At 39.1% G+C, this 60,948-nt stretch overlaps 1 protein-coding gene across 1 annotated transcript; it reads right to left on the reverse strand.

Annotated features, from left to right (window-relative positions):
• Positions 1–9,776: 9,776 nt before the first annotated feature.
• Positions 9,777–52,562, reverse strand: LOC311193434 (vitellogenin-1-like; the record flags this gene model as incomplete). The annotated part of the gene is made up of 36 exons (XM_084266265.1): positions 9,777–10,010; positions 12,994–13,155; positions 14,360–14,519; positions 14,625–14,719; positions 15,378–15,475; positions 15,907–16,093; positions 16,803–16,938; positions 18,033–18,171; positions 18,674–18,816; positions 19,773–19,979; positions 20,970–21,176; positions 21,816–21,872; positions 21,956–22,299; positions 22,462–22,966; positions 23,608–23,777; positions 24,624–24,843; positions 26,435–26,579; positions 31,575–31,760; positions 31,872–31,965; positions 32,053–32,242; positions 32,490–32,609; positions 32,687–32,788; positions 32,874–32,998; positions 37,005–37,102; positions 37,189–37,406; positions 39,647–39,865; positions 41,391–41,513; positions 42,584–42,749; positions 42,863–43,020; positions 43,113–43,263; positions 45,879–46,030; positions 46,716–46,877; positions 49,066–49,317; positions 51,757–51,908; positions 52,185–52,205; positions 52,523–52,562. The coding sequence occupies 36 exons, from the start codon at positions 52,560–52,562 to the stop codon at positions 9,892–9,894; spliced, it is 5,823 nt and encodes a 1,940-aa protein (XP_084122391.1). The 3' UTR covers positions 9,777–9,891.
• Between the last annotated feature and the right edge of the window lie 8,386 nt (positions 52,563–60,948).

A 60,948-nucleotide genomic window follows, 5' to 3' on the forward strand; every position in this document is an offset into this window, starting at 1 on the left:
ATTATATAAAAAAATATTATTTCCTCCTTGTAGTTTAAATTACATCTTCGGTTATTCCCTACACATTGTGTGTGTTCTTTACTTTCTTCCTTTCACACTGTTACACTAGAAACTACCTTCTGTATCCTAACATTGAATAGCTAAATGCCCATATTATATGATAATGACTAACTCTGGAAACAGACCCCGAAGCCGTTATAAAGAGCTATCGAACGAGACTTGAACTGCCAGTGCGCACATTCAGAATGAGATGAAAGCCAGGCAAGTGCCTTGTAGAAGGAGTTAGTCTAGATGTTTCATTGTATCATGTCCTCCTTTAATAGTAGATTCCCAGAGTGGCATCTCAGTAGTTTTCTGGGAATCTTCCGACTGGTTACTGTGAATATATTTTTCAAAATACTTATTTTCCACAAGTCAAACTGTGTGCTTTGTCTTCGCTTCTAATGGTTTGAATCGCATCAGGATGTATTCCTGATTTTTACTTGAATGTTTGGGAAGAGTGTTTGACTGACATATTTATAAAATTTTTCGGGCCACATGTAATGAAGTGTCAATGTGTTTTGGCACAGTTGCATCTGTGAATGCTTTTAGTGAGCTTGATATTGGAGTGTGTGGTAAAAGTTACCATTGCTGTACCTTTTCTGAAGGTACAGTAAGAGGGGCTTCTCGTCACAAGAGAAGATGTAGTTAAAATTGTTTGTATGTTAATGTAGAGAGGTTTCTTTTGTTAATTGGCTTGGTCATGTTTGCCCCTTAGTGTCAGTGAGTTTGCAAAGAATGGGCCCCAGGAACCAAACAAAGGGCCCTCTACAGAGAACATAGCTAAAGGATTTTATTGAACTCTGTTGTTTGATTTATGGTCTGGTCTACTTATTAGCTTCTACAGTGAGCATAGACCTGTACAGAGAAGGCTTCTCCTCTCCTGGAGGTCTGGGTGAAGTGTGTGCAAGCCTACCACTTCATTCCCTCAAAGGCAAGGCCATAGAGGAGATCACTGAGTCTCTTATCCAGAAGATAAGCTCAGCAGCAGCTGGTAGGAGCAAAGGGAGCTGCAGTTAGGTTTCCTGGGGGTTCACTGTAGGAATCTGTTCAGCTTGTTGAGATGCACTTGATTACATAGTGGTTTCATTATGACCCCACTTTCTGCCTAACAAGGGAGAAATAAGCTCTACAAATAGCATAATGAAGAATTCAGGCAAAGAGAAGAGTAGGAAAGGTCTTTTCATATGAAGGAAATCTTTTGGGGAGGGAAGGGGGTAATGAAACCCAGTAGCTGTAAAATTGCTGTGTGATAACCAGGTAAACAACAGCTCAGTCTGTCATTCAGAAAAATTATTACAGTTTTCAGACTTGAATCATTGCAATAGTATGGCAGACCAGGTCCCGTATTATTTCTCGTACACTGTTTAAAAGATCTACCAACATTTTTGCAGTTTAAGAAACTTTTTTTTCCTAAAGTGCATGTTGATGTGGAGAAAAAAGGGTGAGGTTCAGTGATTTCAGTGCTGTTCATGCAACTATTGAGGAAATGACTGAAATTCAGGGATGGTGTAATGTGGAAATTATCAGGTATCTTCCTGAGGGGTCTGACCCTAGGTGATCCCACTTCATCTGTATTCCAAACACCTACTGACTGGAGGCCGTTGGTTTAAAAAACTTGCTATTTTCACCATCTTGATTGCCTTAAGATGAAGGGTTTGTAGAATGGTGGAAATGTTAAGGAGAGCCTTATTGGATGAAGGATTTCCCAAGATAGAATATGAGTTTTGGTGGCTTGGCTAAACAAACACATTTACAGTGAGCAGTGGTGAAACTCTCACAGGATCTACAGGCTGTTGGGTTATGTGCATGTGAGCTGTACCTGCCTCGTGTTCGTTGTGGAGCTGCAGTTAAAAGGGGACTCGATGAGTGGGGCTATGGTGAAGGACCAGACACAATTACAGAAATATTTGTGTTGCCATTAGGTATGGGGCAATTCAGGCATACAGTCTGGATTACCTAAAAAAAAAATCAGTTGCATGTATAAACCATTGAAAAAAAACCCTTTAAAATGAGACTTTTAAGGAAGGAATTTTGTCTAAAAGGATGATAATGATAAAACAAGAGTTCAAGAGGAGCAAAAAATATATACATTTCAACCACTCACCAGTGCCATGCTGAAAACGTGCATTAGGTGAGTGAAGGTGACATTCAAATGCTTGTACCATAAAGGATTTAGCCTTAGAACTGGTGATAGAAGCTTTGTCAGAAATGAGAAATCCTTCTTAATTATATTTATATTGACATGATAGCAATGAATACTATAGTCTGAGCTACAACTCTGCCTTGGCCAGGCCAGGATTCTCCCTATAGGTGTTTGTTCCTCTAGAGCTGCAGATTTGCTAGGACTGAATAGTGCACAGAGCTTTGCCTGTGCTGGTAACCTAAACCTTCACCTTTAATTCAGCTAGCCTGTGCCTATCTGTCAAGAGAAATCTCAAATGGGATGCTGAAAACTATACAAAAATTAGTGCTTAGGGCTTCAGATCCTTTCAGGAATGTAAATGAAATGCCCTCATCACACCACACCACACCTGCAAAGCTCCTGCATCCCCTGCACGACAGCAGAAAGCGAGGCAGGGAGCAGCCTGTTTGTGTTGCAAAAAGGAATGGTGTCTCAGGGGAGCTTCGGGCTGTCACATTGCGTCTCACTCTGAACAGGAGGGAGATGTTGGCATCTCAGCATTTCTCATGAGTGGAGCAATCCATTTTGTCGGTCCACCAGCTGGCCAAAAGGTGGGGGGAGTGCCAGGTTCCCTGTCTGCCTGGTGCTAACCAGCTGGCCCTGGGCATGCTTAGGAGCCTGCAGAGCCAAGCTGAAGGCAGGAGGCAGCGTGGGGGAGCTGGCTGGTTGCTGGACTCAGAGCTGGCAACCTTACCCGGTCCAGGAAGCTGTGTAATCCGTACGGCTGCAGCTGGGGATCTGAGGACTTGGCAAAGGGGGCAACCTGCCTGCCAGATTTATTTTGGTCTGTCAGGCAAGGTCACCAATTAATTCCTCTCGAGCATTTCAGTTTGGTTGCATCAGGATTTTCCAATGTGAAGCTGTAGCATTGTAGAGATTGATCCCCAGCTTCACAGAGGAAAGTAAAAAAACTTAGATGCAAAATAGATGCTTATACTGAAGACAAAAATCATTAATGCTCCTTTCTATTCCTTTAAACAGCAAAGTCTATCGATGCCTAATTTCCCAACCTGTGCAGCTCTCCAGAATCCTAAAGAACATCATTACCTCTGCTCAGAAGTGCTGGAAAGCCACAGGGCTCAGCCCTTTCTCACAGGTAAGACATGAAGAACCTCACACAAGGTGTTCTTCCTGCTACACCACTTAATCCCTATTGGTGAGGCCTACAAAAGCACGGTATCTGTGAAAGCGCTTGTTCAATGATACAACTGTGCTTCACACCTATTTTCATACAATCTGTTAATGGGTTGAACAGTCATCTGAGATGTGAGATCTCTCCCCCTTCCCACCTTCCCTCAGCTGTGTTTCAGGTAGCTACAAGAACCTGGATGATTTTAGGTAGGGAAATCCATTCACAGGGAGCTCAGAGCCTGGGAAATGGGAGGTGTGTGATGATCTCTTCAGGATTTCCTATTAAATAGTCTAGGTAGCTACCAGGCTGGAGGGAGAAGATACCTTAGATTGTACTCTGGCTTCAGACACGGGAAACTCAGGTCTTGTAAGTACATTAGTAACATCATAATACTAGAGATCATGGGGGCACTATGACTCGTGGTGTAGAGATGCCCAAGTTAGTATCAAATGGAAGGAATATAGCCACGTTTCACAAAGGTAAAACACCGTTGAGAGATACCAGTTTATCTGCATTGAGTCTGAAGTAATTTAGGCAGGTTAGTGTCACGGTGAGATAAACATTTGACTGCCAGCCTGAGCCTGCGTCAATCTCTTATGCCTATAGTGAATCTAATTTGTATATCACCCCCAAGTATCATGGTCATGAACGGATCTTGAATATTAATAGTTTTGTTTTGACCGCATAAGCAGGAATCTAAGTAGAATTCTAGCACATTAGCTTATTCAGCCCAAATTCTTGGCTCTATTTCTTTTGCTATAATTATCTTTTTATCAGCTGGCAAGAACACAAAGCATCAAAGCAGCTCTAGCTAGAGTAAATTCTCAACTGCATGAAGAGATAGATATGACCACTATTAAACAAGGCACTTAAATATTATTTCCTATAATGTCTATAAAGAATGTTGAGTTACTTCTACTTGTGAAGGTTAAGCTGATACATGGAAGAAATAATGTAAAAAGTAATGGAGATAGGTTTGAGGGGAGCTAGTTGTAACATTTAATTCATTTGTCACCATTTACTGTATTTCGAATTTAATTTCATTATCGAGAAGATTTTCAGAGTGATGAAAGTGCCCTGCAGCTTCAGAACAAAAGAGGCTGTGATCCATTTTCACAGTGAGACAAAACAAAGATGTGGCGAAAGCCTGAGGACTGTTACTTCATCACCCCAGTTTAGCAGTATGTTTGTTATAGTGACCCTTGTAGAGCTCATACACGACTCAGGGTTTGAAGAGGTCACAATTTACCTAAAGGCGAAATTCCTCAAAGATGGTGGAGAAGGCTATCCAATAACAGGACCCAAGTTTACTTGGACTAACAGTATGCACAACCTGTTGAATCCCAGTTAACTGCTACTGTAAAGGTTTTGATTTAATTTTACCTCTATTGTGCAGAAGGGAAGCACAGAGAAAAAAGAGAAACGCGTGTAAAGCTCCAAAAGGTTCACCAGGCAGATGTTTTAATGTGAGGTGCAATGTGAATTTTGAAGCTGCCTGAATAGCTTCTAGATGGGGCATGGTGCACATCTGCAGGGCTGCTTGCTCCTCCTGGGCACTGGCTGAAGGTGTTGCTGAGGTGTCCATGTTTGTCCTGCTGAGAAAATCTGAACAGGCCAGCAGACACAGATGAATAGGGAAGGGAAACTGGGATGTCAGGAGGAAAGAGGCTACAGATAATGAAGGGAAGTGCTGTGATCAGATCTAACCATATATAATTCCTGCTTCCCAAAGCCCATGTGAAAGAAAACTTAATAATATTAGGACATATAAGTGTTCACTGTGAATTACAGCTAAGTGAACTACAAGAGAAAAAAAGAGTGGAAAACCAGGTATTTTTTTGTACATTAAAGCATTTTCAGAGACCAAAATAACAACCTTCTCACACTGATTGAGGAAGACCGTAAGTGCTATTTTCGAGCAGCTTTGGATTTTCTTAGTAAACTGTTCTCTCAGCCCTGCTTGCAATGTAATTACTGCTTATCCAGCAATAACAGAAATGAGAATGTCTTAGGCAATGCCTTTTTCCTCCAGAGACAATGCGAAATGGTGTTCAGAAAGGTACAGAATTGTAATGTGCTCACAGGAAAAAAATCACATACTAATCAACGTGGAGGTTAGAGGGAAAAAACCCACCCCAAACCTTGATTAGAATTTATATAAAACTGCTTGGAATGTATCAGTCCTATAAATAAACCTGGAGGAAAAAGATTTAAACCATTGTTGGTAAACAGAAAAGCCAGTAGATGGCATGAGAGACCTTAGTATTCAACATAGGGCTCAGATGGCCACTAATAGCTACTCTCTTCTGCAACCTTCTGTGCTGTCTCTGGTTTTAGCCCTAACTACTGTATTTGCTAGATTCCCGAGGTTTCTTATTCATCAGCTACACTTAGATCCACACAGTACATTTATTTTTAGGGACAACTAAAGTTCGTTTAATAACTCATTCAAACATGCTGAGTAAAAGCCTAGCTCTGTTGAGTTTAACCATTGACTTCAGTGGGGTTAGAATTATACATGTTATTTTTTTTTCATGCTCACGCTGCGGAGCAGGCATTTCATTTCCAGGAGGGGTCTGATATTAACGGTTTTGTCCTTTCCTATCATGCTGCAGCTCCTTTCTCTGGAGCAGAATGACCATGCTTTCCTGAGAGTCACTGTGTCATTTAAAATTAGTGAATCAAAAAGTGCCAGATCTGATAGACAAAAGGTTTGTTGTCTTTGTCTAGGATACAAAAGGCCCTGTCTCCAATAGCTTTTTGCCTATCCCACTTGAATAGCAGGATCCAATTCTAGGCTTTTATGAATAATCCACTAAGGTTTAACCAAAGCTGACCGTGAACAAATTAAATACATTGTTTTGACTTTTTCCAAATGTATAGTTATTTTACAGTTGGATGAATCTGAAAATGAAAACCTTCAACTTAGCAATAAAATATACTCATGTGGTTAGGAGATCTAGTGGAAAAATTTACTTTTCATCTCTAGAATCACTGAAGAACTTGCAAAAGACATATGGGACTATAAATTCATAAGCATTTCTGACTCCATCAAGTAGGTAAGTAGTCATATCCTTCTGATGCAGAAAATGAGGCACGGAAATCCCCAGTCTCATGCAAAAACTGCATTACAGAGCTGCAAAGGCAGGATTAATGCTCAAGCCTGGCCTATGCTTAGGCCGGCATCTTTTTATCTGACGCTCATTTTTTTAGATAATACTGGAGTACTATAATTGCAAGGTCATATTCCTTGATTACTACAGTAAAGTCCAGAGTTCATTAATTCATATCATTGAGAAGCACTAGGAATGAAAAGTACAGTGCACGAAAGCTCAGACTGTGAAGTACACATTTCAATACTCTGTAGGCAGCATAACTTTGGTTTGCTTTATCAGATAGGACAGGCATGATTTCCAAATGAGGTTTAAATCTGGACTGCGGATATCCTCCCAGATGGGTTGGAAATGTCTATGTGGTGCATTAGAAACTCCAGAAGGGCTTTTTCACACTTGTACTGCTAATGCTCTTAATTCCTTTGGCAAAATGAGCTGGTTCTAAGTGTTTTGCTTTGCCGTGCCCACTGCCAGTCTCAGGCTTTGCTAACTTTCATTATATTTGGATTTTACAGCTGCAACATCAGTGGAGTCTTTCAGTCAGTCAAAGGCATTCAGCTGTCTCAGCAAGAGGGCACTAACGAACAGGAACTGGACAGAAATGAAAGCTGCCCCTTCAAAATGGAAATAATAAGAGTGGTGTCTCACCTGTATCCTGCACAGACCAGCGAAAGAAGCGTGCCTAGTTTTTGCGAGTGACTGCTTTCCCCTCTGTCTGAGCCTGCATCCCAGACCAGGCTGCATTACTGGTAAGGGGACGGTGAGTGAATTCCTGGGCTGCACTCTGACATTGTGGCCATTTGCACTTTCTTGCCTTGTGGCTGGGATGGTCCGTGAGACAGGAGTTTCTTTAGGGCTTTTGGGCTCAAGCTGTCACATGCAGCACGTTGCTGCTGGGAGCTTTCTGGCCTGTGCACACCACAGCAGGCAGAAGGTGCTTCTGCTGGGGGAAAAGCATGCATCTGTGCCTCTAGCAGGGGAAGGATGCCTTTTTCTGGGCATGACAATTTAGAGAAAGAGATATGTAGGTGTTCTGGTAGCTCCCTTCACTTGGGTCACTGCAGATGTCCACCTGTTGGTGCAGGATCCAAAGAGGGGATTCAGCAGGAACAGGGCTGACCTGGCACACTTGCTGGTTTTTACACTGCAGGGCATGTATTGTTATCATGTATTGTCCTTGTGAAATACACAAATTTAGGACTGCTGATCAGTCTCTGCCTTCAAGTTTTTTCCAAAGACTTGAAGAGTCTGTAAATTGTTACTGGAAGAAGGCATTTGCCTTTATGGGCTGCTTATATTTTTTGTACTGTACATCCCAGCTTGATCATTGTTAATTAGTGTCATGCTTCTGTGTAGATGACTGTGTTTTACTGTGAGAAGAATTACTTCTCTTACTAATGGCTCTTTGCTGTTACTAAATTCCTGTTCCAGTAGTTGAGCATGAAAGGTCATTTTTCTTCTCTTGCTACATCTCTTCACTACCTTTGTCTTATCTGAAGTGGTTGACTGGCAAAAGTTTCTCTTTTGTAAACAAGCGGATTAAAGAGAAAGGTGTTGGATTAAAGATGACAGTCTGATCCTATGAAAGTCAATGCCAAATCTCCCATAAGCCACAGTGAAAACAATACCAGGAAGAAAAGGGGTCTCTAGGTGTGTAATATCAGTGAGGTTTTAAAGGAAAGTGGAATGCAATATTCTTCATCTCCTCTCTTGTTTGGGGTTACCAGTTTTGTGGTGTAGCACTTCTGATCAGTTACCAAAATACAGCTTTTGTACAGGGAATTTGAAAACGCTTTATTACAAATAAAAAACACAAGAACTCATGCAAAAATGCTCTTGAATAGAGCACTGGCTCTATTCACCTAGACCCAGTATGCATGAAGGTTACCAAATGCATCTAAGTGAGGCTGGGGGAAGGGAAAGAGGCAGGGAGCCCTCTGTCAGTTACCCTTGGGAGAGAGGCTCAGGGGCAGGTGCAAATGTGCTTGCCACAGGGTCTGCACCAGGCACCAGGGCTCAGCCCACTGAGCTTAGACAGACTTACGATGGCTCACTTTCTTCTGAAAGCAATGAAGTGCAGCACACTGAGAATAACTGGGTCTTTTCTAATTTCAAGTGGGTGACAGGCTGCAACTTGAGAGTGAGAGGAGTACCACATATTACTCATGTTTCTGCTCTTGAAAGAAAAGCACTGAGAAATGTTATTCTGTAGCTGTTCAGCTATTTAGTTTTCAATCGTCTTTTGATAGCTCAGTTTTTAGTTAGAAAGAAAAGTATTTTCTTTAATGACAGTTTCCTGACAGCATTTGGGTTCAGCAGTACCTTACCCATGCTAAGGCTTCCCTTGGAAGAGCACGCTGGATGCTATTGCCTGATACAGAGAGTGTACCACGGCTCACTGCACGGCTGATTCGTGTACAAGGTGAAGAGGCATTGTGCCATTGCTGGGGATTTGAAGGTGCCTCCTATTCCCGGTCCCCTGGGGTGGGAGGGAATTGCCTTTCTGCATAGGCCAAGTGAAAGCTAGCAGATTGACACTTTCCCCGTTAAACATAGTCTAACTGTCCTGCTTGTACTTTATTTTAGCTTTATGATGCTATTGCTCTTATATATTTTTCTATATATTACTTTTTTGGAGTATTTGGAATGCTACCTGATATATTATTGTTCCCTGAAGTTTTTGAAGGCATCATTTTCATAGATATACAATAGCAGATGGTAAACCAAAAAAAAAAAAAAAGAAAGAAAGAAAAAGGAAAAGTTCCTATTCATACTTTTAGCTCATGAAGCAACAGCACATCCATTGAAATTTAAATGAAAATGGGGACTGTGTCACACACTATAGCTCTCTGGAAAGCTACAGTGGGAGTCTAGCAGTCCAATTCATTCCTTTGTAGAATGTACTAAGGCTAATGGTCTTGCTGGGAGTAAAATGTATTTTTTGCAGAACGGTTCCAAGAACAGACTTTGCTCTTTACCAGAAAACATAAAAGAAAACAAATGCTTACTGTGTCTTTAGTATGCTAAATATGAAATTCTTTGCACAATGGAATGTTAGCAGTAGCCGTAATCATGTTTTCCTTTCATCACCTAGTGAACATAATTTTAAGAGAGGACTGCTGTAATTATATTTCAGATAAAAGGAAGCAGAAATTCTGGATAATATTATAGTTGGTCTGATTGTTTTGTTGATAGGGAAAAATAAAGAGAGAACCCACATGAATACTTATTTAATGAACAACATATTTATTAAGCAGTGCAGACTGTACATAATGCATTTGACTTTGGATGCAATGCAGTAGGCTTATTTTCTTTCAGCACATTTCTTAATATTTTACTACAGCTATTACGTTCCCTTCTTATCTGTCCAGCTATTCAATTATTTGCATGTATGTCTACAGCACAACACTAAAGCGTTTAGCTTAACTACAGTCACCAGTGCAGGTACAATCAATGTCAGCATCCACAGACTCCACAACATCCTCAGATGCAGATTTCTTATCACTGCTTCTCTGCCATTCCAGCAGGCTTCCAGCAGTATCTGTCAGAAGAGCGAAGCCATTGTTAACTAATATCAAGCAAATTAACACATTTCAAGAAAATACTGTTTTGATGGCTGCCAACTCCCTTATCAAGTAAAGAATGAAAACCTGCCCCCACAACTGACATCTAACTGACTTATTGACTTGGAGCAGGGTTTTCATCCATTATAACTTCCCTAAAACAAAATGAATAACATTTTGTGAAGAACAAAGTCAACAGACTTTGTAAAAAGGCTGTAAAAGTGCTGGAGGTAGCCACTGTCAATATAAGACCACCATATACCAAAGTGCAGCTGCAATCTCTTTTTATGCCAGTGCTGCATATCACTGTGTATTTCAGCTGACTATTTGTCGAAGTTCATTCTGAAGGATAAGCCCTTTGGAGAATTTTCAGAGGTTCATAAACTTCTAATTAAAGTTTCCCATATATTGTGAAATCTGGCAGAGCATTGTCAGTTGCAGTATTAACCTTACCACACTGCTTTATCAACAGCAGCTTGAATAAGCTGTATCCCTTAATGCTGAAATAATCTAAATGGAATAATGATATTCATCCTCCCAATAAATATTCTTAGCTAGTTGGAGGTTTATCATTGCATCTGAAGAATATTAGGACATCCATTTAGATTAAGTTTGTATAATGAGAATGGGTAAAGCTTTCATAATTTTACCTCCATTTGTTTTATCCCTTAGTTGGACAATGCATTTATAACACACCATCTCTCATCACACAGAAATCTGATGACTGCTGTATTCAGGTTGTATCAGTCACTTATCTCCTGAAATGCTAACACTCTCTTTGGCTAAATTACTGTCCAATCTGGAGCACAGGTTTTGCATAATAAACTGGATAATAAATATTTTCCAGAACAGTGCTGGAGATGCTTTTAAAAAACATAGTTTTTTCAAGCTGTGAAATGAGAAATGCTGTAAAAAGTCTGAGTGCTGGTCTTTTATACACATTGATTCCCGTTATGTTTCTTACTCTTGAGCACATTCTGGAACTGATCACATTCATATCCATGTAGGAAATAGTTCCCTCAGCAATCTGGATCTGGCTGAGTAATTATGATCCCTGTGGGTAGGGCTTGAGGCATGTTTGAAATGAAAACCAATATGTGGACTTCAACTTGGACTGATATCTGCCTCAGTCAAGATGCTGAGACTAAAGTCTCACTGATTTGAGGACAATGGGAAATTCTGAATCTCTCTACTTTATCCTTTCTCCACTGGTGACAGTGATGGGGTCCCTCTCTTTTGAAACAGCAGACTATCAGGTCTAAGTTTTCACACAAAGAGCTGAGAAAAGATCTTTGTCCAATGTATGCAAATACATATTCTCAGCTTGAGAAGGATGAGGACTTTGTTTCTGCTGCTTCTCCAAGTCAGTGAACAAAGAAAGAGAAAGAACAGTTTTTAAGGGCTAGCTTTGTATTCCTATTGATCTTTAGCCTCAGGAAAAGCAATCATCTTGCTAAATAACCACAAATGGCATCTTTTTCCTTCCACCCCTTCCTCTCCTTTCACCCCTCCTCCTCCTCCTTCTCAGGATAAATAAATAAAAAAAAGCTCTTGATTAGGAGTGCTGCTAGCAGTCTTCCCAGTCTCTGGTTCAGTAAATGAACCAGAGAAGCCTGCAGTTACTATAAAAGCAGCACTGGCTGCAACCACTAACATAGCTTTTTTTTTTTTCTTTCTGATTTTCCTCTTTTCTCACACATTTTTGTGGAAGATTGAGACAGTTTTATTATAAGCCTAATATTCTGAGGCAGTGAGAGGCTGAGGGTGATGACATTTCAGAGATACAGACTTGGATACACAAAAGAAATCTGTGAAACATGGATATGACAAGATTTTGGAAGGTTCATTTTGTTTTTTTTTTGTTGAGGGTGGCCTTTTGTTTTCATAAAAAGCTGCATCTATTCACATTTCAGGGAACCATCAGAAAACTATTAGCAATCTCTCTGTGCTACTTGTTGAATAGGCTGTTGTAGATGGTTGACTATTATAGAAAGACACTGCTTTTATGGCCTGATTCAGCACATGCAGGTATTGATAACATGAGCAAAGTGCAAAGTTCTATGTAGATGTTTAAAATCAGACATAAAATACTCAATTCCTCTCCAGTATTACCCGACACGAGGCTCTGTTGGCTTCAGTGTGAATCACACAGGATTATCCTAGATTTGGCCAACAATAGTTAACACAGAGTACAGACCACTTCAGGAGATACTCCCTAATGGTAGGTTTCCCTCTAAGATATATATATATGTACTGAGTAATTCATGAAATGGTTTAGGAAGGAATGCACCAGAAATATGTGTAGGTTCCAGGCTGGATTCTCCTCTCATGCTTATATAGCTTCAGTGTGAACCTGTGTTAGAAAATGCATCACATCCATGACAAATTGGTACAAGTGAAAGGAGAAAAAGGCCTGGTATTTTTAACAATCTGGGGCATGAGTGCATGTGCATAAAATACCTTCAATACCAAAGTATTTTTTGGGAACAATCTAGAGAACATTTCAGCAATATTTTTTTTTCTGATGTATTGCACAGTGGCATAGCATGGCAGCCTAATCACAGCAGTCATGTCACACTACTTGACTGGCTTTCAATTGCCTTGCTTGCCCTGGTCTACACAAAATTGCAGGCTGTAATGTGCATAAAAGGACTCTGTGTTGCTTATCTCAACTTTATGGTGATCCTGAAAATGTGAAAAAAAAATATTTATCGATCACTGCTGCCCCTTTTACCACCTGAAATGTTTTTCGCAGACGATGCTACCTGCCATCATCTAAACTAGCTTTTAGCTGGCCAGTACTGTCAGTGGTTATAGCAAATACTAATGGGATTAAAAACAGCAGCTCAGAGAAGAGCCAGAGCAATACAGGTCTGTGCGTGGCTGTACTGTGTTTTGTTCTTTCGAGTGCTCTGACAGAGCTCCTACAGTACGTGACACAGAGAGAGAAAAATATCATACCTTTTGGGAAACAGTGGAAGCCAACCTTAACTGAAGTTTTTTCGATTGGAGTACAGTCTTTCATACATTTCAGTACTGGGTCAACAGAGTAGCACGTAGATTCCTCTCCATCAATAGTAGGATTTCGATTCAGCTTCACATAACTGCGCTGCAGCTTGCACCCTAAGAGGAAAAGGAAAGGTAGTTAAAATTGTAGAAATAAATCCCAATCGATCCTTGCAATAATAAAGGTCCATATTTTCTTTTCAGCTTTTATTAAAACACAGGTGCCTGACAAACCATTTTCACAGTAGCGAGGTTATCGAGATACGATGATAATAAGTTGGGGGATAGAGGAAAGAGTCTGAAAGGGAAGCTATTTTTAAAATCTAATTGCACAATATAACCCAAATGGAATCATGTATACCCAGTTTTTTAGAACTACATAATACACAGAAAATAACCTCTCATGTCTGAAAGCTATTAAGAATAGATACTGCAAGCACAATGGCTACTTCATTGCATTAGGAAAAATGTCAACTGTAGTGAATGGATAAAAAAAAAAGGCAGCATTTATATAATAACATCAAGGATAATTTTTGTATTGGATGATTTTTATAATGCTGCAATTATCTCACTAGAAAGGTATAATGTAACTTAACAGGATCCCAGCTATGACTCTGTTTCCTGACACAGAGATAAGTACAGTTCTGCTGCCACTGAAGTCAAGGAGAAAACAACCATTAACTTCAATAAAGTTATCTCAGGTCCAAGGTAAATGGAGACCTACAGAAAAAAAACTGTATTGATGTTATGGGAGACCATCATTATCCTTCCAGCTGCATGTGGGAAGAAGCTCTTTTACCCCAGAAAATATTTCCCTGAGATGGTACCCTCAGATGGTACAAAACAGAAGTGAAATTTTGTGCACTCTGAAGATGTACATAAACTTAAGATCTGACACTGCATTCATAGCCTGCAACTTGTTTGATTAAATTAAGTCTGCAGACAACCCCTAAAACTGCTTTGATTCAGCAGTAAAAATAACAAAAAAAAATTTTACACTTCGGTGGAAGGAAGATTTGGCCTGATTTTGCCTCTCCAAGAAAAAAAAAATCTACTCAGTGTAAGAAATTATAGTAGTATCAATTATTTAACATTGAACTGCACATGAGACAAAGACTTTTGCTATAGTATATATTCGCTATATTCACAGACAGTGTTTTAAACAGTCAGTGGTTAATGAAGTTAAAATGGATATATATTGCTACTGTCTCTTCTAAGTAAAAGATATCTGCTGCTTTTTTAAAAGTATTTTCTGGATATTGGCAGAGGAAAAGGGAAATCATATTCTCCCCAAGCTTAAATTGTTTTCAGATCTACTCACCACCAGAGCAGGTTTCTTCGAGCAATACCCATGAATGAACAAAAGCAGAACAGCTGTGTGCCAGCTTATGATTTGGCATTAGGAGTTCATTGTGCTTTTCTCTGTCATTATTTCCACAGACTCCACAGGTCTTTCCTCTCATCCATGAAGCAACAGTAACCTATAAAATAGCACATCTTTGTAGCAAATACTGAAGTGTTGGTCTGTTACATTGCCAAAGTAGGAAGCAGAAAGCAAGTAGTAACCTTGAAAGTAAGCACAATACCTTAAGGACCACACCATCAAAAGCCACACTGTTCAGTCCATATGTCGGAGCTTCCACGATAACTGTTCTTCCCTCTTTATAAATTTTAACATCATCTGTGAAAAGATAGTGAATCATAAGGTGCTTTCCTTAATTTCAGGTTAATGGATATACTGAGTAGCAGCACATACACCCTAATGCATCGCATCTTCCTGCCTTCACAGTGGTCAGTTGCTGCTGCAGGGGCTTTTTTGTTGGATCTGTAGCTGCTTTTTTGGTTTTGTTTTGTTTTTTTTTTTTTTTTTTTTTGGTGGAGAGACAAAGCAAAAATAGAAGAAATTATCTCTTTATTTGTAAAAACATTCTATGGCTGTTTCCTACAGTTGGAACTGACTTTTGTATCCAGTCTGCTAAGTCTCAAAATGATAACAGCACTGATGGTGCTCCAGCATATCTGAACCAAAGCATCTAACCATGATTATGACAAGTACTTTTTCTTTTTTTGTAAAAAATCACCAACCTGGACATACCCTATATATAAGAAAGGGCTTCATTTACCTGTCAGCTGTGGTGGGGGAAAGGAAAGAGTTTGCATATACTACAGGAAACAGGAATGTAAGTCAATACAAATCTTAAGAAAGCAAAGTCTACAGTTTTTCTTTCAATTAATCCTACTCATATTTTCTTTACATTGAGATTTTTCTGTGGAATTTATAAAACCTTCTTGAAGCTATTTAGTTTCCAGGTCCTGGAAAGGTGGGTGTCACAGCTTACATTTTTCATACTCTGAAACTCCACTGTCTGATAGAACTCGTTCCTCATTGCATGCCACAAGGAGAGATGAATTTCCAGCAGGGCAGATTGTGATGTTCCTTCAGAGAAATTAAAAAAAAAAAAAAAAAAAGAAGAAACAACTCGTGATTAAATTAAAATGTGAAAAGTAGAGATATTTGTGACAAACACTAGCAGAGAACAAATTTGAATATTTGAATGAATGAATGAGCTGTATTATTTCCAAAGTACAAAATTCGCTGGGATGTTGGGTTTTGAGATTCACCATTTAAAGAAAAGTCAGCATGGGGACTTAATGACCAGGTTATCAGATAATGATGGCTGTGAAAATGAAGACAAGACCAACTAAACCACAAAGTTTCAGATGAGGATTCCTTCTGGAAATCCTTCCTTTTCCCAAATATCTGATTGCTAATCAGTTTTGCTTAGGAGCTAGGCTTCCCTCATCGTCAGACTAAGACCCCGAAACTTTATACCTAATTCCTGAGCCCTCAGGATAAACCACACTTACACTGAGGTTGTATTTATGTGAACCTCTCTTGAGAAAGACTGAGGATCAACCTTTCTTGTAGTAATGACGAATTTTGGGTGTTCTGTACAGTCTTGGGCAACTATCAGGTTGCAGCTTTTGTTGAAAGAATATGTACGGCCCACACGATCGAATGTTTTGAAATCTCCCTCGCTGACTTCACATGTAGCTGCAAAACAAAGTCAGAAAAAAAATGGCAGATGTGACAGTGACATGCGTGCTGCTGCAAAGTATCGAAGGCCACCTCTGTGAGATGAACTCCCCAGGAAGCAGGAAAGAAACTTCAACATCTCCTTGGCAGAAGCTTTCAATGCTGTCAGAGTGTGTAAGGACAGGATAGCACTAAAGAATAACTACCAGATACAGACTACACTAGTATTGGTTTTGATTGCGTTCTAAACATAAAACTCAGGCTAGAGGGACTAAAATGTATCAAATTCTCAAGAAACTAAAAAATAGTATCCCTGATAAAAAGTAGTTCATATTTCCCACAGAAGTTAGTTCTAGGCACCAGCCAGTTAAGAGTCTTCCTTTTTGAAGAAAATAAACTGGGCAGAAAACACATGATCTGCCTTGTACCCAGCATCTGATGCCTCTCAGTGCAGAGATGGCACCTTTTGAGAAGGAGCAAAAGACAACCTCTATGACTTGAAGACAGGAGCAATTTCTGAACCAAATATTTACAGGTTTGACATCTCTTCATTCACCTTCCAACAAACATGTTTCTAAAGTGAAGTAATGAGCTGTAGAGAAAGCCGGATTAGAGATGCTACGCCTTCCTATAACATCACTGCAAGGAAAGACAAGGTCCAGTCATGGAAAACGCCAGATCTACAAACATTGCTTATTCATGAGACAAGCATATAAGTAATATTTACATTGATCTTCTTGTGCTATTTGCAGAGCTATTTCAGGAAGTAAATTCCAGGCAGTGATATCTCGAGTCTTGTAAGTTGGAGATGGGCCTAAGGGCAGAGTGAATGGCATTCGGAGTGCCTGATAGTAAAGTGTTACCTGAAAAAGCAGAAATGAAAATACATTAAGATAAATTGAACCACATTGCTCAAGATATGACTGCAAACAAAAAAAGACTCTTACGTTGAAAAAAAAATCTTGAAGATGCATTTATACAATTGCAGTTGTGCAAGCTTTTGTGAGGAATCTTTGTCTTCTAGTCACACTTCTTGACTTTTTGAGAAACTGTTAAGGATGTTGGAAAGTAACTGACATAGATGAAGTTTAAGTGAGAATTAAGTGACTTAAAAAATAAGGTAACAAGTAATTAAGTCGATGGATATGCCTGGAAGAGTGAATGGCGTACATTACACACTGAAAACTGGCATGATGAACATAGGGGTAAGATTCCTCACTGTAGCTACAAATTATATTTACTAAGAGAATCAAATTAATGCCTAGTGTTTCTACTTCTTCATTATCGTATATTAAAGACCCTACAATCTTGAAGCACCATGGAAGGTTAAAGACACTGTAATTTTGCTGTGTATGAATAGCTAGCTGCTATTAATTTGCCAGAGATCCATAGGGGAAATTTTTCAAAGTGGTGCATAGGGATTTGGTGGACAAGGACCAATTAATCAGTGGGATTCTGCAGATCCAGTCTGCGCAAGCTGCTCTGAGAGTGTAACTAACTGCTCCAGTTTGGTTAAAGCAGAGTTGCATTTGTAGCTGTCATAACTTGCTTGGACCTGTCTCATCAAGCATGGCTGATGAGGGACTTGCGTGTCAACACAGATAGATTCCATATAGAGCAAGGTGTTCTTGAGTCCTCCCTTATCTTCTCTGAGACCATACACATCCCACAGAACTAGTCACTCTAAACGAATAAAGTGTGTGTGCAGAGCACACAGTGCTGTTCTTAGCATGGAAATAAGGTATTTGACTACAGAGTCTGACTTTCAACTTCCTGCTACATAGGTCCAAAGCAGCACAAAATCAAGGCTACTCATATGTGTGTTATAAGACCGATGTAACGCAGATTTCCCTAAAAGGGAATGGTTTGCTTTTTTTCCTTTACATCAAGTATCAGAACATTATTAGTTGAAAATCCATTCATGGTAAGGAAAAGTAAACTAAAAATTGACACATACCCCAGGAGCTTTAATTACTGTATCAATTGTTCGCGGAGATGTTGCAGCTGCCCTTACTATAAATTCATGAGATGGGTTTCTCTGATGTGCTTCTGAGAAGCCCAACACGAGTGCTGCACCAGGAACATATTGCATGAATCTAGAGACAAACAAGATGTGGCAAACTCAGGTACATGAGCAAACCCAGACATGGGTGGATGAAGACTTACTGGCAGTTCTGAATAAACAGTGAAAGAACTGAAAAGTCAATGAAATAATAATTTGTGTCAAATTGAATAGTTACTTTTATCCAGCAGAAAAACATTGGGTTTATTTTGCTCATTTTAACTTGGTATTTTTTTAGATTGAATAGAAGAACGTTCAAAACAAAAAGGCATTTTGAACTGGAGTATCAAATAATTTAATATGGAAAATAAAATAAAGCATGTAAAGTTTTTAAATATTCAGGGCATATCTCTTACTACAAAACATGTGGAGAAAGTAGAACATATTCACAAAATACCTTTGTGCCACTGAACTTGTGTTTTCCATCCAGAACAAATCTCCTAAAACATGTCTGGGATGAAAAATTTCACCCAGTTCTTTCAGTGTTTGTATAAAGCCAACTAGTGTAAAAAAGGCACAATAACAACATTACGTACGCTGTGCTTGTCTTTTTTATCCAGGTTGGAAGGTTTCCCCATTGCACCTTTAGCTGCACGGCCGGCTTCTTTGCCAGCTGGCCTGTGGTAGCTACGGCTGCTATCCTGTAGTCCCGGCACTCCTTGCCCCATCTCAGCCTGGCCTTTACAAACAGGGAAAAAGTCACTCAAATTTCAGAAAGGAATCAGAGAGCCACCCTTGACCATTTCAAAATGCAAGTTTTTCTCCTTTTCCAAGATATTATATTGATCCTTCATGTTACCATGTCTTTCTTTTGCTCTAAATAGGCAAGATTTTGACTACATCTGGAAAAATCTGAGATGTAGTAGGAAAAATGTTAACTAGGCTGTGTAGACCCACATATACAAGTTCCTGCCTCAAAGCAGCCATTTCAATACCAGATTTGTAATAATTTCCTGAGATTTCTTTAGACTTGGTAACTTCGTAATCAATATGGTTTTGTTTTTGTTTTTGTTTTTTTCTAGAAGACTGCACCATAATCCCTTGATTTAACCCCCCACACACTTTTTTCAGCACTGAAACATTTCTTAATTGCAGCTGTGAAAAGCAGAGGTTTGTAAATTGTTATTCAAACATCTCTTGCATTAAAAGGCACATAGGAAGTGCAGGACAGGCAGATGAGAAAGACAGACCTGTTCATTTATGATGATGTCTCAGACATCAACTCGTTACCCACCTTTACTTTTTCTATCTTTTCATATAAATCCTAAGAACTATGACGTTTCAAATGCTTTTGAGTTATGAGTCTTCTGAAATGAGTTATATAGAGAAAAACAGCTAGATTCATACACAAGAAAACTCATGGCAGCGCAAATAATAAATAGGTAGTAATGAAGCAGTCAAATTTTTAAACATTTCTTATATTTCTACTGGTCATATTTTGATGTATTTTGAAATTCTTTCAAAAGAAAGGTGAAAGAGAGGAACATTTCCTGAAATTACCCAAACTTTGTGAAACATTTCAAAACCTGTATGTTTTTCCCGTTTGTTTCTCCTAATCTGCAGGTGCTCTGTGCTTATTTAAAAAACTCTGGGCTTCTTAGATGTCTCTCTGGGCAAAGCTGTCTGTGTGCTTACCTGTGCTTTCAGAGGCAGTATTACAGCATCAGCACACGCTTTCCAATTGGTTTCAGCCAGCTGAACCACAACTAGTTGCACATCAACTTTGGCAGCATCAGAACGAACATATGTTGTAGCTTGATAACCTTGATTTCTGTTGTCACTCCTTACTGCCTGTGCCACAATCGTAATGCCAGGTGGAATTACGTCTCCCAGGAAGTTGCGCTGAAAAACAACCCCCAACCATCTGTGCTTAAGTACTTCTGTGTATTCACTGGAGAGCCAGAGTTTGTGCGCTGATAGCAGGAAGCAGCTCTTGTCCTTCACCACTTTCGCTTGCGGTACGGAATTCTATATCCCCAATATTTAAGAATAATTCTGGTTGGAATCTTGATTGTTTCCCTACCGCCAGGAATTTTCAAAGACATTTATTGTTTATATTCAAGACTCTTCCAAACTATCTTTACACACTTAGTAAGACTTTGTGTATTATTTTAATATTTCAACTAGCTGCCTATAGTACGTACTAGATATCTTTGTAGCAGTGTACACATTCACGCCACATTTTACTATATGACAGCTCCTTTAAGCCAATTGATTATTCTGAAATCTTTCTCACTAGCAGAGTTCCCATAGACATTGCCTGCATTTGCAGAGCTATTTGTCTATTATTATGTAGATACCTTTACTTAGTACAATTATAGAATACTAAGTGTGTAATAAAGAAAAATATGATCTGTGCTTAATGGGATTTTACATTTACCAGCCAGTAATGACCATGGAGAGTCTGATCTTAGTTACACTCTGTGTGCACTCGTGACCTTAGGTCTATGTCTAAAAATAACTAGGCAGACTTAAGTTAAAAAAAATACTAAATCTTTAAATAAAACCTATTTCCTCCCCATTTTTACCTTAATGCAATTAATTTTGCACTTTCAGTTTTCATAGAAAAAAGAAAATTCTTTCCTATTTATTGTACAACCTCATTCCCTTCAATTTTTATAATTTTTAAATCCAGGATTTCACAGACTGCAAACACCTTTAGAAACAAAGGAAAATAGAACTAAGAAAAGTATCTCAATGGACTGTGACTTCCCATTACAAAGTTGCCTTGCAGAATACTTCCTGAGCCTAAGCCCCTCAAAGTGCCACCACATCTATGGCTCCTGCTCAGCAAAGCCTGGCTGCTCATTTGTAAGGCATAGGTAGTAGTACCTCCCGTGTCAGGCTGGAATCACGGCTGTGGTGAGCACTGACTCCTCTGCTCACGTGGCTCCTCCTTGAACTGTGGCCAGTGTTTTCTCTGTGGTGGTGATGGTGGTGGTGACTGCTCGTGCTGCTGCTGCTGCTGCTGTTGCTGTGGCTGCTTCCTGACTCAGAGGAAGATGATGATGAACTGCTTGACATCTTTTGATCTGGATGCTATGAAACAAAAATAGGTTGAAAAGCTATGGCATGGCCTCTGCTTTTTCAGTGCAGACATCAAAATCAGAGCTGCCAGCCTCCCTCTGGAGGTATCAGACAGATTTGACATATCTAGAATGTTATTTTTATTATCATAGTGCAGACATGAAGTATGTTGGGTAGGACTATGCCTTGGATCTACCCGGATCCCTTTGCTGATAGCAAGGCTGCGTAGATAGTGATTGAAAATGCAACATCACCTTATCCAGGTCTAACATTGTGGGAAATAAAAACTGACACTTAAAAAGTGGTCAAACATATCTGTATTCTTTAGAAATAGAGGTTAGAATTTAATTAAAAACACTGTAAATCATCTTCCTCTTTCATAAGCAGGATACATGATTTTACAGGTAACACTTAAAAACCCCACTATATTATTGTCCTTTCAACCCCCAAATTTGAGGATTTCCAAGTCCTGCAACAACAGAAAGATGTAGTGTAATCGTATTTCAGTAATAAATATATTTTGTTTTGGCCATGATCAATGTTGATATTGATCAGTATGGAATGCCCAAATGAAACAAAGCCCTTTAGCAATATGCCTACTGATACCACTTGTAGCCACCATGGAAATGTGCTGTTGAATTAGGGACCTACCCAGTGGATGTGCCCAGACCTGAAACGGAGCCGATATACTTTTGGAAGGTGATACTCCTGCAAAATTCCAAAAGAAGTTATTACCCACAGCCCAGTAAGGATCACCTCCTAGCAGAAGTCAAGGCAATAGTAAATTTTACCCCTTCTGTAGAAACGTCGTAACTAATATGACTGTTAAATTGGGACTTGGCTTGTTTTGGCTCAGCTTGTCTGTCGTATTTGCTGCGGCGAGGGGAAACACCAATGCTTTCGCTGCTGCTGGTGGTACCGCTGCTGGTGCTTCTGCTGCTACTGCTGCTACTCTGTGTTTTACGCTTCTGCTCACGGACACTTCTCTCCCCTTCAGCAGCGCTGGCACGTGGAAATGATGTGGTCTTGGACTGCTTCTTAGCCTTATGCTTTATACCAGATGCTTTACTACTGCTGCTGCTTGTGCTGCTACTGCTGCTGCCTTTGCTGTTGCTACTACTGCCCTTGCTGCTGCCTTTGCTGCTGTGACTACTGTCCTTGCTGCTGCCTTTGCTGCTGCTACTACTGCCCTTGCTGCTGTGGCTACTCTCCTTGCTGCTGCCTTTGCTACTGCTGCTATTGCCCTTGCTGCTGTTACTACTGCTGCTACTACTGCTACTGCCCTTGCTGCTGCTACTACTGCTGCTACTACTGCTACTGCCCTTGCTGCTGCTACTACTGCTTTTGCTACTGCTACTATTGCTTTTGCTACTACTGCTACTGCTTTTGCTACTGCTGCTACTACTGCTTTTGCTACTACTGCTACTGCTTTTGCTACTGCTTTTGCTACTACTGCTACTACTGCTTTTGCTACTGCTACTGCTGCTGCTACTACTGCTACTGCTGCTGCTACTACTGCTACTGCTGCTGCTACTACTGCTACTGCTGCTGCTACTACTGCTACTGCTGCTGCTACTACTGCTACTGCTGCTGCTACTGCCATCGCTACTGCTGCTGCTGTCTCCAAAGGGGTAGAATTTCTTTCCTTTAGCTTTAGACTCTCCTGTCTTCAGATTTATCTGGGTGCCTCCCTGTGAGGCTCTGTTGTCAGAATCGCTGCTGGAAGGGCTGCTTGTTGTACTTTCGGCACTTCCACTGGCGCTGCTGGCACTGGACGATGAACTTCTGGATTTTCTTGTACCCTAGTCAATGGTACCATTGGAAAAACAAAATTATTTTTCTGTGTTCCTGCAGAAGACCAGAATTAAATCAGATAGAGAGCTATGAATCTCTGCTGCCTTAGAAGACAAGCTGTACTCCTGATATCATTCTTGCAATACATTACAGTAACAAAAATCCATAATAATGTGTTAAAACCACACATAAGTAGAACAATACCCCAAACTCTTTTGTGATAATGAACATGGGTAGAAATTGTTGATCATACAATTGCATGTAACTACTGTTGGTAATGACAGTGCAATAGCTGTGACTGTCTCAGGGCAAGTTGTGTAGGTAGGTGTCATATTTTTTTGCTATAGTTACAGTAGCTGGAAAGAACAGACTACCTTTTGGGCACACAACAGCTATTTTGTGTCTTACAAGAGCTTTTCAGAAAAGCCTACAAAACCAATCCGCTCTTTCTAATGTCCTTCACCTGCAGAAGGAGAGATGAATGCAAACAAAACAGCACAGAAAGACTGGTGTACCCCAAAGCCTGTCTTTATCTTTCAGTTTTTGTACACTACCTAAACAAAGGAGGCTACTTACTAAAAGAAATAAAAATAACTAAGCTCTCTGTAATGCCTCCCACAAATCTAGAAGTAGATTTTTACAGCAGTACCTGGTAATCAGTATCATCAAGGATTTTCTTCACTCTTTTAATTGCTGCTTTGCGAGAAGATACTTGTGCCTCTGGATCTTCAAACGTTACTAAACGTATCATTTTTGTCGGAGCTTGGTCTCCTGCTTGAATTGTGACTTGTATTTTTTCAATAGGTGCATCTGAGTAAACTGAAATTACACCACAATATTACTTTTAATATTAGCAACTGGATAATAGAATAAGCTATTTTTTGGTATAATACATTTAATTATTCTTCCCCAAATGAAAATATAGATGCTCATTCATTATATTTGGCATTGAGCAACTTTGTTAAAAAGTTTCTCTAATAGCTAAAGCATATAGACAATAGATTCTTTTTGAGGCAATAAACAGAATGATCAACAGATTTAACTCAAGTGAATTGGATTGTTTAACTAGATAAAACTATGGGGTAGTGAATTAGGCATCAGAGAGGAATTGAGGCTCAACTCTTGAATTGTAAAGAATGGCCCAACAGTTAGGCCATTAGTTTGATACTTAGGAGACCTAGATTTGGTGGCCTGCTGTGCTTTTACTTCTTATGATCATGGATTAAGACATTAAGGACTAGATCCTGGCAGGGTTAATCCATAATTCCCTTTAAGAGTCTGGGTTTTTAAGAGTGTAGCTACAGGACACTGCATCAGATCTGTTGCCCATGTCCAATTGCTCTGTGCTTGCATCCCAAATCCAATGATTCAGGATGCATCAGACACGCTCTGCAGGCACAGATCAGCTCTGCTTGATGCTGGCCATGCTGAGTGGTGTTGCTGGGAGAGCTGGGAAATCGCTGCTCGGACGAGTAGGGGAGAAATGGAACCGTGCTACAAGCATAGACTGTTCCCTATACGGGAAGGGTTGGTAGGTCTAATGGTCATTTTAGTGGTGCTTAAGATACAAAAGATACACATGTACATATCCAAACACGTATGTCTATATACATACACCCCCTACCCACCCACCTTCTATTTTTTTTGTGCACTGTTATTATTTACCTGGCTTGAAGCTCATTCTAAGGGCATGCTCTCCAACTAGGTAATAAAGAGGCACGTTTTTGATAAATGCTGCATGTATACTTTTCTTCTCAATGCACACTTGAAACCCAAATGTACTTGCATTGTAGCACATGGATTGGACAAATGGTTCTTTTTGGGAAGAAGAGTGTCCAAAGGAAAAGGAATTTCCTGATGAAACATCTTCTGCAGACTGTCTGTCCTATTAGATAGTACACATGTCAAGTTAAATTGGACAACGGTAAGAGGAACACTTGCATGTTTCAAGTCCTGTTTTTGTAATAGTTACATGTGTTCTGCAGGAGGAGATAACCAGATTATTTGAGATAGCAAGGCTGTGAAACAGGACAACTTGGTTTTCAGTTGGACAAAATTATCAACTGAATGGCTTGATTAGGCTATCTCATGTGAGAAGAGCTTCGGGCTATAAGAATGGAAAATTATATCACAAATTAATACTAAATATTTAATTTTGTTTTCTTGGAGCATTAGACACTGTTAACAGGTTCTTGATAAATGTGCGTGTGCTCTAGACTGGCTGGAGCTCTTTCCTTTGATTTACGATTGGGTCAAGCAACAGAACCTTCATCTATGTCCACAAAAATTCTGTTTCTGTTAAGGTCTGACAGAATGTGAGACTCTATCTATCTACTAAATGGCCACAGCCTATCAGATGGTAGAAATTTACACTCAAAACTATGTAATTTACATGTGCTAAGCAATGCTTGCAGAAGAACAAATTAAAATTAATTAAAATTAGAATCAAATCCATGAAATGAAAACTATGATTTCCTGGAGCAACGAAGCAAATAGCTAAAGACACATAATCATAAGCTTTCATTTCACATGTAATAAAGGTTCACAATTAATTTTTTACTCAGTTTTTCATGTCTCACAAGATTACAAACGTGTATGAACCGCACTAAGAAAACTGGAATTTTGAAGCTAGTTATAAGTTCCTTTGGAAAGAAAATATGATACTGGGAAATGCTCCAGTTAGTGCCATTTTTTTTAGTTGTTGTTCATTTAAGAGTAACTGCAGAGTGCTGAGTTTTCAGGAAAGGCAGCACAAAAGCACAAAGCAGAAGAACTTTGCTTGCTCCGGGATATTGGAAACTGCTCTCACTGACATGTTTGCCTATTGACTTCTTCATAGGAAAGTGCTGTACTCATCCTCTATTCATCTCTTATTTTATCTGAAAACCCTTCAGAGTTGCAGGACAACAATGAAACCGGAACAGGACAGTGTAATCCTTACCTCTGTTAGTCTTTCACTGAATGAATCGTCACAGTGATGCCTTCACAACACTGCCCATCATAGAAACCCTGTACTGCCTTTTATGAAAAACTGTAGCACAGGAAGTCATTTGACTTCATGCACAAACTGCCATCTACCCTTGAATTAGGATGCTCATAAGCATTATATTTGGCTCTACAAGTTCAACGATGCAGCGTCTCGTGGAGCATTTGTGATTGCTTCAGGAAAGCGATGCTGGCATAATTGTCACAAAGCATTTTAAATACTGTGAGCCTATCCTGTAGATGGCAGTGTAAAATTAATTACCAAAGAAAATGCTTTGGCTTTTGAAAAACTGTTGCAGGTCTGATGTATTACACTCCAGATTTTAAAATAATGTTACTACAGGGCTATTTGTGTTATTAGATTGAACCTGACTTACTTTGAGTGAAGCAGCATTGGTCAGAGATGAATTGTACATTTTCCTATGGAGAAAAGAAATGGTCTCCCACTGATTAAAAGCCCAAAAAGAATAGTCAGACACTACATCATTTACCCTGATGTTATCAGTCTCGCCTGATGCAGAATCTGAATCGAAGGACATCTTCATTATGTCAGGCACTGCTTCAGGTAGAAGAACTGGAGTCATCTTACTAGCAGCCAAATCCCCAATATTTCGTGTAACAGCAAATGTCTTGGACCTGCGGAATAAACATTAGAGGATAGTATTGATAAAGCACTGCTGAGGAAAAGACCTGAATAATGCCTGGTAGCATGTACTCAGCAACAAATATCATTCTTTGCAAATCACTTTATTGATATTTACAGCATCTTTCCTGTTAGTTGGATTTTCAAGGACTGCTAAGAGTGAATAAAGACACGGACCAATCTCAGGGGCAGATAACTCAGGCTTTTAGAATCACATATTCAGGTTAAAAGCATTGCAGCTGATGGGATCTCTGTATGCTTAACACCTTGAAGACCAGCCTACTTACCCAGAAGCCTGGCTCTGGATTACATTTTTAAATTTTTGAGTATCCTATTTTATCTTCTGGACTTTTAAATCTTTAAACTCATTTTTTGTGTGTTCACTGCTAAACTTAGTTCTTATTTCCTTTGACATTATATTTTGGAAAAATACTGCCATAACTTCAAAAAACAACCTGGGGACTGGCGTTTATGGAATGTTGCTTCCTGTGCAACTTTTGTTAAAGTAGAGTTATAGAAAGGAGCCTGAAAGCATCAAATTAAGTGCATCCAGCTTGCCTTAAACTCTGGTGCTCATGGCTTGTCAAGACATCACAGCGAGATGTGTAGGAAGGGTAAGACCCTATTTATATAGGTACATTGTCTCCAGTGTGTCGAAGAATCAGGATCCAGGATGAGTGATACAAGGTGTGGCATGAGACTGAGACTCTCATGGATAAATATCCTGACCCCTCCTGGTTCCATACCCCACATTCTTCATGGAAGTTTTTACAGCAGTGTGATAACTATGAGTTTTGTTTTGGGTCAGCGAAACATCTTGAATACTGAACAGTTTTGAAAGAGGAAAACCTATTTCCCTCAGCTATCAAGATTGTGCTATCTCTACCTTATTAGCCATTTATCTGTGCTGATATCCAGCTCAAAATTCCCTACGTGCTGTTTCTCAAGTAGGAAGTTGATCCGCTTGCCCTGGGGCTTTTGTGGTCTGCCAATGGAGGTGGCCTTTGTGACAGTGAATGGAAAGATGGCCTGCAAAATGGTCTGTACTTTAATATGGTCCACACTGTAGTAGCCTAAGCAATTCCAATCTAACCTATTTGAAAGATGAATTTGTATTCATTTGATAGCCCTCTTTTCCTCTTGAAGGCTCCTACCGTGCTGTGTGCACTGTAAAGCACACAATTGCACTTCATGTGGAACACCTCAATAAAACGTGTGTCACCTGTGGGCTTTGTTTTCTTTTCCATCTCTCTCTTTTTTTAGATAAGGACATGACAGCAACGCTCCACGCTGGGTGATAGGAGAACCTTGAAGAATGGAATCTGAAATAAAATATTCTCCCTAACAAGCTGAGGGGATAAAAGAAAATACAAATCAACTTGCATTTCAGATGGCTCATCTGGGTAAAGGGACAAAAAGGGAAATGGCTTTTATTTTAATCCCATTCAATAATTCAAATGACCACTGAACTGCAGGCTGGGTCTCCAAGCAGAAAGCCCTGGGGTTTCTTTTCCAATTTTTTTTTAGTATTTTTTATGCCAATAGTCTACTCCTGCCACCTAATGAAAGTGGAGGATCGATTCCTCCCTGTTGAGCACAGAGAGCCGACAAATGTAGCTGCATCACAGGTGACACATGTCAATGTCTGCAGAATCACACGGCACAGTAAAAATAGGCTACAAGAGCCAGCTCCGGTGCTTTAACAAGAAAAACAGTCACAAAGAAGGCCTAAAGCTATGGTATGAAAGAATCTGTTCTCTCTGATCCCACACAAGGGAAAAAAAATAAAAGGGAGATTTTCCAATATGTATTAGTGTATTTTTTGGATGAGAGAAGAAGCTGTGCTATAGTGCAAGCCAAATTCTCTGCAGTGGTAAGGGATAAGCAATTCAGCTGTGTTGGGCCCACTGATGTGTCAGTGAGTGTGGCCTTGCATACATCCCTAATATGGGGACAGAAGAGCCCAGTGTCTTTTTAAAACAAAGAAAATCAACAAAACCCCCTATTTTCCCAGGTTTTAAAGCACAGTGTGACATTGTATCTAAATAAATGGGAAGCAAGAGACAATCCTCCAACCAGATCTTTAGCACTGTTTCTGCTGTGATGGAACAAAGATTTCTGCCTTTCTTTTCCTACACATGATCCTTCTGACCTTGGTGCAAAGGTGTTCCAAAACCAGAGATAGGAATCCCAGTCATTTCCCTTCTCTGTCCCAGACACACCGCGCTGCCTTGCGAACTCACAGCATATGTTGGCTCTTCTGTGGTTTCCATTCTACGTGCTGTATACATGTTGTATGCAGTGTTGTAATTTCATAATTCATCTTATTTATAAGATGCCCATATGAAGCGATTTCTGCTCATCTTACAGTTAAAACTAGCAAAAAAAAGCCCTGTGATAGAAGCTCTATTCAAGATTATGTATATGCTTCAGTAGTCTGTCATTATGAATATGTGATATATTTGCAAAGTGCATTCTCTGGCAACTCTCCATATTTATACTTTAATCACAGGGCTCTAATTTTTCCCTGAAATATATTTGATTTTTACTTCTTCCTGTAAATTTCATTTAAAAGTATGTTTAAGTAGCCATCTGTAGTATACCAAATAATTATGTCACAAGAGTCTTAAAAATAACTATTATTTTTAATTAAATTTAACTTTGATAGGATTGAATTGAAACACATGCTATATAGTCTTTCCATGGTATGATTAATTATTTTGCTCTGATTTTTGCTATAAAGAAAGCAGAGACCATAATGTGCTGATTTGTCTTGGGAATGCAATCTCTCTATCACCAAAGTTTTCCTTTTTCTTTTTTTTTTTTTCTTGTTGGAGTCTGCAATTGCTCACCTGAGTTTCTCTTTGACTCCTGAAAATTTATATAAATCCCACTGCTGTGACAGGTTATAACCTGTACAGTGTGTAGGATATAACTGAACTTAATGCTATTGAAGACTGTTTGCTTCCTGCGTCTGGATGTGAGAGATGAAGAGAAAAATAATATCACATCCTGACTGGCTTTAATGACATGGTACTATAGAAAGTAACCCACTGACCATCATGACAAAGTGCCCAATACTAAAATGTTTCGAACAGAGCTCCCAAACAAATGAAAGAGTGATAGCTTTCTAGAACCATTTCTTTAAATGGGGAATTTAAAGCTAACAAGGGAAAGTGTCAGAATATTTCTAAAATATTGATTTCAATGGATTCTTTATACTTTGGTGGATCTATGCAAAAGGAAGAGAAAGTTTATGTTAGACGAAAGTTTTGGACTCATTCTATACAGAATATATATGTATCCTTTCTCTCTCTCTCATGCCTGCTTGTTTCTCTTCATACCTTTAAGATTTTAGTTTGCTTGGTCTTTGACCTCCTCAGTGATGTGGTTCAATGTTACATTCTCTAGTTATTGCTTTGCCTTCACTTGTACTCATTGCTCTTTCATGGCTCTGTGTGCTTTCCACTGACCATTTGTTTTGTAACAGTGAACGGGAATGCTTTTTGGAGAAAAATTGATGGTGCTTAAAGTTAGCTAGTGAGTATTAGCTTTCTCATATACTTGGCATTGTAGAGCTATTTCCGACTGACTACTTCACTTTATAAATGATAATGCTGCAGGGTCTAGAGCAGGGCTTGGGCTGGAACTCATGGACTCTTCCACTATAATCCCTTGCCTCTGATACCAACTTGCTTTATGCTTTCTGGGAATGCATTTAACCCTTTTTATGTCTGATTTGATTTCCTCTTAAGTCATATAAGGAAAATATTTTTTATTTTGCTTTGCAGGGAAGATCCTTCTGCTAACATTTGTAGCTCCAACTGAGGCTCTAAACTCCATATCACCGTCCAATATTCTCATTTCAGTTTAGCATCTTTATTGAGTTTGTTAATATCCACCTCACCCTTTCCAACTGTGAGAGCAGGTGCCTGCTGTCCCTGATGACCTTGGGAGCAGACTGTCCTGGTCTTCACAAGAAAGCGAATAAAACTTTTAGGCTGTGGTGCCCCAGTGTCTTACATGCAGTTAACCGGTGCTCTGTGGAGAGCCTGATTACAGTCACATTGATGGAATGGAGGAATTGGCTTAGGGAAAAGGATGTGATGTCAAATGCCAACTAGGATGGTCTGTGACCATTGAAGGGCGAGGGAGAATAATGATTAGCTTAACTGGTGGTTAAACTGAGGAGACCTGCAGAGCTTCTCTGGGCCAGTAGCCATGAACGCTAATTGCAGCTGGATCAAGCAACCAAGCTCTTTTGTTACTGCTGTATTCCTAGAGCAGAAACTTGTTAACATTTCTGTGGATTGTATAATAGCTGATTTCTGTTGTTAGAGATGCTTTCTTCTTCGTGATGAATTTTCAGCTTGACTTTCTCAGTATTTTTTCATGTGTGTGCGTGTATGTGAAGGCTTTCTAAGCTTTGGTCTACTGCTTTGATTCCTTGGACATACTCTTTCTGTTTCCTCCCTCTCTTTGTGCTTGTATTTCCATCTGTTTTCATTTGTTTGGCATCTGGCTACAACAGTTTTCCAGAGTGTATTATAATTGCATGCACTGATAATAAATCAAGTAGACCTAACAGGCAAGAAAACCAAATGGCAGCCACAGGGAAACAAGGTAAAAACATGAGAAACACCAAATCCTCTAGGCTTCAAGGCATCAAATGCAAATATATATACGAGTTATTGTTTGTAACTGGTAGGATTCAACTGGTTTATATCTTACCTAGTGTCTCTGGTCCAAATATTGGGATAGAAATTTTATACTGTTTATGTTTCACATAGCTTATGGGTCTTAAAAACTAAGAAATGGAAGTAACACATATTTTCAAACAAAGATTTGGTACATAACACTTCATTTAAAATAAACAAACTATGCCAATCATTGCCAGTTATCCAAGCTATCAGTCAAAGACAGGGTCCCTAAACAAATGTTCTGGTTTATTTGTAGAGACTGCATTGCTACATAGAAAGGTGTCTTACCTTACAGTAATTACGTTAGTCTCTTCTTTACATGGTGGAATTTCAATTTTGATATTTTTTTCCTTCATCTGGACAGTGGCAACAACATTCACAGGTACATGAGCATTCACTTTGGTCTGTGATTCCAGCAATGCCTGGATCAAATGTGTGTTGATCCCCATGACAAAAGTCATCTCCTTAGCCATGCTGAAGAGGTAGAATGAGGGTAAAATTACGTTCAGATGGCAAACAGTTGTTGAATTTTAATGGCTTCTGTCACTTGGAAATACAATTCTTTTACTTTGTACTAATATTTACCTTAGACTTGTTTTGGATCGCAGCCTAATGTTGGCATTTAGTAACTCAGTCAGTCTGAAATCCGACTTCGGTGAAGGTGTAATCTGTGCTTGAGCTATTACAATATGAAAAGAAAGTGTTAAAAATCACCCCCCAGTCCTGACAAGCATGTTTGTATTGGTCAAGTCTTGAAGTACATTACCATTTCCTGCCACTTTTGTGATAGAAGAGTAATAGAAGCTGGTCTCAGCTGGGAACCCAGTGCAGGTGGGCACGATATGACGGATCTCAGAGGACAGCAAAGACTTGGTCCACTGCCTCCCTACACCACTTTGAAGGCTACTGATTATTCTCCTTATCGAAGGTATTTTTTCATCAGGTCCATACCATGCCTGCAATTACAGAGTTCAACTTGTCTAAATAAGCAGAACTTCAATATCATGATCCGTGTCATTAACTGTGCCTCAGGGGAAAGTCTGCCAGCAATGATTATAGCTAATCCTGATCAAAGCTTGACCTTATTTGCCTTGATTAATACTAAAGACAAAAACCCTCTTGAATTAAAAGGGAGGGAATGTGTGAAAGAAACAGTATGTTAAAGCCTTTGATGCTTGGGTGGTGGTGTTTTTGAAATGATACCTGCAATGCATTTTGGATGGCATTTTTATCAAGTCCCCCAAAGAACAACTCTTGGCCAAACATCTTCAGGTAGCCTGATGCAAAAGGTTTGTCACTGGAGAACGCCTTCCAGTCAGAGAGCTGCATGAGAAGAGGAAGAATGGGTGATTCATTTGGGGAAACTATGCCTTTGCAATTTCTTTTCCCCAAGAATTTACCTTTTTCAGGATTTCCTTGAAGTTGTAGTCAGTCTCCCAGTCCCTGTCAGAAGAGTAACGTTTAGCAAACATCTCCTGAACTCCTTCAACTGTTATTCCCACCTGCCGGAAGAAGTAAAGTGCAAACGCCAGTTGAATGATAGTTGTATGAAGGGGTGAGAGGGAAAACTGCAGGTAGTCCAATTACCTCTAAGGGATCAGCTACTCTTCCAAGGAAATGTGTCCGCAGCTTGGACATTGCCACCGTTGGAATTAAGCTTCCTGCACTATTCAATACCAAATATTTAGCTGCCAGTCCACTCATAAGGACCTCTGAAGGGAAACAGGCAGTAAACCACAGCACAGTTAGTTTGTAAAGCCACAGTCCACAGATTGTATCAATTTACTAATTACATAACTCACCTGACACAGCGTAATAGGAGAAAGGCCAGAAAACTCGGCTATAAAACCAATGTTATCAAACAGTAATGAACAGAATTGTCTGCATTTTTGAACTATTAATGAGAAAAATCACAAGCCTGTTGCTCATTGCATGGTAGTAAAGCCCTTGTTCCAATTGTTTCTGCTAGATCATTTACATCCAGTCAGATTCTTTAACATCAGTTTATGAAATGCTTTTATGAGACACCATTTAGGGCTACTTGACAAAAGGGAATCAGAAATGAAAACAAATTTGTCATCATTTTCTAATAGTTTAGGGAAAGCAATATAGTTGTCCTGTAAGAACAAACGGCGAGGTGCAGATTTGTCTCTCAAGTGACTCGGGGCAATTTAATACATCTAGTTCCAAGTGCTGTAACTCCTTACATGATATACACTAACTGTTAAGTAATTGTTAACTATTGAGTGAACCTTGAGCAAACATTGTGTCTCTTTATTTTCTCTACTTTAGATTTATCACTTATTCTCAGATACAAATAATCAGTGCAGAGAAGTCATGTATTCTTCAGGATTTTGGCTCAGGTCTTCACAGACCTGTTTTCTGAGACAAATTAATCCCAAGTGTTTTCCAAGTTTCCTTAGGTTTCAAGAGGAATAAAGCTGACATTATATGTAAGCATCACTGTCGTGCTTCCCTTTCTTCCAGCCCTCCTTTCCTCTTTAAAAACTATTTGGAGGACAGGGAGTGTTTTAGGAATTCCTATGTTGAATTTCTGATATTCTCATGTTAGACATAGGTATGGTATACTGAACAAATCCCAGCATCACCAGAAGTCAGCTTTGAAAATCCAGCAGAGCCAGGTTAATTGATCCAGACCAATAATTTCAGAACCTTTACATTAATTTTTGATGAATTTGAGGAAATATATTTCAAACATTGTGAGAAGGTGCAAGTCTTCAACCTTTTTTCAGAAAAGGAGTGCCTAAAGTCTTGCCAATTATTTAGTCAAAATTTACAGAAAATGTTATTTCTTGATTTACAAATGTGGGGTGTTACAAACACTCTTGCCCATATTACTCCCCTAGTGCCACTCTGTGTTTCAGATAACATCTTGCTCACAAGTCAGCACTTTCCCATTCTCTTCTGAACCTGTGCATGCAGACAAGGTTCTGGATGGTCTTTTGCTCTCCTTTACCCCTTCTGCTAAGCTGATGAGACTTACTTTAATTTCTAATTTTTCAGGACAGATTCCAACTTTTCATGTATTTGAGAAGCAGCCTGTTGGAAAAGCAATCCACTCGGTCTACTAATTCTGCACCAACTAGCATTTCACTGCATCACCTTCTCTGTTGTGCTGTATGAAGCTCCTGTGCTTCAAGGTGTGAGGCTACAACATACGTGGCTAAGTTACAGCTCCTACAACCAAAATGCAGACATGCACGTGCCACTCCTTGATGGCAGAGGAATCAGTGGAAAACCTTCAGCAGATAGCAAGGAGAGATGGCAGAAGCTCACATTTTAATGCTGATCCTGCAGCAAATAAAAAGCAAAGAGATGCCACCCTGGAGCACTGCTAATAAGCTGACCTGAGCCTTGGACATGTGAAGACTATTTTTTCTCTGAAAGTGCTTAGCCAGAACAGTCCTAGGTGTTCTGTGGACTGGACACTAAAATGAGGCATGGTACTTTGAGTGAACTTGTTAAGGCTCTTTTTTTTCTGTTCTAACCCACAAGAACTTAGTTCAAAAAAACCCTGTGGTACTTACTGATACTTGATAAGAAGTGTTGCTTATAAATGATTAAATGATTATACAGAATTCATTGACTTGAAGAGAGCAGGGATATTTTCCATACCTCAGGCATTACATAGCACTAATGTTTGAAGAAAATATTTACCAATGAAAAACCCTACTGACGCAGTCAGATGATGCACTGTAGCCACTTCACTGTGAGACAGCGATGGCATCTGCATACATCTGACTAAATGTCTTGCCCCAAGGAAGAGGGAAAGAAAAATCAGTGATCAAAGAAAGCAGTCTTTGGCACCTATGAACATTAGTACACATGTTTAATTATATGAATCTGTGCATATAGAGAGTCAGTTTCTGTCAGTCCTCACATCGATCAGAACCTGGGTCATCCCTTTGATTTCAGTAGCAGCGTGTAGACCATGAAGCACTATTTGTGGTGGCCATGTGTGACAGATTCCAGATTAGAGATAGATTCAGCTGATATTATTACCTGTCATTAAAAATTTAGCATCTAGCACCACAAAGATCTGTGATGCTAAGGGCACATTTTTGTTTTTAGCAAGGAAATAGGTACTGCATTACAACCGTCACTATGGAAACTCCTCCAGAATGGACTCACTGAAACACATTTCACCTGTGGCTAATGGTGACAAAACAAATCAGAAACCTGGAGGATGGATCCTCCTCCCACACCAGTGTAAAAGAGGACTGACTTCATTTAGTTAACTGAGTTATCCAAGTCTAAAATTAGCATGTGTGAGAAAAGTATCTGATATCTTATTCTTCAGGATGGGAGGTTCAAGTATTACATATGCATGGTAACCAAATTTTTGACACTGGTCTTCACCAAGAAGTAACAGCAATTCACCAATGAACTACATTTCCAGGCCACAGCCAGAACAAAGTAATCCATTTCACACCTCTCTCTGCCAGCTACCCTCATGCCTACTGCATCCCTTTCTCACTGTGCAAAAATTCAAATAACTTCATTTTAAAAGCAAAAGTAAGAAGAGAAAATGAGTACCTAAAACTAGAAACACATATCCGTGTATTACTGGGAAACTTATCACTCCCTGAATGTGTACATAGCGCACATTAGTGACTGTATTTCTCTGGGCACTCGATTTCTCCATCTCTGAGACAGCAAACCCATGTATTGTGTACTACTGTGTCTGTTGTGGTATGTATTATACTTACTACAGAGCAGAATAAAAGGTCATGTAAAAACCATGAAACAGGGGCAGGGCTACAATAAGATCTACAGAAGCCCTTCAAACCACTCCCGCTCTCTGAAAGAAGGCAAAATTCTTTGTACACCTAGCACCGTGGATTTCAATGTTTCAGAGTCTCTTTTTCTACTGACTGCTTTGAAAAGAATCTTTACGTGTATCAGTGAACCATGAAGTTCTAAAATCACCCAAGTCTTCCTAGATAAACAGCATGTGCAAGGAGACTGGCTGTAGACATAATCTCCCTAGTCAGCCAGTTTCATATGCCAAATCCCTGAGACTGTCATGGTCATTCACATAAGGGGGTTGCTTAAAAATATCTATGGAGAAAAATACCATGCATGCTACAATTTGGCCCAATCTAATCTGGTCCTTCCCATTATGACGACATTTTTATGTAAAACTCCCATTGATGTGGCTGGTCAGCCTTCAGATCCCACTGGTAAGGGAGATTCCAGTAAGGAAAGTTTTCAGGGTTTTTTGTCACACTGGGCACTACTATTGGGGTGAAGAGTATTTAGCATCATATTTAAATTCAGCAAGAGTTGTAGGTGTTCAGCACTAGCAGAAATTAATCCACTTCAGCAGTAATTTAGGTCCCTTCTGTTTGTTTGGTGCTGAACAATGGTATGAAATTGTTAAGCACCACTGAGACTACAGCATTTGATACAGGAGCATGTGCCTCACTGGCTAATGAAAATGGGGGGTTAGAGCCCCACAAGCCCTCTGGTAATTTCATGCTGGCAGTGAACAATGCAAAACACACAGGGACCTAAACCCTCTCCAAATGGAGAGCCTGAGATTTTTGTACTTTTTTTTCACTGAACATAGGAGTGTATGGAGGAACAACAGGCAGCTAACCAGCTGGCTAGGAGAATTGGGCTCTCATACTGTATGATTTTTTTTCTCACACGTTGACCTGTATCTATTTCTCTAGTAAACCTTCTGAATCTTACCTTTAAACATACTGAAACGGAAAACCTTGCTGAACTGATATCCAGATCTGTCAAATTTGGGGCTTAATGCTCTGATAGCCATTCTGCAGGCAGAAGCCCTGAAAAAAATTCAGCGAGCACATTAACACTTCAATTAATTTGCAACATGTTCTTAATCTAGGGGAGGAATACAGATTTTCCTTACATCACTTGAAGATCTGGAGCTGTGCTTCTACCCAGGGCCCTTAGGTGAGAGTAGATGAAGCTTGCCACTTGCATGCTAGGTTCTTTTAGCACAGCATCGGCTAATGTCATCAGTATTGGAAGACCTGGCTTGGTTTCAAGAAGAACCACTGCAGCTAACATTCGGACTCGAGGATGAATTTTGTGATTCAAGAAAATCTCAAGGGTAATAGCCTGGACCTGAAAATGGTAGATAATTTCAAATTTACATTAGGTGTAAACATTTTGCTAATAACCATTCATCACTGGTCAATGATGTGTTCATTACTATTGCAGTAAAAATTTGAATTATTTAATTATTATGGGAACAGTGTCCCTTGTTTCACAATCTGAGGGCTGGAAGGAGCATTATGGTAATGTAGTCTGTCTTCCTACACAATCAAAGCCAAGGAACTTCACTGGATAACTTTTACATCAAATAGCTTATCACTTTTTTGAGTTACAGGATATATTTACTTATATTTTCCTGTAAATATAAGTAAAAATACAAAATTAAAAAAAAAAACAAAATACATCTGTGGCCACTCTAAGTAAAAGAGATTTCATGGATCCATCACATACCTGAGAAGTCTTTCCGTGATCACTTATCCCTACCCATGAAAGTATGCTTTACTTCTAAACATTTGATCTCCTGGAGCCCTTTCTGCTAGAACAAAAACCAGTTTACTACCAAAAATATATATGTCATGTAGGCAGTTTGCAACTGAAAGTTTATGCAACAAATGTAATTTTCCAAGTACTACTTGTGACCAACATGTTTGACCCTAGCAAATTCAGTATAAAGACTAATTTTGTACTGGATCCTTTCCAGTTTCCTTGAGCTGCACTAAATGTCTTTGACCTCAACTTCAAATGAGTGTGAATGGTATTAGCACTGTTCTGGAAGACCCTTTGCAAGGTCTTGCCTTGCCTGGGACAGTTCACATCCAAACTCTCTAATGAAAAGCCTGATCCACAACATTTCGAGAAACTTTGGAAATATCCTGACTGGTTTTATTAATTTGTGTATGTTGATTAGCAAATCATGGACTCATAGAACGGCATGGGTTGGAAGGGACTCCAAGGATCATAGAGCTCCAACCCCCCTGCCACAGGCAGGGCCACCAACCTCCAGCCTGGATCTACACAAGGTTGCCAAAGTAAAAGTGGTGACAAGGGTGCAATAGTCTCTTTCTAAATGTAACTAGAAAAGACAGACGGTGTATTAAATCTATTCAATGCAACTATGGGTGTGTGGCTAGCCACAAACCAGGCATTAAACTGGTTTTTGAACAATAAAAAGCTGCCCAAAGTCATTAACTTGCTCCAGATCAATTTTCTCCAAAGGAAACACATAGAAAATGGAACTAAACAGTGACCTGGGTCACATGTGAACAGCCAGGCCAAAGGGCAATCAGAGACACAGCATTGTTGTCAAACACCAAATTGGCTTTTTTCTTTCCCAGCAAACACCCTAACTCCTACCCTTGCTATTCTCTCCTTCCACCCCCTCCCCCATGCTTTTTCCCATCTAGCTCCTGCACTCTAGTAAATTGTTTCTTTATTCTTTTGCTTAAAAGCATACCCTGTAACACTATTGTCTGTGGATCAATATGTGCACTCAAACTAGGAGTCATATGCAAAAAATTAGAATAATGGAAAAACTGATACAGATTAGTAGGAGAGTAGTTAATGAAAGCTTTTATTTTGCTTTTTATATTAAGAATAGTCTTATATAAAACAAAAATTTTCAGTATCAGGAAAAAAATCTTGAAAATGCAAGGTTTCTTTTTAGAAGCAGACTGCTTTAAGGTGAAAATGATTGTAAAGCGATGTCTGTGGTGGATGAGAGTATGCCTGTGTAACCATTGTATGTGATATCTAATCATTATCTCATTCAGGGACAAAAGTCACATTTAGTAAATGTTCTGTTTATGACTTAAACCCACACAATGTCTGTAAATTTGTAATTAGGATGCAAACCTCTAGTATCTATTTACAATAAGATCTGGTCTTGAATTACGATTAGATGTGACACTCAGTATTAAATGTCAATTCTCTGAAAACCTTGTTCTGTGGTTCTCTCACATACCAAAGTTGAAGTAGCACTAAACACATTTTGGTCAATAATTTCGCTTTCTGTCTAACGTCCTTGGAAAATAAATGTTTGCAATGGAAATACTGATTTGTCTTCAACAACAGGGTAATGAATATATCCTTTTAATGGGATTTTTGTTGCAGTCTGAAATACTGGAGGTTAATGTCAAAAGGAATAAGACATGCCATCTAAGTAACAGTTAAGTATTTTTTAAAAATCCCCATGTATTGCAGCGATATCAACAACAACAAAAAAAAGTCTCCTTCCCCTCACCACCAATCATTGATTAACAACCTTATATTAGGATATCCTAAGTGCAAAGGAAGCAGCTTTGTTTCCTTACCATTTTTGGGTCTTTTGTGCCTATGTTTTTCAGGGCCAGCACAGCAGTTGCATGGACCTTGAGTGGCAGATCTGAGGCACTGGCTGCATACCCTGGCAAAAATTTCTTGATGTGCTTGATGCTGGCTGGATGCCCTACATTCCCTAGGGCTTTCAAAGCCAGGGAAATTTCTTCTGTGTTAGACTTGCTCAATGCTTCTCCTGCAAAGCCATGAAGTAACTGAAAAAAGAAAACAAATCTGTTGAGTACAATTCCAGCTCTTATCTATATCCCATCCCCCAGCCTATTCGGAGGATTGACTTTGATAATTTCAGTTTGTTCAATTCGCTTATTTTAAATATTTTCAAATTCTTTTTGTCCTCATGAATAGGACATTTTATTCATAGAACAAGCGTAGCCCATAGCCAAGAAAGCTGCAATGAATAGCTTCAACACTATGCCTTAAAGTTATCAAGTTATATTTTAAAGGAAAAAGTAATGGCTTGCATCTAGCTCCCACTGCTTTTCAGGGTGAGTTGGGAAACCTGCAATAATGCTGTTTGAGTATCTCTGTCTAATAGGTGAAGACAGGTGCAAAAATGCAGATATGGTTAAATTTTTCAGACCCTTACATACGATTCCTGAAGATATGACTAGTGGTGGTGCTCTTAACTTCAGCTGTAACAGCCACTTTTTTGTGTGCAATGAGATCACCAGGTTAATTTACAGCCCTTGTTGTAAGCACCTGGACCACACTTGCATTTATGTGGCAAGACAGAAATAGTTGTCTGAAGGTTGAATACAAGAAAATAGCTAAATCCTAACAGAAAACTGGTTTTAATGCTAAAAAAGGCTCTAAAATGGAAATCTGGAATGTTATAAAATAATTTCCACACAGTTACTTTGAAATATTGCATTTGAGATCCATTGATGGTTCAGAAACAGTCCATTTGATAATACCAATTGGACGAAGAGACTTTTGAAACACACTGAATAGGTCTATACAATCATTTGCTTTGGGAAAGAATTTCCATTCCCTGGCACTGGGCTTCTCAGATTTAATTAACTCAAGAGCATAGGTGGCAATCGTAACAGAAGAGATGCACACAGGAATGTCATCTGGGCCTGCGAGAACACTCAAGGCAGCCATAAAACTGTGTTGGGAGCATCCTACTCTCACTGGGAATGCTGTTGAAGACTGAAAACACCTATTTCTCTGTCACTGGCTAAGCTGCTGACCTCTATAAACCATGACATGCATCTCTAGAAAGGGGAAATGTTATTTACTGCCTTTTAAAATTGTTTTCAGGCCTGCTGATTAAAAGCAGTGCAGAACAGGGAGGCTATTGCTATTATTAAAAGCTTATATAGTATATGTGGATGACTGGGCTCTGCTTCTGGCTGAGAAATGTCTGGGATACATGACTTTGGGCAAAAAACTGGGCTTCTGTGTCACTCGGTTTATTTATAAGTACATATAAGTCCCTATATTTAAAGTATTTCAGAGCAGTGCCATGGGACTTCATTAATAATTGGCAATAAAGCACTCAGAGATACTCAGATAGAAAGTGCTATGAATTATATGCTTCTTCCTCTCACTCTCTTTCGTGTGTTAATCTAAAGATAAAAATGCAGTATTTAACCAACTGGGGTTCCTTTCCCCAAAGGAAACACTGTAGTGAAGTGAAATACAGGTTTCTGAATAATGAAGAAAGAACTCAAGGCCTAATTTTTTCTTTTAAAGGATAAATAATAATGTGGTTACCTGGAGACATTCAGTGCAGGAGTCTGATGAAGAGCACTGTTTGTGGCACAGGGATGCGTAGCTGAGATGGCAAACCTTTCCAAGTACGGTACTTGAGCGTGGGCAATGTTTTTTCACAATGAGCTGGGGAGAAAGCAGTTGTTCATTACCACCATTAATGAAGAGGGACAACATTAAAAAAATATGTGCCTGCCAAATCCAAGGTAATATCAGGCATTTGATATTTTTCTATTGATGGATTTATTGTTAATCAGTGGATATTACTGTATTTGACAATGCAATTGTAAAGTAATTCTAAGCAACATCTGGAAGGCAGATCTGCTGCTTTTACAGTGCTTCAGATTTAAACTTGGCATAGGCTGTAATCCAAAGGGAAGAAATCACCCAGTTATGGAATAGAAAAACCACTATTCAAGAAACCTTCATCATTGTTTTATAACTACCTCAGCTATAGGTACAAAAAACTTGAGATACGTTGTGAATGGACCTCAACACTTTGGGCAGACATGAATATTTTGTATAAATGTAGGAGCTGGCAGGAGGCACTAGCCCACTGCTTCCTTGAGTAGGAAGCAGAGCATTGCTGCACAGTAACAGCTGGGCTGTCACAGCTTTTAGAGAGGGTAGAATTCTGACATTTGTGGTCTCCACCTAGGGTAGGCAGAGATAAGTTCCTGCATCTAAGAGTAGAATTGGACACTGCAGAATAGGAAAAAAATGATAAAAATCATTAGACTTTCTCCTGTGTGGGCTCCATATTGACATAAATCCCTTGATTTTGATAGATATGCTTCAAATTATATTCATCCTGCTAGGTTAATCAAGACGAATACATGGATACAACAAATATGTATTTCTTACTCCCTAGTCTTTGTAGACACTCAGTTAGAGATCTAATCTGATGTAAATATAAAGTACATTTGGACAAAGGAAGACTAGCAATCACCTCAGCAATACCCTCGGTCACTGAGGGTATGTTACTCTTTCTTTTCTGTTTCACTCTGGATTAATTTTTACCCTTTTGATTTGTATTCTCCTCCCCTTAACACAGTCAGGAAATAAACTCCTTTTAACCTCACTGGAGGATATAAAACTTCTACATTTCCAAAGCCTTTGCACTCTTGTCAAAGGAATAAATACCTCAGATGCTAAAATGGGTGAAGAGCAATTTGAGAGTGTTTAGAGAATCCTACCGTTGCTTCCTCCATCACGTCTTGGGTGGGTGTGCACGAGTGCAGAGCCACAAGCACTGTCTGAGCTGCTTCCCAGTTGGTAATCTCTTGCCTTTCCATTTTATGCCTCAAGAACCTGAGTGCACGGTGACTGCCAACTGCAGGAATTATATCCAGAATGTAGCGCCTGTAATGGGAAAGGCAAAGACCATTTTCCAGATCTGAATATGAACACAGTCATTCCAGACAGTCTCCAACAGAGTTTATGAGCAGAAGAATCGCTACTTATATTGCTTGTACCTGTATGCTGGCCGGCTGGAGAACTGCTTCCACACTGACTCATAATTCTCCTCACTTGCTGCACGGAAGAGGTGCATAAGCTTGAGGGCTTTTGCTGGTGCATCACTGGGAAGCTGTTCAGATGTGGACTCTACTAGGTCCTGCAGGCTGTCCTCGATCTGCAGGAAGATTAAAGAGGACGAAGCTCACAAGCACTGTTTGCCACACACACGGACTCCAACAAAGGGCCTGTCCAGTGGCTGAACTTTACCTGGCTTTCCACATTTTTTATTCTGAATAAGTGGACAGGAAGCTGAAGCAATTCACTGCCAAACTGGTACTGAAGTGACCCACGGTTCTGGAATTCCTTTGCTGGGACCTCTGCCACCTGCTTTTGCACGTCGGTCAAGGTGAGTTTCTGCCTGGAATGGAGGAACCCAATGAGATAACATCACAAGTTACAGGGTACAAACTAAAACCAGAACAGCGTTTCTGCCTCCTTACATTGCAATTATGACTACAGTTGTTTCAAAGGGTTTTGTGATTGAGGGGCAGACCTAGTTAGAAGTGGATACAGTTGGATATGTACTCTGGGAAGAGGTGCACTTACACAGCAGGGCACAGAACAGAGCCAGCCTTTGCCTTCTTTTGGGAATAACATAGCTTGAGAATGTGAGGAAGAAGTGGGAGGTGAGGAGCTGTGTGGCCTGAAGATGATCATAGGAAATGTGTGTTGTTTCTTAAGGACTAAGTTAATTATTAAAATAACTGATGGGAATTTTTTTTTTAAATAGCACTTAATTTAAACCTCTTAAGAAGTTCATAAAAGCTTTTACGTGTCTTAACCATCCTAAAAGCTTCAAAAGGAATTGAAGATAGTTAGATACAATAAGAAATGCTACAGTCATTTTACTTGAACTATCACAGCTCCTCCCCATTTTGCCTGGCAAGTTAAATGTACTGGGGATTGCAGAAAATAATAAGACTCTCATGAAGTTTTTAATTGGATTTCCCAAACAAAAAGGGCCAGATAAATTCAGGATTAATTTTCAGGAGAGTATTCAAGTTTTTGGAAACTTTTCAATGAGCAGCAAACCTTCATACTTTGTTATTAAGAATAATTCCAATGAGAGGCTGTCTTTGTAAACATTTTATCTCTTTGTTACATTTTCAGCTGAAGGATGCATCCTATCCCACCAATTACGTTTAAAATAGGTCATTTAGGACACTGTAATAAAGTTAGGCATTTGTACTGAACAACTGAAAACATTCCAAAAGCAATATTGTTGTGCTACACGGTATCTCAAAATCTCGGTAGAAAATTGGCGTGTTTATTTTGGAATCTCTGCGATGATCTTCTGTATCATTTCTATCCACTCCTTCCATATGGATAGCAGAAAATAGCATATAACTGCTTTGCAGACAAGCCACTGGAATTTGAATAGAAATCGCTACAGAATCAGCAGAGATTTTTTCTCTCTTGAAATTTTATACAGTATTATTGAAAGGGCATTTGGGTCAGAAAGTATAACGTCAGGTACACTTGGGCAGATTTAACTCCCCCTTCCAGAACATGATGAATCTATTATGTCTTCATCTTCATCGCTTTGGGAAGAGATATCTCTGTCTAGAATATATGGGAAAATGTTATACTCTGAAGAGAAAAGCAAATGAATACTAAAGATAGGATTAAAATGGTGAAACAATAGTAAAACCTCTCTTGGCTTTGAAAGGTTCTTCAAGAGGCTTATGCTGAACAGGCTTGAAAACTCATCTCCAAATGTTTTAAGTCCTTCATGTCAGGTTATTTTTATTAGTATTTTTTCACAGAAAGTGCATTGTAGAAATAACTCCTGAAGACTCGTGTGACATACCCACACCTTCCCAGCTATCTTCTACTTGGCTCTGTTTGCTGGGCAATACAAAAGACCTAGAGAAAACGTGGAAAAGTAGAGGCACTACACTTTCTGGGGGCTCAATACCTGAGGGAGACCCATAAGCAAGACAGTCTATGCATGCTTGAAGAAGAGTTTAAATCTGCAAAAATCCACTGGCTCCAGAGCAATGCTCACTCACAACAGCCAAACTGAACATGTTCATCATATTAATGAAGTTAATCAGCAATCTACTGGCATGTACTTTCTGATGCTGCAGTTTCCAAAACTGGATATATCCACATACCATGTATTACCTACCAATGGAGCAATGCAAGATTACAGCAGCTGGAGAGAGACTGAGGTATATCTTCTGTACCAGTGAGCTTTATGCAAAAAGCTTCCCTCTTCAGCGAGGCGCCCCTTTCTACAGAATCCATCATTAAAGTAGGGAACTAAAATCTTTTTCAATAGATGATTTTGGAGCAGATGAAAAAAATTTCAAACACCAGAAGTTTGGAAGGAAAAATTGAGTAGGGGTATAATTTCTCAGAGAACCATATTCTCGCTTTGCCCCTAACTTGTTTAAGAAATATGCAAAATTCACTGTGGAAAAGCAAATACATTTTACATGCTTTGTGACCAATCTTTTTCCAATAAAACCCAATTTCCTATCAAGAAACTGTTTTGATGGGAGATTTGCAAGCAGCCCACTGTACTTAGGAAATATATCAGAATCCAAAGTCCTATCTAGGTTTCTTGTGGACTAGTCTCCAGGGTCTCTTACTGCATTATTACTTTCCAGGGAACCCTCTTTCAGTGAGTAACTGTCTTTCAAAGTATTTTACTGCAAATATATTAGTTCACAATTTTTCAGATGAAATTACATTTGTTTTGGCTTTTATGACATAAATCAAATATCCCTGAGAAATAAAATAGTCAAACCCTGCCAAGTTAAGCTAACAAAATTTGGATAGTGATGTGCATGTTTCAGATTTAAAACTAACAGTGAAGGTTGTTTTTCTGAACTGTTTGGGATTGTATGTAATTAAATACTGGAAAACAATAGTCTGTGGAAGTAAAGGACTTATTTCAGGTACGGAGTTTGACCAGATTACTGAGATGCTGAGTTAGTTGCCGAATCAAAGGCATGTGTACAGTACCTTGCTTCTACTATAGCATTTCCTCCAGTTATCTCATTGAAGGGTGCAAACTGGTGGATTTCCTCAACATCAGCGTGTGTAATTACAGCTTCATTACGTGTGTATTTAATTTTGTAGTTGTAAGTAGCAGTCGCTTGGGAATTCTTGTTTCTCTTTATAATATAAAAAGCAAACAAAGAAAGAAAATAGAAAATAATTTAACTTCTTAATTCTGTGGCTACAAGCTATTACATCACCCACCTCAACCCACTTATTTTCCAGTGCTGTTTTGTTCATTGCTCACATAAGCCCTTTATGTGAAGCCTGTGTGCACACTTCCACGGGAGAGGTCAGGCATGCTGCCTGGCTCTGTTACTTTTACTGCTAAGAAGTGTTAGCTGGTTTTTCCCTTTCCCAAATATAAGTAATTGGTTATTCCCTGGAGAAGGAGACACATTTTCTGGGGAGAGAAGCAGTGTAAGCCACACAATTTCTTATTTCAAAGACAGGATTATAATAAGATGCAGCAGTGCCTATCCTGAATAACAGAAACTGGACATCATGACTATCTTTTTTTACTCAACAAAGTAGATGAATTAACCCGTGCTGATAATTAATAGTTTCCAAGCCAGCTAGTTTAAGCAAGAAGAGTGTCTGCAGTACATGACAGTCTGCAGCACAGACCTTTGCTGTTCAGTGGATCTGATTTTCATGCAGAAAGAAAATGTTGATAACTAGATACAGCAGATCTGACTCTTCTCTCATTTGAAGTGTAACAAAGCAAGAAATAATGTGGATGACAAATGGCTCCCTCTGTATGAGTATAAAATACATATACATGATACGTCTCCAGTTTACCTGCTGGCAGGTCCGGCACGGATAGGTGTATGCTGAGCCTGTGACCATTTGAACTTTCTCTTCACAGTTGTTCAGGTCCTTGGATTTGGTCACATAGACAAGACTTGCTCTCTTGTTTTCCTGGATTGCATATGTTGTGTTGCAAATACCTCCGATCCCAGCCTGGCAAAAATGAGAATGTGATGAGAAAAGTTCACCCCCTACACGAAACTTCCTTGATTCCCCACATGGGCCTTCCTGCATTTTCAAAATTCCTGATAGAAATGAATGCTTTTTTAATTATGGTACTCTCCAGAAGCAAAATCGGGATGATTGTTACTTTCATCTCTTTTTCACATGTGCAGGTCTGCAGTAAGCTAAATTAGAGTTACACTGAGAGAACTAAAATTCTCTGGAGTTTCACTGAGACAAGATTTGGGGCCTCAGAAAAGGTGAGCAGCAATTTCCAGTTAGAGCTGTCGATTATGAAATATGATTTAAGGAATATTAATAAAAAGTGCCAAAATAATTGGATCAGTCAGAATAAAATTCTCAACAGCAAAGTACCTTAAGGTTTGAGATGACATTCTGCCCTTAAAATTTGCTTTTATAGACAGCTTATAAATGCCTATGGAACAGGCCTTGCAATATCAGATGATCTGTCACAATACGAACAGTAATAATTAAAAAGAATTTCAGCATAGCAGAGTTTTGATAGTGGGTTTTCTTGAGTTTGCAGTTTTAGCTGAGATCTTCAATAGCATTTCAAGCATATATATTTATAAGAGCTCTTAAATCTCCTCAGTCAGTGAGGAGATTTTTGGAGAGGAAAATATTTGATTGCATTTTAGGAGGAAGGGTTATTTTCATGATTTTTTTATTGTTATTGATAGCAGAGCCACTCCAGAGAACAGCTCTGGGCTATGTCAGAACAGCAAAGTGGTCATGTGGTGGTTGGGAGGCAAGACATACCCACTTCATCTTTAGCTTAACAGTATTCCTGAAGACACTGAGGCTCAGTAAGTCTAGAAATGAGAACTGCCCAAGATTCCCCAAAGACTTGTAGTCTGCAAAAACAGGTGTGGGGCTTCTATGCAGGCTGCGTGGTGTGGTAGAGATATCGAGACTTTAAATGGGAATGTCCAGTCTGCCAGGCTCAGTCCACCAGGCTCAGAGGGATGAAGATGCCTCCTGCCTAGCCAGACTTTCCAGCTGTGTGCAGTTGACGGCTAGCTCAGATACCCTTTCCCCAAAGCCTTCAGGATGTGAGGCAGACTTTCCCAGATTAGTCCTTTAAACCTCTCCTCAGCTCAGATTTTGGGACTAATAATGCTTATCTTCCCTTACAGACTGACTTGAGATTGTCAAGCAAGGGTGCCAATGCTCATTAATCAGCCACTGTCTGTGAAAAGCAAAGAAAACTTGGAAACGATTCTAGGAGGTGTAGTCACATATATTGCTCAGCAGCGAGAGTAGGACATATTGCTAACTGAATTAGAGAGAATGAAGATATAAAACTAGATATGAAAAAATAGCACTGCAGAATATGCGACACCACCACCTGGGTTTTAATGTGCAACAAGCAGCGTGAAAATATTAAATCATGTAGTTCCGTTCCCAGAAACAACTCTACTTACATAAAAATACATTTTTTAAAAATTAAAGTTATTCCGGTCTGCATTTTCAATAAAAATAACATGAAAGTATAATAATTTCAAGGGTTTTGCTGATCTCTGAATCGAATGTAGTCTAATCAATGTAAATATGGTTTCACAAAAACTAAACACATTGCAATTTCTGTGGTGAATAGTAATATCAGATGATTTACCTTGACTAAGATATTAAAATCTGAAAACAGTGGAAATTCCAATAGAGCATCAGCTGCAGCTGTCAAAGCTATTACAGTAATGTCATGGCATATATACTGTTTTCCTCCTAAAAGAGGAGCTAGAAGAGATTAAAGTATATATGATTGGTAAAAAAGTCAAATTACTGTTATTTTAGCTTTAATCTTGTGCTGTATGTTAAAGCTTGTTTTAATACAGTATTCAAATTTTATGCAGGCTTCAGCTTTCATAGGAGTTTACTTTCTCTAGACTCACAAGCCAGATTTTCTAAGGGTCTAATACCGCAAATGCGTTTTCTGAAATGCTTTCGTCAAGCAGATTAAAAATCAGCTATTCTGTTGTCCCATTTAGCTCCAGCTCTGTCAAATGTTGTCCCACAAGAGCAGCTTAATCATGATTTCCAAGCTTAGGTGTTGTTAGTGAAGTTTATGTCAAGGATGAATTCACAAAGTGTGGTAGCAGAGTCTCAAGAGAAGGCTTATTTATTTACAAAGTGACCACAGTGGCCAAAACAAGAAGCTCACCTCCTGTAAGCTGTATGAATGCTGCATCTTCTTTATGCTTAGCTCCAGCACATTCAGAATCCCTCTGTAGATGTTCAGACCATCATCCGAGACAGAATCAGGAGCCATAAGGTTTCCAACGTGGCCATTGCTGTACTCAAACTTGATGGGATTACTGAGTTGCCCGGTTAGTACCTGGGTCAGTTTGAGTGATCGAGAGAACGAGCTTGTAGGCCAGACACCATTGTACTCTGCTGCTTCGATTGAGTGAACCTAGAAAAAAGGGGAATAGAATTCTTTCTTTTTTCAGTTAACATATTTCAATGCACACAAGCATCTAGAGCTTTGCTCATGTCAAAAATACACTTTTAAATAACGCAATGCCTCTTCAGAGGCAAAACTTAAAAGCTGTCACTTAACATAGCTAGTATCAATATACATGTTTCCATATATAAAAGGAAAGGGAGTAATGCAAATGACTGTGATATTTCCACAGTCACTGCACTCTGTTCTGTTTCACAGATAATCCATATTGCCAAAGGTTGACTAGTATGAAGAAATGAACCAGAGAAGAGCTGCACGAAGCTGGTTGCTACCCGAAAGTAGCATGGAAGATCTGCAGGAAATGGCAGGAGAAAGTTAATGCTGCATAAAGCATCATTAACTCCTGTTGTGAACTCTGTCATCTCCCTCGCTGGGGTCACAGAGCACAGACAGCAGTCAGAAACTAATAACAACATGGCTGCTGGGCCAGCCAGATAGTCGTAATTAGTTTGAGCAGTGGAGAGCAGATTACAAAAATTGTCCTTCCCTACACATTCTGCTGAGGAACCAAAGGCTCAGGCACTGGCCCTAACCCCACTCTGCACTTCACAGTCCAGCCTCAACCTGGGGCACATCCAAGCAAGGAGAAAGTTGTGCTAAACTATGCATAACTTGAATGGTTTCTACCCCACGGGAACGAGGCATGTTTAGCTTACTTTCTCAGAGGACCCTTCCCTTCTATATATTTTGACAACTTAAAGAGACTTTTCTCTGACACCTCAGGCTGGAGATGTGATGCAAGATGCGGATTAATTTCTCAGAAAGCCACACAAACTAAATCCTCATACAGCAAATCGCTGGAGACTGCACTTTCATATTTATTTTTGTTATTGTTGGTGGAGATCACTGCCAACCCCAGTAACTGAAGCTTACAGAGGAGGCTGTTACGGAGCAAATCCCTTATGCTGCCTCTTGGACATGCTTCTGGCATATTGCATATGGGTAGGTTTGGGACTGCTCTGCATGGTCAGGGCGAGGTAGTTTTCCCCAGCCCTCAGGGCTTAGTCAGGACTTACGGTGCCTGCTAGGTTTTGAACACAGCTGGCAATTCTTACCTGTGGGTTTGCGATGAAAAAATTGTCAGCTGGAAACCACCCAGGGAGCACAGCTTTTTGCTTGGACTGAATGCGAACTAGTAGGCTACAGATGAAAGATTAATTCCCTGAACCATCCCTCCAAACTGTAATTTAAATATAACAGCAGCAAAATAAACTTTTCCCAGAGCAGAAGGGAATAACTGTATTGTTACCTTTCACTTAGAACTTGCCCCAAAAATATCTTTTCTTTTTCCCCTTTTCTTGCCTGAAATTCTTTCTGTATTTATGTTTGAAACAGAAACTTCTTTCCAAATGCACAAGGGCAGCCGACTAGAAGGTTTCAGGGAACAGGAGTCAATGTTTGGTAGAGACTCAGCCTGATACAGCAAGGGCTGTTTCAGCAGGAATGGGGTAGGCTGTGGGGCAAAGGCAAGACTGCTTCTGCCTCCTCTCTGCCAGGGAAGCTTTCTACTCACCAGTACAGATGCAAGGCTCTTATTTCCTCACTTTTTTTTTTGCAAAAATAATCCAGCCATTTGCAAAGGTCATGGAAAAGCAATGTTTCCTGTCTACATCTATTATAGTTTAAACTTATAAAAATACCTAGTAACGGGAGGCTTATTCAGGCTGGAAGCTACAGCATTTACAAGTATTTATCAGACAGTCACCAGTCTTTTTAATCTGCAGTTTTCAGTTTGCCAAATAAAAGCTTTTAAAAAGATCATTTTTCTTCCACATATACACAAGACTAAGTGGAGTTTGTGTAAAGCAATTGAGGAGTGCGTTTCAATACATTCATTAGAAGCACATATAGGCCTCTGTTAAAGGTAAAAGTGTTTTTCACATAATCAGAACTCTTAGTAATTACTCAGCATGCAGTAAAATATACAATTGAGGATGACAAAGGATGTCATTTGGGACCCCGCAGAAAAAGAAACCACCAGATGACATTAATTATGCTAAATATTGAATCACATTCAGCTACTGTCGCATGTGTTATTGCCTTTCATTTGCTGGTTACGAAATCAGTTGATTAAATAATCCCAGGTTGTACAGTTCGGAACAATTGGATTGATCCAGTAATAAATTATTGTGCATTTCAAATTACATTCCATTGTCTCCCTGACCACAAAGCAGAAGAAATCCTTCAAGCCCAAGGTTGGCTTGAGCTGAGAATTACCTGGCAAAGTGCAAATAGAATTTAGGGCACTGCATAAAAAATAATAGTGTTAGTTACATTCTCCCTGACTAAGCACAACACATGATGAAACTTAATTACTTCCCCATAAGCTTAAAAAAGAAGCCAAGGATTAAGAGAATTTTACCTTTCAAATTGAACACATTTTCTTACCCTAATAAGACAAAGTTTTGGCCCAATACCACTAATTTCCACTTTACTTTTTATTCTTATTCCAGCTCTAGCAAGTCCTTTCTCTGGAAGTCCGCTGAGAAGTATGCTTTCATAATTAAATGTATAAACCTTGTTTTCATCGAAATCAGGTTCTGCAAAGAAATGGTTCCCATAAAACATTATAGAGACTGTACAGAACATATTAAAGTACCTGCATTAGAATGTATGGAACAACAACAAAACAAAAAACACCACTATCACCACAAGATGAATTTGTTCATTTTTGTATTGCACCTGAACAAAATTAGCTGTTGTAAAATTGTATTAAACATTAATATACTTTTTCAGATTTTATTTTGAATTTCACTCATTATAATTATATTTATATATCATATATAATTATATTAGCTGATAGGAAAATTACTTACGGTAATTAAGATGCTGACTCCCTGAAAGAGAAAGAAAAATAGTAAGCAATGAAATGACAAAGCAAAAAAGAAAAAAAGCCCCCAAACAACCCAGAAACCTCAAAATGGTAATGCATTTTAGTATGAAAGGCTGTATCCTGTACATATGGCATAACTCTTTTGAATTAACTTTACTTCTTTTTCAGCACATAGCCAAAAGCCTTAACAACAAAAAATTGTCATAAAATAATTTTTTCTAAAATGTTACAGTTCATTTCTGTAAATGAACTATATTTAGATATTGAAACCTTTTCCTGAATTTATAATTTTAAATTCATCAAAGCAGATTAGTTACTTACCCACTAGGGTTAAAACCAGGGCTAATATCAAGCCCCTCATGATGAGGATAAAGTAAAGGTGAACATGCTAGGTTCTCTCTTATAAAGGTTTGTGCTATCACATGTTTCTTTTGGCATGCTGGTTTGACAAATAAGCGTATTTTAGAATTGTATTGATCAATCAAAAAATAAACATTTCTGAGGTCATGAATGCTGACAACTTCAAATCACCTTGTGATTTCAACTAACTTATTTTCTATATGAAACAGAGATTTTATTTTCAAATTATCTCACTTGCTATTTTTCCTCTAATTTTTCCACAATGTAGCTATATAATAAACCAAAAATTAATATTTAAACAAAAATATTTCCTCAATCATAACTGAAATAACTTGGCCTTTCTCCAACCTTGTCTTCAATCTCCTGATAATTTCCTCTTGCTAAGGGTCACAGCTTTGCCCACACACCTTACTCTGTAACATTGAAACTACTTTTGAAGGAGAAATTGTGATTGGCTTCATAGATCAGGATTGAGATATCTTACAGCTCATAGACATGAGAAAATGTCTTTCCATGTCTACCATGGCTGTCTTTCCAAGCATATCATGTTACCAACATGTGGGAAGAGAAATCTTGTCAGTGTGATCTTCATGTTAGCTTCTGGCTAATGGTCAAAGTTTATACTATGGAAACAGGAGGGAAATTAATTTCTTTCTTTATTGAGAAGAATCTAGTAAAAAACACGTCACATTTCCAGAAGGACCTTCATGAGCTGGGTCTGTCTCATGGGGCTTTGGCTGCTGCCACTCTTGGGAAAAATACATCCAGAATTTCCCAGTTGTAGTAATAACATTTAGACCAATCCTTAGCGAGACTAAGTCAGGAGGGAGTTTGGTCGCTAACCTCAGTTATACATATTTTTTGCAAGTGTTTAACATTTACTTTGAATTTAACCTTGTCTTATGGTCAAATGGTAAATTAAATATCACATCAAAACCCACCTGTGTACAAAGGTTACTGAAGGGGCAGGAGAGAGAGCTCAGGAATGTACTCCCTTGAGGCTGCAGAAGGTACAATGTACTTGCAAGTATTGCACAGTCAGGCAGCTAGACTCTGGGTTACAAGGTTTTCTTGGCTGTTGCTACTCATCAGAGAGAAGGGTGAGACCTGAGCAGAGGTTCCAAGTCTTCTACCATCGGACCTGAGAATATACTTACTGCAGGCCCCATCCAACTGTCCCTTTGCACGTGTATTTCATTTACTTGGAGTGTTGCCACCCGACCGAAGGATAATGAAGTTCATTATTGTAGTGCCAGTGCATTGGAGCTGGAGTCAGGGATGCAGCCTTGCAGCACTATTGGCCCCTCTGCTCTGCTGCTTCTCCCTGTGGCCATGATGGCTCAACAAACAGGGACAAGCCAGGAGCCAAATGAGGGCTGTCTCCTCTGGGCATCGATGCCTTGAGGATTTTAATATTGCAGCTCGCTCTCATGAAGGGAAAGATATACATTTGGATGAGTAGTCCAATGTTGCTGGAAATGAAATATGTGTCTAGTGAAATATTTAAAAGTATGATAGACATATGAACTGTTACAAGAGATTAGTAATTGGGATGTTGGTTCACTGTGGATCCAGATGGCAAAAATTAAGTACATGTGGATTTTCCCTGATGTTTTCTTCTAAGGTGCTAACCACTGTTTGAGATACGATAAGATGTGGGCCCTGTGAAATACAGAGGCACACCTTGGCTGGCACACATGTACTGCCAAACATAGTTAGAAATGCCTTACAAACAGTCGCACTTTTTGCCCCTAGAATGGAAGGAAATGCAGAGTAGCAGTGTAACACTGTAAACAGTAACATGCAAAACTCCACCACTTCAGTCGCCCTGTTCTCATGGTGCTGCTCCATCAGTGCCACAGCTTGATCTCTGCAGCAATATCGTGCTGTCGTGCTCAACTAGCCACGCTTCCACAGGAGGGAATATATAAGTGTGTGTGTGTCTGTCTGTCTGTCTATCTATCTATCTTATATACAGAGCTATATAAGCAAGACTGTTAATGTAAACATTGCTATTAACTGCATATTGAAATAATGTCTAAGGGGTACATACATATTAAAATGGAGCCATATAATTTTTCAACTTTATTAAAAGGCTTTATAATTAAAGTATAATGTGAATAGATTTGTGCTGACTGGATAGTGAAAATACTGCATTTCCTTTTTTAATGGGGAATACCAAGTCTAAGCTTGCAATCAAAATGCAGACAGCTGATTGCTAGAGTTAGCTAAAATAATTACAATTGTGCAGGCTGCCATGTTCTCCTCATCTGCAGCATGTCCTCTCTCTTTTTAATAGCTCCTGTGTACCCAGAGTCATTTTCCTGAGGGTGAGGGGAAAGTGATCTCAGAATTGTTGTACCCATTATTACTTTAAAGGTACAACCTAATAAATTCACTAAGTGGAGAGGAGACACAGCTAGAGTTTGAGGGTCATAGCACTGGGCTCTAATTCTTTCTCCAAAGCAGACACATCCTTCCAGCCAGCTCTGAGGGAATAAACAGGCAATCTATCACTTTAAGGAAATGGATAAAAGGAGGAAAGGTGAGAGCGACGCTTTTTAAAGCCAGTACTATTTTTCTTAAACATTCAACATGTCATTTTAGTGAGCAAGAAAACAGTTGAAAAATAAATGAAATGCTATTAAGCAGGTCCTCCACAAGCAACTTCCAAGTGTTTAATTTTGTTGCAGAGGCAGGAACTTTAATGTGGGCTTGGGCTTTGTGTACTACCAGTATATTTTCCTTTTTATTTTTTTAGCCATAAACAATGAAAAAAATAAATTCTTAAAACATGATGGGAAATATCTTGGCTGGTTTTTCTTTTGTGGTTTGGGTGGGTTTTGGTTGGGGTTTTTTTTTTTGTTATGATTTGTTTTTTAAAGGAAGAAAATATATGGTGTTCAGTGGTACAGAGAGCACGACGGTTGCGTAAGGGGTACAGTAAGATGAGGTAGACTGCTTTGAATTTACAGGGCACTCGCACCATAAATGAAACATGAACACAGCCTAATTAACCTGATTAGAGCTATTGCTTCTACACTGCAATTGTCTTTACATAACACATTCTGCTTGAGTAACAGAGTCTTATTATCTGCTGTTGTACTGCCACCGATAGCTCTGCACTCTCCTTGTTCTGTATTCATATTGCTGAATTATGGTGCAGTGATGCCATTTCCATCCTGCTAATATATAGCCTAACGACAAAGCAGGGATTAGTAAAACAGCTCCCAAGCAACCATAGCAGGTTAAAATAGATATAATCTGTTGGCTAAGCTAAGTGATTTTTAGCTTTCAGTTTTCCTCATTTCTAAAGATGAAGAAACCTTACTTAAAACACAAAAAAATAAATTCGCACCTATTTCATATTTAAACATTCATGCTTTGATTTTTCCCCCCTAAAATATTCGGCATTTGCTATTGTAGCATAGCCTCCAAGATAATGTTTGATATTCTCTCCAGAGACTTTGGACATTGTCTAATGAATAAGAATGTGTTCTGGGTTGGGCTAAATTGCCATATGCTGATTCTTGTACATTCACAAAGGGATTTTGTTACATTAGCTTGCTTTAAAAGGTGCTTTTTGGTTTTTTTTGACTTCCATTCCTTTTACTAGAAAGAAACCAACAGGCCCAATTCCCTGCTGCTATGCCAGTTTGATACTGGCATACCACCAATGGAGTGATAACTGTGGGAATTGGATACAAGGTTTGTAAAAGGAAAGAAATAGAAATGCTATTTATATTTTGTCTAGCTTTTGGATATGCATGATTTGAAAGATGCTGTAGTACAGCTGTAGTTTTGTTTTGATAAATTTGTTTTTTGTTAATATCTGTTGTTAAGCCAAAGCCACATGTTTGTGCATTTCAGTGAAGTAACGTGTGGGGCTGTTCCTGACACTTAGCATGGTTCTGCCTGTCATTTCCAGAGAAGAGAATGAAGTTAAGAAAGAGTGAGAAAGACTGTGGAATCCAACTCTGACATTCTCAATCTGACAATAGATTGTTTTGATACATTTTAGCTTTACTAAGATCTTCAAAATGTTTTGTTTTCATTCAAATATGGAAAACACATTCTGAAGCCTAACAGTCCACTTTCATTTGCTCATCAGCCAGCACACTGATTAAGTGGCTTCAGAATTCCCACCCCTTTTCAGTATATACTATTTCCTAAATCATTCAGTAGGGTTAAATGTTAGACAACTTGTCATCTGAGATTTGAATCACGTCATATTTGAGGACTGGTGTTTGCTATGTAGTTCTATTGCACTAGAAGATAACTTCTCCAAGTTTATCTTAACCCTAACTTAGACTTTACGGTCACAGAGTGATTATCTGCTGTGGCATTGGTACTGACAGGAAATCAGCTAGCCCTGAAATTTAGCTTTGTCATGTCTCCACCTCAGTCCCTTTGGGGATGAAATGCTGACTGTACATATAGGACACCAGAGAGCTCTGTGCTAATCATCGCTCTACTGCAGGCTGAGGTACTGCTTGCAATTGCATGCTTGGTTAGAGCTATCATGGCTAGTAACTTATCCAGAGGAAAAATACTTGTGAAATGTTTATTTCAATGTACTCTGACTGGGCATGGACACAGGGAGATGAGATCCCAGGCCACCCCATATGCGTTAGGGTGGATTGCAGGAGGAGGGACCATACCTGTTTTAGCAGACTTCTCATCAACAATTCTTTTGTAGGAAGCACTGTGAGCACGCCAGCAAGTTGCCACTCCAGTAAAAGGCCCATGGTCCTCTGTAATCCCGTTTGAGGACAATTTTCTCTTCTCAGAGGAACAAGGCCCGAGTCATTGGTGGGATACTTTAGAAAGAAGAAAATTCTCAATTCTTATATATGTACATATATATATTTTATATCTATATGTAAAACATATATTAAAGAGGTATATAAAGAATTCTTAAAATTGCTATTTTATGATGCCACCAAATGAAATGTGCAAGATTCTTTGTGAATGAAGGGGAAAACACTGACTTTTTTCCCAAGAACCCAATATTCTCAGGTATAATGGTGATTATTGCTCTGTTTTATAGACCTTCACCTTAGTGACTTATTCCCTTATACCACAGAACCACTGCAAGAACATGATGGATCTACATCATCACTTTCTAGTGTCAGAGTATCAGATAAGTTTATGGTATCAGGAGGAAGCTCAATATGAACTTACTCTCAGTACCAAATATATGAGGTGTGTGATACCTTAGTTTCACAGCACTAGGTCACTGTGACATTAGGTCATGGGTCAGATAAGATAAGCAGTGTATTATTCCCAAGGAAGGTGAAGATAATACTGTGCCAGTTCAAACAACAAGCGTTGACTTTACCCTCAAGAAAAAAAAAAACCACCAAGCTAAATCACCTACCAGTATTTAATAAATGACTTTGACTTCCGAAGATTAAAAGGTCTAATCATATAGAAATAAGAACACATTTTTGTTTTTAAGATACTGTGATAGTTAGTTCAGTAATAAATTGAGCACCATATGTTTCATTACTTTGAAAGAAAGCTGCTATGTGATTATTCCCATTACAGCATGTATTAATAATAATCCCATTTTCTGTATAAAACAATTACAGTTTAAAATATTAAAAGGAGCACTGGTGTTCATATCTGCTTATCAAGTAATGCAGACTCAGTGCTAAGTTTCCATATTGCTTGTAAAAATCACAGGACAAATGAACTCTTGAACACACCTTTGGCTACAACTATGAAGAATTAATCTCTTTCCCCTAACATAAAGAATGAAGGCTGAACAAATTTCTATATCCAGGAGATGGGGGATCTGGATGCAGATCCAGGCCTGCAATTTTCAACTGACTGGTACCTTATGCTCTTACACATCTGCATTTTCTTCCATCTTGCAGAAAATTTCTTACCCATTTGACTGGCAACAGTTCTAACTTCTTGTGATAAAGGCTGTCTTTAGCTGCAGGAAGAATTAAACATGGCCAGAGCACTACAAATGCTGTTTTCTGACATGGTGTGTGCAAGCTTAAATTTTAACTGCTCAAATTCTGTTTTCAAGGCTTTTTAGTATGCATATAGGCAAAAGTTAAAGGCAGACACTGGCTCACTACACTCTCCACCCTGCACTGAATTTAATGGTATCTCTTCATGGAGTTTAACCAGAGCTGTGTCTCCTATATACTGACACTAATTTCCTCTTTGAGTAATCACAGTAACTTCAGTGCAAACACTCAAGGAATAAAATAATTCTCAACATGAATAGGGCTTGAAAATCTGCTGTACCATAGGTACCTCGCAGAACCTTTAAAAAAATTCTTTAAGACTTTTTTTCAGAAACCTTATAGTTTCTTAACTGTTTATTTATCTAGTTTTTCCCAGTAATATCCAAATTAATTTCCCTTTGCTCATCTCTGAGGAGAACAGAAAAGAGATAGTTATTTCCTTGGTGTTCAAAGGCAAATGATTGGAAAAGCAACTTCTGAATTTAATTTTCAAGGAATTCCTGCACTGATTAGAAACAATTTTGGTCTCACAACAGAAAATCGACATAATTATCCTTTTTTGTTTGTTTGCTTTTTAATTCTTCAGTAAAGACAGTGGAATGAAGACAGAGACATTCCATGGTGTTGGTGTTGTGGTTTTTGACACATGGACATTTTCTACAGTTTTGTCTTGTGGTCTTCCCTTTCTCCTCTGACAATTTAGTTGGCATTCCTTCACAGCCTGAGTTTCTTCTGGAGTAAACAGATCAGGTCAGTTTACCCCACCTGTATATCTAACCCTCTTTTTGACATGGGAAGATGTTGGTTGATGTTACATTCTTATTTTTCTGGAAGCTTTCTAACAACCAAATTCCTTTGCTTATGCTGCAAAACGCAAAGAAGCAGAAGTATTATTTAGTAAATAATTCAAAAATTCCTATTAGTTTTCCCAGAATTTCTGGACACTGTGACACTTAAAATGAAAAAAGGAAAAAGTAAAAGTAAATTGGAATTTGGCATGTTCTTACTTTTAAAGATTAAGACCTTTCCTACAGCCAATAAAACTATTTGCATTCACACATCTGTGAGTTTTCTGAAGTCAGTGTCGATTTTACAACTCCTTTCTGTACTTGTGCACTTATAAATACATGCACCACCTAGCCCTATTAGGTATAGTACATGTATGCATTTAAACACAGAGATTTATTTTGACTCCTAACTAGCTGTACAAATATCCTATACTGCTTGTGTTCACCACTGGCAACTACTCTTTGGTGCAGGTTCCTGTGGCTGCCATCTCGCACAAAGTTTCAGCAGAACTGCCTATTAGCACAGCCAAGACTCTTAACTTAGGATTTTTTGTGTGTTTATAAAACTCAAATCTCTTTCTCAGTGTAACTATTACTCAGAAGCATTAAGGAATTTTTTTTAATCTGTCCATGATTAGGCTCTCCAGACAGCTCCTGGGCTTTCGGCAGCAGCAATGTGCTCAAGTCATTGTTCTAATAGATGATGGCAGTGCCATTGTTGAACTTCGAGTCAAAAGATGCTATCATTTTAGGTAGAAGTGTTGAGAGTAAATAATTCAATGCCTTTCTGGAAGGTAGCAGCCCTATAACCTTTCAGTTCGCTTCACCAACCAATCTACAAAGAAATGTTGCTAGGAGAAACTATGGAGGAGTGTGGGAACAACTCGTCTTCCAGGCATAAAAGTAACTGCTGGTAACAACAAAGGGAAATTAAAATATGAGACATACAGCTGTAAAAGAAAGTATGCTTTACATGAAAGCACATCAGCAGCTCCATCTGTAAATTTCCACTCACCCAACATGTTGGGAAATGTATGGAAAAAGATAAAAGGGAGTGACAGCAGTGCATGTACCAAGACTGAGGCAATGTCTGAAGACAGGGTAACAAATGCTCTGTCTTAATGAAGCACGGAAAAGAAACCGAGCTCACAGTACAGTTTGAAAAGCCAGGCCAGTCACCTGGGAAACAAGACAAAAGGAAAACCAAATAAATAGGCTATCAGCTCAAGCCTCACAAAGCATTCACAAAATAAAACTACCGTAGACTTGTACGTTAGTGGTTAATAGGCTCTAAAATTATAGAACTGTCTACACTACAGGTGGAACCACAGGTATGTGAGCCAACCTTAGCACCGAGGAAGATAATTACTGAAGCAACTGGTTCAAAGTATATTGAAGACCATTAAAGATATTTCTAGAGACATTTCTCCAACTCCGAGGAGCAGTTTAGCAACGGGCTTGAAACAGTCTGTCTTTTCAGTGTGAAGTAACAGCAAAAGAGAGTTTGTTGCTATTTAACGGGTAAATTGCCTCTTCCTCCGGGATGAGTGAGACCTGTGGACATATCTTCAAAATGGACCTGGACTGAGCCCATGGACCTTCCATTGTGAGA

The sequence above is a fragment of the Gallinula chloropus genome, assembly GCF_964237585.1.
Source record: "Gallinula chloropus genome assembly, chromosome: 6".
Classification (NCBI taxonomy): Eukaryota; Metazoa; Chordata; class Aves; order Gruiformes; family Rallidae; genus Gallinula; species Gallinula chloropus.